At 38.0% G+C, this 72,089-nt stretch overlaps 1 protein-coding gene across 2 annotated transcripts; it reads left to right on the top strand.

Annotated features, from left to right (window-relative positions):
• Nucleotides 1-25,253: 25,253 nt before the first annotated feature.
• Nucleotides 25,254-56,399, top strand: LOC139753463 (ras-related protein Rab-9A-like). Of its 2 annotated transcripts, none has more exons than XM_071670011.1 (7): nt 25,254-25,420; nt 30,214-30,273; nt 43,596-43,745; nt 45,719-45,910; nt 46,945-47,103; nt 50,406-50,490; nt 53,282-56,399. In XM_071670011.1, exons 2-6 carry the CDS (start codon nt 30,220-30,222, stop codon nt 50,481-50,483), a joined length of 633 nt encoding a protein of 210 aa, XP_071526112.1. In that variant the 5' UTR covers nt 25,254-25,420; nt 30,214-30,219; the 3' UTR covers nt 50,484-50,490; nt 53,282-56,399. The 2 variants fall into 2 exon arrangements, with proteins under 2 accessions (XP_071526112.1, XP_071526111.1); XM_071670010.1 differs by lacking the exon at nt 53,282-56,399 and adding an exon at nt 50,869-52,124.
• The last annotated feature ends 15,690 nt before the right edge of the window (nt 56,400-72,089 follow it).

Here is a 72,089-nt window from a genome sequence, read left to right as displayed (position 1 = left end):
TCATAATTAGTCCAGGTGGTAATTATCAATACCGGTTAATGTCATGAATTACAGTCTTTTGACTCAAAATATTTAAATACCATATAAAATAACATCTATACAAAGATTTTCATTAAAATCTGAGAAAGTTGGATTTTTTTTATTTATTTGAAAAAATAGATTTTCTTGAAGTTCTCAGCATAGATACTTTTATGTATCCTTAATACGAATCTGTGGTCAAAATCTAAAAATTCGTATAATTACTCGAGTAATTAGCATTTGTTTTTTATCATTATTAGTCCAGGTGGTAATTATTACTACCAATATCATGAATTGCGGTCCTTTGACTCAAAATACTTAAATCCCATACAAAATAACATCTATAAAAAGGTTCTCATTAAAATCTGAGAAAGTTGAAAAACTTAGCAAAAAAAAATGCCTTTGATTTTTCTTAATTTTTTGAAAAAATAGATTTTCCTGAAATTTTCAACATAGATACTTTTATGTATGCTGAATACGAATCTGTGGTCATAATCTAAAATTTGTATAATTACTCGAGTAATTAGCATCTAATTTTTATCATAATTAGTCCAGGTGGTAATTAAGTGGTTAATATCATGAATTACAGTCTTTTGACTCAAAATACTTAAATCCCATATTGAACGATATCTATGCAAAGATTTTCATTAAAATCTGAGGAAGTTGAAAATCTGAGCAAAAAGAAATGCCTTGGATTTTTTAAAAACTTGATTTTTTTGAAAAAATAGATTTTCTTGAAATTTTCAGCATAGATACATTTATTATTGCTGAATAAGAATCTGTGGTCAAAATCTAAAAATTGGTATAATTACTCGAGTAATTAGCATTTGTTTTTTATCATAATTAGTCCAGGTGGTAATTATTAATACCGGTTAATATCATGAATTACAGTCTTTTGACTCAAAATACTTAAATACCATATAAAATAACATCTATAAAGAGATTTTCATTAAAATCTGAGAAAGTTGAAAATCTGTGTAAAAAAAAAAAAAAAATGCCAGGCTATAGTCTGGGAATTTTCTTGATTTTTTTGAAAAAAAAAAGATTTTCTTGAAATTTTCAGCATAGATACTTTTATGTATGCTGAATACGAATCTGTGGTCGAAATCTAAAAATTCGTATAATTACTAGAGTAATTATCATTTGTTTTTTTTATAGTTAGTCCAGGTGGTAATTATTAATACCGGTTAAAATCATGAATTACAGTCTTTTGACTCAAAGTACTTAAATCCCATATAAAATAACATCTATAAAAAGATTTTCATTAAAATCTGAGAAAGTTGAAAATCAGAGAACAAAAAATGCCAGGCTATAGTCTGGGAATTTTCTTGATTTTTTTCAAAAAATAGATTTTCTTGAAATTTTCGGCATAGATACTTTTATGTATGCTGAATACGAATCTGTGGTCAAAATCTAAAAATTCGTATAATTACTCGAGTAATCAGCATTTGTTTTTATTATAATTAGTCCAGGTGGTAATTATCAATACCGGTTAATATCATGAATTACAGTCTTTTGACTCAAAATACTTAAATCCCATATAAAATAACATCTATTCAAAGATTTTCATTAAAATCTGAGAAAGTTGAAAATCTGAGCAAAAAAAAATGCAAGGCTATAGCCTTGGATTTTTCTTGATTTTTTTGAAAAAATAGATTTTCTTGAAATTTTCAGCATAGATACTTTTATGTATGCTGAATACGAATCTGTGGTCAAAATCTAAAAATTCGTATAATTACTAGATTCATTAGCATTTGTTTATCATAATTAGTCCAGGTGGTAATTATTAATACCAATATCATGAATTACAGTCTTTTGACTCGAAATACTTAAATCCCATACAAAATAACATCTATTCAAAGATCTTCATTAAAATCTGAGAAAGTTAAAAAACTGAGAAAAAAAAGTGCTAGGCTATATATAGCCTTGGATTTTTCTTGATTTTTTTGAAAAAATAGATTTTCTTGAAATTTTCAGCATAGATACTTTTATGTATGCTGAATACGAATCTGTGGTCATAATCTTAAAGTTCGTATAATTACTCGAGTAATTAGCATTTTTTTATCATAATTAGTCCAGGTGGTAATTATTAATACCGGTTAATATCATGAATTACAGTCTTTTGACTCAAAATACTTAAATCCCATACAAAATAACATCTATTCAAAGATCTTCATTAAAATCTGAGAAAGTTAAAAAACTGAGAAAAAAAAGTGCTAGGCTATATATAGCCTTGGATTTTTCTTAATTTTTTTGAAGAAATAGATTTTCTTGAAATTTTCAGCATAGATACTTTTATGTATGCTGGATACGAATCTGTGGTCAAAATCTAAAAATTCGTATAATTACTCGAGTAATTAGCACTTGTATTTTATCATAATTAGTCCAGGTGGTAATTATTAATACCGGTTAATATCATGAATTACAGTCTTTTGACTCAAAATCCTTAAATCCCACAATAAATGATATCTATACAAAGATTTTCATTAAAATCTGAGGAAGTTGAAAATCTGAGCAAAAAAAAATCTGGGAGTTTTCTTCATTTTTTGAAAAAATAGATTTTCTTGACATTTTCAGCATAGAAACAATTATGTATGCTGAATACGAATCTGTGGTCAAAATCTAAAAATTCGTATAATTACTCGAGTAATTAGCCTTTGTTTTTTGTTATAATTAATCCAGGTGGTAATTATTAATACCGGTTAATATCATGAATTACAGTCTTTTGACTCAAAATACTTAAATCCCATATAAAATAATATCTATACATAGATTTTCATTAAAATCTAAGAAAGTTGAAAATCTCAGCAAAATAAAATGCAAGGGATTTTTCTTGATTTTTTTATAAGAATAGATTTTCTTGAAATTTTCAGCATAGATACTTTTATGTATTCTGAATACGTATCTGTGGTCAAAATCTAAAAATTCGTATAATTACTCGAGTAATTAGCATTTAATTTTTATCTTAATTAGTCCAGTTGGTAATTAACCGGTTAATATCATGAATTACAGTCTTTTGATTCAAAATACTTAAATCCAATATTAAATGATATCTATACAACGATTTTCATTAAAATCTGAGGAAATTGAAAATCTGAGCAAAAAAAAATGCCAGGCTATAGCCTGGGATTTTTCTTGATTTTTTGAAAAAATAGATTTTCTTGAAAATTTCAGCATAAATACTTTTATGTATGCTGAATACGAATCTGTGGTCAAAATCTAAAAATTCGTATAATTACTCCAGTAATTACCATTTGTTTTTATCATAATTAGTCCAGGTGGTAATTATTAATACCGGTTAAAATTCTGAATTACAGTCTTTTGACTCAAAATACTTAAATCTCATATAAAATATCATCTATACAAAGATTTCATTAAAATCTGAGAAAGTTGAAAATCTGAGCAAAAAAAAATGCCTTGGATTTTTCTTGATTTTTTTTACAAGAATAGATTTTCTTGAAATTAACAGCATAGATACTTTTATGTATGCTGAATACGAATCAGTGGTAAAAATCTAAAAATTCATATAATTACTCGAGTAATTAGCATTCAATTTTTATCATAATTAGTCCAGGTTGTAATTAACCGATGAATATCATGAATTACAGTCTCTTGAATCAATATACATAAATCCCATATTAAATAATATCTATTCAAAGATTTTCATTAATATCTGATAAGTTAAAAATCTGAGCAAAATAAAATGCCATGCTATAGCCTTGGATTTTTCTTGATTTTTTAAAAAATAGATTTTCTTGAAATTATCAGCATAGATACTTTTATGTATGCTGAATACGAATCAGTGGTAAAAATCTAATAATTCGTATAATTACTCGAGTAATTTGCATTTGTTTTTTATCATAATTAGTCCAGGTGGTAATTATTAATACCGGTTAATATCATGAATTACAGTCTTTTGACTCAAAATACTTAAATACCATATAAAATAACATCTATAAAAAGATTTTCATTAAAATCTGAGAAAGTTGAAAATCTGAGCAAAAAAAAAAAATGCCAGGCTATAGCCTAGGATTTTTCTTGATTTTTTTAAAATATAGATTTTCTTGAAATTTTCAGCATAGATACTTTTATGTATGCTGAATACGATTCAGTGGTAAAAATCTAAAAATTCGAATAATTACTCGAGTAATTTGCATTTGTTTTTTATCATAATTAGTCCAGGTGGTAATTATCAATACCGGTTAATGTCATGAATTACAGTCTTTTGACTCAAAATATTTAAATACCATATAAAATAACATCTATACAAAGATTTTCATTAAAATCTGAGAAAGTTGGATTTTTTTTATTTATTTGAAAAAATAGATTTTCTTGAAGTTCTCAGCATAGATACTTTTATGTATCCTTAATGCGAATCTGTGGTCAAAATCTAAAAATTCGTATAATTACTCGAGTAATTAGCATTTGTTTTTTATCATTATTAGTCCAGGTGGTAATTATTACTACCAATATCATGAATTGCGGTCCTTTGACTCAAAATACTTAAATCCCATACAAAATAACATCTATAAAAAGGTTCTCATTAAAATCTGAGAAAGTTGAAAAACTTAGCAAAAAAAAATGCCTTTGATTTTTCTTAATTTTTTGAAAAAATAGATTTTCCTGAAATTTTCAACATAGATACTTTTATGTATGCTGAATACGAATCTGTGGTCAAAATCTAAAATTTGTATAATTACTCGAGTAATTAGCATCTAATTTTTATCATAATTAGTCCAGGTGGTAATTAAGTGGTTAATATCATGAATTACAGTCTTTTGACTCAAAATACTTAAATCCCATATTGAACGATATCTATGCAAAGATTTTCATTAAAATCTGAGGAAGTTGAAAATCTGAGCAAAAAGAAATGCCTTGGATTTTTTAAAAACTTGATTTTTTTGAAAAAATAGATTTTCTTGAAATTTTCAGCATAGATACATTTATTATTGCTGAATACGAATCTGTGGTCAAAATCTAAAAATTGGTATAATTACTCGAGTAATTAGCATTTGTTTTTATCATAATTAGTCCAGGTGGTAATTATTAATACCGGTTAATATCATGAATTACAGTCTTTTGACTCAAAATACTTAAATACCATATAAAATAACATCTATAAAGAGATTTTCATTAAAATCTGAGAAAGTTGAAAATCTGTGTAAAAAAAAAAAAAAAATGCCAGGCTATAGTCTGGGAATTTTCTTGATTTTTTTGAAAAAAAAAAGATTTTCTTGAAATTTTCAGCATAGATACTTTTATGTATGCTGAATACGAATCTGTGGTCGAAATCTAAAAATTCGTATAATTACTAGAGTAATTATCATTTGTTTTTTTTATAATTAGTCCAGGTGGTAATTATTAATACCGGTTAAAATCATGAATTACAGTCTTTTGACTCAAAGTACTTAAATCCCATATAAAATAACATCTATAAAAAGATTTTCATTAAAATCTGAGAAAGTTGAAAATCAGAGAACAAAAAATGCCAGGCTATAGTCTGGGAATTTTCTTGATTTTTTTCAAAAAATAGATTTTCTTGAAATTTTCAGCATAGATACTTTTATGTATGCTGAATACGAATCTGTGGTCAAAATCTAAAAATTCGTATAATTACTCGAGTAATCAGCATTTGTTTTTATTATAATTAGTCCAGGTGGTAATTATCAATACCGGTTAATATCATGAATTACAGTCTTTTGACTCAAAATACTTAAATCCCATATAAAATAACATCTATTCAAAGATTTTCATTAAAATCTGAGAAAGTTGAAAATCTGAGCAAAAAAAAATGCAAGGCTATAGCCTTGGATTTTTCTTGATTTTTTTGAAAAAATAGATTTTCTTGAAATTTTCAGCATAGATACTTTTATGTATGCTGAATACGAATCTGTGGTCAAAATCTAAAAATTCGTATAATTACTAGATTCATTAGCATTTGTTTATCATAATTAGTCCAGGTGGTAATTATTAATACCAATATCATGAATTACAGTCTTTTGACTCGAAATACTTAAATCCCATACAAAATAACATCTATTCAAAGATCTTCATTAAAATCTGAGAAAGTTAAAAAACTGAGAAAAAAAAGTGCTAGGCTATATATATAGCCTTGGATTTTTCTTGATTTTTTTGAAAAAATAGATTTTCTTGAAATTTTCAGCATAGATACTTTTATGTATGCTGAATACGAATCTGTGGTCATAATCTTAAAGTTCGTATAATTACTCGAGTAATTAGCATTTTTTTTTATCATAATTAGTCCAGGTGGTAATTATTAATACCGGTTAATATCATGAATTACAGTCTTTTGACTCAAAATACTTAAATACCATATAGAATAACATCTATAAAAATATTTTCATTAAAATCTGAGAAAGTTGAAAATCTGAGCAAAAAAAAATGCTAGGCTATAGCCTTGGATTTTTCTTGATTTTTTTTGATAAAATAGATTTTCTTGAAATTTTCAGCATAGATACTTTTATGTATGCTGAATACGAATCTGTGTTCAAAATCTAAAAATTCGTATAATTACTCGAGTAATTAGCATTCAATTTTTATCATATTTAGTCCAGGTGGTAATTAAACGGTTAATATCATGAATTACAGTCTTTTGACTGAAAATACGTAAATACAATATAAAATAACATCTATAAAAAGATTTTCATTAAAATCTGAAAAAGTTGAAAATTTGAGCAAAAAAAGATGCAAGTCTTTGAATTTTCTTGATTTTTTTGAAAAAGTAGATTTTCTTGAAATTTTCAGCATAGATGCTTTTATGTATGCTGAATACGAATCTGTGGTCAAAATCTAAATTTTTTTATAATTACTCGAGTAATTAGCATTTGTTTTTATCATAATTAGTCCAGGTGGTAATTATTAATACCGTTTAATATCATGAATTACAGTCTTTTGACTCAAAATACTTAAATACCATATAAAGTAACATCTATAAAATGATTTTCATTAAAATCTGAGAAAGTTGAAAATCTGAGCAAAAAAAATGCTGGGCTATACTATAGCCTTGGATTTTTCTTGATTTTTTTGAAAAAATAGATTTTCTTGGATTTTTCTTGATTATTTTGAAAAAATAGATTTTCTTGAAATTTTCAGCATAGATACTTTTATGTATGCTGAATACGAATCTGTGGTCAAAATCTAAAAATTCGTATAATTACTCGAGCAATTAGCATTTAATTTTTATCATATTTAGTCCAGGTGGTAATTAAACGGTTAATATCATGAATTACAGTCTTTTGACTCAAAATACTTAAATCCCATATTAAAGAATATCTATACAAAGATTTTCATTAAAATCTGAGGAAGTTGAAAATCTGAGCAAAAAAAAATGCCAGGCTGTATAGCCTTGGATTTTTCTTGATTTTTTGAAAAAATAGATTTTCTTGAAATTATCAGCATAGATACTTTTATGTATGCTGAATACGAATCTGTGGTCAAAATCTAAAAATCCTTATAATTACTCGAGTAATTCGCATTTGTTTTTTACCATAATTAATCAGGTGGTAATTATTAATACCGGTTAATATCATGAATTACAGTCTTTTGACTCAAAATACTTAAATACCATATAAAACAACATCTATAAAAAAGATTTTCATTAAAATCTGAGGAAAAAAAATGCAAGGATTTTTTTTTTATTTTTTTGAAAAATAGATTTTATTGAAATTTTCAGCATAGATACTTTTATGTATGCTGAATAAGAATCTGTGGTCAAACTCTAAAAATTCGTATAATTACTCGAGTAATTAGCATTTGATTTTTATCATAATTAGTCCAGGTGGTAATTAACCGGTTAATATCATGAATTACAGTCTTTTGACTCAAAATACTTAAATCCCATATTATATAATATCTATACAAAGATTTTCATTAAAATCTGAGGAAGTTGAAAATCTGAGCAAAAAAAAAAATGCCAGGCTATAGATCATAATTAGTCCAGGTGGTGATTATTAATACCAGGTTAATATCATGCATTACAGTCTTTTGACTCAAAATACATAAATACGATATAAAATAACATCTATAAAAAGATTTTCATTAAAATCTGAGAAAGTTGAAAATAGCAAAAAAAATGCAAGGATTTTTCTTTATTTTTTTCAAAAAATAGATTTTCTTGAAATTTTCAGCATAGATACTTTTATGTATGCTGAATACGAATCTGTGGTCAAAATCTAAAAATTCGTATAATTACTCGAGTAATTAGCATTTAATTTTATCATAATTAGTCCAGGTGGTAATTAACCGGTTAATATCATGAATTACAGTCTTTTGACTCACGTGGTTCTCTCACATATGCCCATTTTCTTTTTCTAACCTCGTCTCAATATATTAGGCGCTCAATTTTCAGTTCTTTTGCAATAGCATTAGAACCCCTTCTATCCAGACTACTCTATGATGAACCTTCAACCTCCAGGCAGACATTAAGACACTTATACCTGCCTCACACATAAGCAACCTTTACGTACAGATCTCCCCTCTATCTCTCTCAACAAACACGATACTGACTGAAGGAATACACACTCAAATGATCCGATGTGCACTGAACAGCCACACTCCACCACTCTCCTCCTCCTCCTCAAACGAAGTCTTATACACCTTTCCGCCAGGAATAAACTCATCTGATACTACACTCCCCAGACAAGTACAAGTCACACCTCTCCGGTTTGTGATCTGAGCGCAACTTTACCCCTCCAGCGGTACCAACACCAATTCATCACACCATAAGCTAAAGCCACACTTAACCTGATGGTTCCTGAGACCAATAAGATCACCAGAGAAGGGATGGTATGGAAGAAATCCTCCAGCAGATAAACCTTGTCACTGACCATCAAACCTGCTCTTTTCTGTCCCATCCACTTAGAAAATAAAGGAAATAAAAAGAAAGTCATTTATTCAGGAATACAATATGTGTCTAAGACTGAACAAAGAAGAATTCCGCTTAATGGACTTCCCAAGGTCTCATCTTAAGCCACTCGTAAATTCATGAATGAGACAAGATGCTGAGGGTTACCACGCCGAAGACGACGGAGGAAGGTCCTCTCCCGACGAAGGTAAAGAGGATTTATGAATGGGGTGTGAAGATGGCATAGAGTTCAAGGGTAAGATACGATGATTATAATGAAGAGGACAACGTGATGAAGATGAGCATAATGGTCAGAAAAACAGGAAGGGATAATGAGAGAGAGAAAAAAAAACAGGGGCTGGAAATGAGACAAAATCAGAGATATGGGGGAATAGGAGAAAGTGTGATGTAGGTGAAGAAAATTGAGATAGGGGAAAAAAATATATGCTATGTGAAATGATAGCCCATTGAGAAAATAAGGTAGAAGGATAAAAGAAAGAAGAGACGAAATGATTAAGGGGAAGAAAATGGGAAGGAAGAATTGAGAATGAGAGGAAAAGGACAAGAATGCAAATAAAGAAGAAATCGAACAATGAGGAAAAAACAAGAGAGGGGGAGAGGGGGAAACAGAGTAGCTGTAAAAGAGAAAGAAGGAAAATGAAAGACGAAAGGAAGGAGGTAAAGAATGAGCAATTGGAAAATTTAAAGGCAAAGATCGAAAAGAAGCAGTGGAAGAGAATGGAACGCAGGAAGAGAAGGCAAAATAGTGGATGAAGGACGGCAAAGAGAAATAGAAGAGGAGAAAGACAAGGAAGTAAAGGAATGAAAAAAAAAAAAAAAGGAGGTAACATTAGAAGAGAAACTATAATAGTGGTTTTTTACTAATGGTAACATGACTAAAAAAAAAAAAAACTCTGACGAGATGTATGCAGCAGTCAACTTCACACAACAGTACGATGATCAGCGCTAAACAACACTACTATTGCTACCAATAGCAGCAGCAGCAGCAACAGCAACAACAGCATTAAATAGAAGTAGTAGTAATAGCAGATGAAGCACAGCAGAGGCTGTGATAAAAGAAATTGGCAGCTGCAGCAGTAGCAGCAGCAGTAGTAGCCCCTTTTTTTGTAGTATGTGTTGAAATCGACAATGTAAAGGACCTCAGCAAGTGTGTGTGTGTGTGTGTGTGTGTGTGTGTGTGTGTGTGTACAAGGACAGCGCTAAAAGCTCTAAAATTGCTAAAAGTAGTCGTGAAAGGTAAGCTGAGATTGTACAGACCTGGTCCCACTCTGTGTCCCAAGCTTGGGAGTCTGTGTATTTTGGTACTAGCCCGTTTGGCCAAGCTGCCAGATGCAGCATGTGTTACACTTGTAGTATTGTTCCTCTCTCTCTCTCTCTCTCTCTCTCTCTCTCTCTCTCTCTCTCTCTCTCTCTCTCTCTCTCTCTCTCTCTCTCTCTCTCTCTCTCTCTCTCTCTCTCTCTCTCATTCTCTTTCTCTCTCTCTCTCTCTCTCTCTCTCTCTCTCTCTCTCTCTCTCTCTCTCTCTCTCTCTCTCTCTCTCTCTCTCTCTCTGCCCCTGTTGCCCTCTTCGCGAAAATATAAAGACAAAATTCGATTGGCGATCGCAGTGAAATATTCGTTAAATTTCAGATCTGTTGCTTATCTACAGTCAATGAGGACCTTCGAGAGCATTTCAGTAATAATTTTATCTAAAGTTTTTGAATGCATCAGACGCTTTGATAAATCTCGGCGAAGCTCTCGCCATATTTTGGAGAAAATGTATTGGTTCATTATTTTTTCTTTTCTGTGTTTTGTTCACTTCAGGTTCCCTCTACCTTAAGACTTTTTATTAACTTTTCAGTTCTCAAATTAACTAGGTCTTTCCCTGGTAATCTTGAGATACAATCCATCAATTTCATTTTTTGTCACTTAATAAACCTTGCCCTATATTACTTGTGTGGATCAGGAACAGAACCACATTGAACTCCAATTTTAGGGATACTAAACTACATTTCTCATTTACTGCACCACATCTCGCTATTCAACTGTTTTCTCGTAACCACTGAAAGTCCAAATCAATACCATACGACACTTAAAATGTATCAGTTGTTTTTGTAATTATAAATTTCGGATTTTTTTATTTTCTTTTGTTGAGGAAGCCATGTTCTCTTTCTCTACATATATTTTATCCCGAAAAATATACAGCAACGTCTTTAAGTTTTCACGCTTTCCAAATACTGTTGTAACTTTTTCAGATGGCAATTTTTAGGAAAAATATTTCTATAGATATTTTCGGCTCAATTTCTGAAAAAAGGATAGGCATTTTGCTTTTAGTTATCAAGTTCCTTCTTATATCAAAATGGAGATGAATTGGCCATCTATATCTGCAGATTTCCGTGCATATCATATCCTAAGATAGTATATGTTGTCACCAGTTCATCCCAACTTACCAGAATTCACTTCTGTTACATTAGATATATTTCGTTCATTTGCCGCATCTCTAGTTCTAGGCATAGTGAACACAGAGACTGTCTATATTAACATTTAAATCTCTTTTGGTGTCATCGTACCTAATGCTTCCATTTTCTTTAGTTTGAAGGTTTAATATCCTTCACGGGTATTGTACTTCTTTCTCATTAATGAGGAAATTGTTGGGATACTTTAAAAGTTTTCTTACTCGTACTCGCTAATGAATTTTCTCGTACATTTTCTGTATAAACGTTCACAAGTTGGCGATGTGATATATAGCCAGTATAGATGTATGCTACTGGATTTTAATTAAAGCTATAGATAACGGAACTTTATCAAACCAGAATCCATTACCTTACATCAACCATAGAAATTGAAATAAATAGAATCGTAATATTACCATTGATTGTTGGTCATTTGGTTTGTAGGCCTATTGACCATCAGGTTGTTATAATTTTTCCCTGATTGGTTTTATAACTAGACGTTGACCAGCGTAAGATCTCTGCTAGTTGATGGGCCTAAAGACTAAATATCCAACCATGCTATCGAGGGCCACATATACAGTGAAATTTTGTGTGGTTTTATAGTATCTTTGGAACAACTGAAGAAGGTGTTCAAAAATTTTCGAATAGTCTTTTTGACTTTGACGTTCACGGCTATAAAAGCAGACAGCGTTATTTTGGAACCAATCGAAATAACGTGTTCAAAGATAATGCTGCATTGATAAGCTCTCTCGCTAGATATATGGTGTTTGTAAGTGGTCTACGGAAGTCGGTTTGTTATTTGGTCTTTGGGACTATCAACTACCAAGGTCATTAAGACCATCAACGTCAAGTTCCAGCCACAGCGAGAGAAATTTTGAACACCTTTTTTTCAAGTGTTGGATATATGGCTTTGGCTGGTCGGTTGGGCTTTAGGCCTACCAACTGTCTCGGTGATTAAGACCGTCAGTGTCAGGCTATTTGAAACACACAGAATATCTTGAATTATCTTTAGGTTAGGACAATTCCAAGGATATATATATATATATATATATATATATATATATATATATATATATATATATATATATATATATATATATATATATACTGGTTTATCAAATATTTCATATTAGTGAACTGCGGATTTACAATAGTCTCCCTGAAATCTTAGGTTTGTGCAAAGTTTACCTCCTGTCTTGCTTTCTATTTTGATATATATATATATATATATATATATATATATATATATATATATATATATATATATATATATATATATATATGTGTGTGTGTGTGTGTGTGTGTGTGTGTGTGTGCATCAAAAAATAAGTGTATTTTCAAGACCTCCGGAGCGTACTTTGTTATTTTCTTTTTGATTTTTTTCTCTTTTGTATCTGGAGAGTCGCACGTTCTCAATAGATCGATTGGACGTTCTGTTGACATTTTCTATTGACAGTCATCCGATGTATGTTATGAATATACATTAAGATTTGTTGTTACGGTGATCATAACGACAACCACGATTCCCTCAGAACACTGGGTGCAATTGTACTGAAGGTTCAGCGAGACCGGTCTGCTTTAAGGCAAAAACCCATCTTAGTCTACATCAGAGTGAGTCACAGCTTCACCTGAAACAAAACCGGGTTGGACAAGACTCAATATAGAATATAAACCACTGGAACACGGGTCATATTGAAGAGGAAACGAAAAGTAGGTGCACTCAATTTATGATCTTATTTACCAAACAGGGATGCAGTCCACGAAGACTCGAATTTAGGTAATAGAAACATTTCAAATATATTTTCTAGCACTTTACTGAAACCAGATAGCATCTAAAACAGACGCATCACTACCACTATCAACCTCATCGAGGATAACCTACCGCTGGGACCGATACACCACTAGAAAAGAGTACACCAGTGGGACATGCCCTCACTTTGGATACCCCATCGTTCGTCACTAACCCTATATATCATCCCTTACTACTTCATCAAACCTCCTTTAGCCCACACGGCCAGGTGACACCAAAAGGACCAGCACAGTGAATAAACAAAGAAAGAAATCACCATTGTATAACAGTTTTTTTTACCTACCAGAGCTGGCACTCCGGCCCAGGAAGGATCCAAAGTTAAATGGGCCACAAGTTATTGTCGGCGAGAGGCAAGAGGAAGGCCCCTGGTGGGCCATCCTGAAAGATGTAACTAGGCTAGGCTCCTATTGTGATTCCTCATGTTACTTTCTCGTCTTAAACATTATTTTCACGTCCTCATGAATGCTATACCTTTACTTATGCTTTCTCATATGTTCCTGTTGTACATTCGCTCATCTTTACATGATTTTCCACACGTCTTTTTCATTCTCCTCGGGTGTTTATAGCCTTTTTATGTCAAAATTATCAGTCAGAATTTTGCTTCTTATATCGTTCATCAGCTTACCCTCTTACCGTGATTACTGCCATTCTTTTCCTTTCTCTCTCGTATCTCACTCCTCTGCCTCTTCCCGTAAATTTCTAGCCATTACACTTTCATAATGTTACCCCATCATTCCCCCCCTCCTTCCCTCCACCTATTACCGCTTCTCTCTCTCTCTCTCTCTCTCTCTCTCTCTCTCTCTCTCTCTCTCTCTCTCTCTCTCTCTCTCTCTCTCTCTCTCTCTCTCTCTCTCTCTTCCCATCTTTTTTCCAGTCCTCTCACCAACTTCCGCTATACCTAAAACAAATGGGACCGCGTCTACCAAACGTTCCCATCGACTACCGTGGAACGCTGAGGCGGTGAGCGATTCCAGTTCTCGCTGTGGTTATTTTTACCATTTTTCTTTCAAAACCATCATTTATAGATAACTTTTACATGGCTTTAGTGGCTCTCGGATGTACGTTATTTCTTCATCAGACGTTCGTTGTATATGAATTTGTTAGAGTACGAAAGAAGTGTTCGTTCATTTGCTTACATACTTTAATGCACACTCAGGTGATGTCATCTATGTATATATTGCTTAAGTTCTTTCCCATATGCTCCTGTTCTTCATCTAAGTATTTACCCATGTATGCATATTATCTCTCAGGGCGCCTGAATGTATATGTGCATAATGATAAAGGAAAACACATCTGTATATTTGTTTTTCAATGCATATTCGACGTTTTTCTATTGCTGTTATTGATTTTCATGTATACGTAATGTGTTTTAACGTATGCACTATGTATATGGAGGTGTGCATTGTGAATTTCATTGCTCTTCTGTATGCAGTGTGCGTTTGTGCACAAAAAGGATGTATATCAAAACTTCATTCAGAATAACCAAACAATGTCAGTTAGGGTAATTCCTCAGGCACCCAGCTGGAGCGACGATTTTACCCAGTGAATATCGAAGACAAAAATATCACTGGATTCGTTACTGAAGTAAAATCCTGGTCTACATATGTACAACCAGTAATTGTAAGTTAGGGTAAGTTAGCTTAAGTTAGATTTGGCACTTCGGGGGGTACTGAGTTTCTTTTGGAGAACAAAAGATGATTATAGACAACCACAAATCAAACCTAACCTAACCTAACTTTACCTAACCTAGCATTCACTAATCTGGACTTAGAGGCGACTTAAAGTCACCGCGCTCCCAAGAGTGAAGGGTTACCATCTGGGATTTTCTCCTTTTCTCCTTCGCGTTCCACCGATGAACACCAGGAAAACCGATTACTCTCTCACCGGGAGGTTTCGTCTAAGTACCTCTCAAGAACGAAGTAGCTATGAACACAACAATAAACAGATGATGTACGTATGTTGTTAGATCGAATGGTTATTGACTCCTCCGAGGATATTAAGTCAGACCCTAACATATAAGTCTGAACATATCTATCTACAAAGAATATTTTGCGGTTTTTCTGTTATATAATTTTACTATAGCACATCTTCAAATATCATCATAGATTTATGAAAATATAATCAGATTTATGAAAGTATAATATGCCAGTCGTTTGAAAATGTATTCACTTATAACATGATGTTGAATGTTACACAACTTACAGGCACATGTAAGAGAATACAGTTAAGATAGGATGCAGGAAGATACAGATAAGGTAGAAGGTCTCATCCTAGCCAGTTAAGATGATCTCTGCGGGATCCGGATCTCTCTCTCTCTCTCTCTCTCTCTCTCTCTCTCTCTCTCTCTCTCTCTCTCTCTCTCTCTCTCTCTCTCTCTCTCTCTCTCTCTCTCCAAACAAGAAGCGAGGCGTACCGAAGCCTATCTGACGTGTGGAAGACCATAATCTCCGGACATACCATGTCTAGTAAGACTCCTGGCAGCTTTGTTCATTGGTAGTGAGGATCCCAGCGTACTATCACCATGCGCTCCTCTCTCTCTCTCTCTCTCTCTCTCTCTCTCTCTCTCTCTCTCTCTCTCTCTCTCTCTCTCTCTCTCTCTCTCTCTCTCTCAAGAATAAGCAGCTTCTGGTAACGCTGCCTCCGCATCGCTCAACAGCCCCTCTCCGCAAGCAGCAAATACACCAAGTGAAAGTTCTTGTCATAATGACAACTTGGCGTGAAGGACCAGACTCCACTAAGTGGCTTAAAAGCCCCGTTCTTCCGCATCCATAATTCACAGCTCAATGACGCGTCGGCCCACAGCCTTTCTTGCACATCGTCATAATTCACACCGGGCGTGAGTGATATGCGTTGCACTGCTGACAGTCTGGAAGAGTGTATGAAAAGAGAAAGTTGAAAGTAAATTAATTAGATACAGCAATGTGATGGGTTTAATGTAAGGATGTATGGGATAGGCTTGGATGAAGTGGCGTGTTGTAAGCCCAAGAGTGGTGGAACCATGGAGGCATGTGTATTTCCAAAGGCCTTCAAGTAACGAAAACCATTTTCATTTGTTGATAGGAGGGAAGTTATATTATACATGTTCGCCATTTCCCGCGTTAGCAAGGTAACGTTCCAGAACAGATGACCGAGCCTTGGAGGGAAAACTCCTCATATGGCCCCCTTCTCTGTTCATTCTTTTGGAAAAGTAAAACTGGATGGGAAGTATTTCCAGTCCCCCGCTCCTGCACCTTTTAGTCGCCTTCTACGACACGCAGCGAATACATGGGAAGTATTCTTTCTCCCCTGTCCTCAGAAATAATATATATATATATATATATATATATATATATATATATATATATATATATATATATATATATATATATATATGGGGATCTGTTAGCATTGCAATAAAGAAGAGAATGCTAGGAAAACAGGAAGAAGGTCGTGGGACTCAACCCAGGTGTTCCATTGTGTGTGATGGCTCGCTGATAGTTTGTGATGATGCATGCGAAATTCTGTCTTTATGAAGACCTCTGACACTGGTTGAATCCTCTGTACCGGATTAAAGGTGTTTCAGAAGTATTCCGAGTCCTTTATGCTATTCTAAATACTGTTGAGTGAAATTGCTCTTGTGGTCGTGTAGGTATATTTTATTTTAAAATTTAGGAAATTTTTATTTCATGCAGGAGATTTTTTACGATTTTATAGTTAGTTAAAGCTGCTTTAGGGATTTACAGCTGGGCAAAGCTTCTCTGCATTATCCGTGACATTTTGTTTTCACTCTGTACACTTTCGAGTCTCCTTGCTTCTATTAAAGGTCTCTGGCCCTGCATACATGGAAGAGAATGGCTTGTTTAAAGTGCAACTCTCACTTGGAGTGCGTGATGTTTTTATTTATACAATAGGTATTTACGTCCTGGGTTTAATTCTGGTGTCCATTGTGTTGATGGTCGAGGACACTTCGACCTCTTTCTCTTCTGTAGTGACATGCTCGTCTGATATATACTCAAGAAACTGCTTCACACAGCTCAGTAAAGCGTCATTATACATTTTTTCTACGCACTAGAACTGTCATCTGTCTCTCCTGTTCACCTTCTTTTTATAATGCCCTTTTCTCCTATCAAACTTACCCACTGGGGAGAGAGAGAGAGAGAGAGATGGCATAGAAGATGGCTCACCTACCTTTTCTTACTCAATCCTATAATTTAGTATTATGTAAATGTGACGTCTCGTACGAAATATCAGTTGAGAAAAATTCATTTGGATGAATTTTTTTTGGCATCATATCAGCTCGGATCTGTAGAAGCATTATACAACAGCTTGTATTTTCACCCTTATCTAGAATGAATAGTGAACATTAAGAACTAATGCAAGAGTTTTGACAGTACCATGTAAATGAAGATGATTTAAGGTTGATTCGTATGCACTGCAAGACAAATAAACAAACAAAAAAAAATAGCATACATTTATGGCCTGTTTCATACCTGAGGTTTTGCCCGGATAACGCTAGCACGCGGAAGGATTTAAAAAAAAAAAAAAAAAAAAACTTAAATTAGTTCCCTGTGCTTTCGCTCAATGCGGTGTATTTCCTGAGCTATTATTGGCTGAGTATTTCCTGAGCTATTATTGGCTGAGTATTTCCTGAGCTATTATTGGCTGAGTATTTCCTGAGCTATTATTGGCTGAGTATTTCCTGACTTTGTTATGGTGAGAAGTTGCTCAGCTCTACATTGAGCCAACTCGTGAGCAACTTTCCTTATTTGTTTGCGTGAAATATTGGATTTCTCCATCCTGTTCATAATTAGAAATCTCGAGACGAAAGTTTCTCCGACTTGCTCACGTTTTCGAGTTTCACCCGCCTGTTATTTAAACATATGTCGTATAAGGCGACGGAAAAGGGAGGAAGCGGGGTGGCTGAAATCCTCCCCTCTCGTTTTTTTTTTTTTTCAATTTTCCAAAAAACAGGAACAGAGAAGGGGGCCAGTTGAGGATATTCCCTCAAAGGCCCAGTCCTCTGTTCTTAACGCTACCTCGCTAACGCGGGAAATGGCGAAGTTTGAAAAAAAAATATGTATAAGTTTGTGGTTGTGGAAAGGTTTTAATTTTTCTTTCTCCCAAAGTTATTAAAAAACTTTTAAAGTTTTTGGGTAAGGAAATTCAGTATGCAAAAGTCGGCATCATAATTTGGAACTCGGAGAAATAAGGGAGATACAGGGGTGTGTGCCAGCGATCTTTATTAAACATTTTGGTAACTCATACGCGTAGACTAAATGACGTTCAGATTTAAATACTTTGATATTTGGGCTATGTCATTGTTGTCGTTGTTGTTATTGTTATTGTTATTATTATTATTATTAATATGAAGGTCCTCACTTAAGGGGTTTCCGCATCTTCCAGGCTTCGCTTTGTTAATAACATGCAGTGTACCTGCTTGCGAGCGGAGTCCTGTGATATATATATATATATATATATATATATATATATATATATATATATATGGAAGCACAAAATTCATCCAGAAATTCATCTGATTTATGGGCCGCGTGCGAATTGATCATCACACATTTTGGGATGATGCAATGTATTACATATTGCACAGCACAAAAATTCGCTTCAAGAGCCCACTACACTACAGTTATATAGGGGCCGCCCTGTGCCAGTCATGACACCCTGAGCTAATACACTCGACCTGTGACAGTCATGGCACACAGGAGAACTGACTGCCCGTGACAAGATTAGTCTTGGCGAATGATTACACACACACACACACACACACACACACACACACACACACACACACACACATTCTTGTATGTAAATCTAGCGTGTCATAGCGGCGTCGATCTTTAGTGTCTTGTCAACAGGCCATTTAGCAAGTTATGTACATATATTAGAGTATTAATATCTGCCAGGGTGAGGCTTTGCTCCTCGCCAGCCACGCGCACAGGCTAGTAGTCGCTACGCTGTGGTGAAGTCCACACGGGAATATTACCTTGGCTGAGGCTCGATCGTTCTCGAAAAGGAATTTGTTTAACCTCTCATCCAAGATACATTTCATTCAAGTCACTTCATCTTTTTTTTTACGCACGCAGTGAAAGTATGAAGATGATGTGATCCGTTAATGAATGCAAGTATATTGTGACGTGAATTACTTCAGTAGTAGTATCGTTTACTATCGATCAATCTACATTTCTATGTTAACCTTATACCTCATAATACATCTTGTGTGCTAACAAGAGATACAGACAGCATCTACCTAAGTCATGCGATCAATCAAAGTTCATCATTTAACTTTTTATTTCGTTGTTTAACACCCCTTTTTTCCCCGCCGAAAAAGGATAATATTGAAGTGCCGTATAGATTACTGTCATCTCATTCATAATGATGATAAATGATGATATCCTTCCTCTTCACATTTATTTTCAGTTTTATGCAAGATGCTTTTACATTATCAGCATTAGGTTGTAGATTTGTTGTTGCAGTCACTCGCAAACGTAAATTGTGCTGTTTTTATAATCCTCATTAATAGCGTTAATCTTACCAAATGTGACATTCGTGGAGTAGGCGATAGGTAAAGTTACTTAGTGGAAACTTATAAAATCCCTTTGGAGAGAGAGAGAGAGAGAGAGAGAGAGAGAGAGAGAGAGAGAGAGAGAGAGAGAGAGAGAGAGAGAGATTAATATAAAGATATAAAGCAGTAGAAAGACTGCCTTACACTTTTGATCTAAAAAGCTCACAAAATCTACATTTAACCAGTTAAAAATTTACAATACTAATAAAACAATGAACTGAGACGCGATAGCAGCCACCTCTGAAGGGCAGGACATGGCCGCTTGCTACAGATGGAAAGCCTGACACCCGGAGGGCGCGCCGTGACAAGACCCAGCCATTGTTTCGTAAATCTTCGATGCATTTACGTACTATGTCCAGTCATGCTGCTGACTGTAGGAACTGTGGACTTGCTATTTTTACCCTCATTCATGCACACAGTTTCTCTGCCTTGCTCGTTTTCGATATCTTTACTTAACTGTTAAGGAAACGAAATCAGCAGTCGATCTCGTGATTCTTACAGCCATTTCTGTATTTGAATGTTCTACAATATGTTTAAAACCATATAAACAAAGGCAGCAGTACAGCTTATTTATCCCCCCCCCCCCTCCCAACAAAAGATGTGTGTGTGTGTGTGTGTGTGTGTGTGTGTGTGTGTGTGTGTGTGTGTGTGTGCTGGTAGAAGAATATGCTTATCTTGAGAAACAGGCACTCTACAGCATGACTTTCAAGCGATAACAACCATGATACGTAAAAGAAATAAGGACCACAATGATGGGTATCCATAGGACTAAACTAGAGGGGTGAAGCATTCCTGAAACCATCAACATATCAAGTCACTCAGTAAGATGCGATGCAACTGGTTGAATGCAATTGCTTCAATCTCTCCTGGCAATTTACGTGATGAGGAAAGTTGACTCGAAAATAATCTAGATCGTTATCAGTGTAAGTATATAACAAAATCCTTAATATGATAGCATCATCTCAACAGTTCAATCGTACAGTGACAATAAATGATGATTATTACGTCGGGAGAATTTTGGAGACATAAGACAATTGTGTATATCGACCCTACAAGTAATTTTTCGATATTCCTGACCAGTTAGATTAATTATCAATATCATCACCACTAACTACCGGTAAGGGTTACATAAAAAGTGTTTGCTGTGTTAACTAGCTTTCGAAGCTAAACTCACCATTCCCCTTCAATGTATTATACTAAAATGTCACATGAAAACTCTTATCATAGCAGAATGACATGATAAGAGATCTTGGCGAAAACTGATAAAAACAGAAGCATCGTTCATATTCATGAAATGCTCTTGATTGCCCGATATTAAGGTTAGGCTATATATATATATATATATATATATATATATATATATATATATATATATATATATATATATATATATATGTAAATATATATATATATATATATATATATATATATATATATATATATATATATATATTTTTTTTTTTTTTTTTTTTTTATACTTTGTCGCTGTCTCCCGCGTTAGCGAGGTAGCGCAAGGAAACAGACGAAAGAAATGGCCCAACCCCCCCCCCACACACATGTACATACACACGTCCACACACGCAAATATACATACCTACACAGCCTTCCATGGTTTACCCCAGACGCTTCACATGCCTTGATTCAATCCACTGACAGCACGTCAACCCCTGTATACCACATCGCTCCACTTCACTCTATTCCTTGCCCTCCTTTCACCCTCCTGCATGTTCAGGCCCCGATCACACAAAATCCTTTTCACTCCATCTTTCCACCTCCAATTTGGTCTCCCTCTTCTCCTCGTTCCCTCCACCTCCGACACATATATCCTCTTGGTCAATCTTTCCTCACTCATTCTCTCCATGTGCCCAAACCATTTCAAAACACCCTCTTCTGCTCTCTCAACCACGCTCTTTTTATTTCCACACATCTCTCTTACCCTTACGTTACTTACTCGATCAAACCACCTCACACCACACATTGTCCTCAAACATCTCATTTCCAGCACATCCATCCTCCTGCGCACAACTCTATCCATAGCCCACGCCTCGCAACCATACAACATTGTTGGAACCACTATTCCCTCAAACATACCCATTTTTGCTTTCCGGGATAATGTTCTCGACTTCCACACATTCTTCAAGGCTCCCAAAATTTTCGCCCCCTCCCCCACCCTATGATCCACTTCCGCTTCCATGGTTCCATCCGCTGACAGATCCACTCCCAGATATCTAAAACACTTCACTTCCTCCAGTTTTTCACCATTCAAACTCACCTCCCAATTGACTTGACCCTCAACCCTACTGTACCTAATAACCTTGCTCTTATTCACATTTACTCTTAACTTTCTTCTTCCACACACTTTACCAAACTCCGTCACCAGCTTCTGCAGTTTCTCACATGAATCCGCCACCAGCGCTGTATCATCAGCGAACAACAACTGACTCACTTCCCAAGCTCTCTCATCCCCAACAGACTTCATACTTGCCCCTCTTTCCAAAACTCTTGCATTCACCTCCCTAACAACCCCATCCATAAACAAATTAAACAACCATGGAGACATCACACACCTCTGCCGCAAACCTACATTCACTGAGAACCAATCACTTTCCTCTCTTCCTACACGTACACATGCCTTACATCCTCGATAAAAACTTTTCACTGCTTCTAACAACTTGCCTCCCACACCATATATTCTTAATACCATATATATATATATATATATATATATATATATATATATATATATATATATATATATATATATATATATATATATATATATATATGAGCTCTTGTAAACAGCATTAATTTGTTGTTCATAAGAAAGCGTAATCAGGGGTTTTCACAGAACCTGTGATGTATATTTTCTATAGTTATCAGCAAACTTAAAGGCTTCTTGTTCTGTAGCTCCTGCATCATGGTCTTTTCCTACCTTACCGACGCACTAGACGGGATGAAAGTTTCCTCTTTAAGTCCACAGTAAACAATTCATCGTGGCAGCCAGGGGGCGTTATGCCGCTGTAATTGTATCGAAGATAAAGCTTCTTCAACACATGACTCTGATAACATTCGTACACTATTCAGTTTCTGCCGTTACCATGTTCTGGATGATGGTGAGCGGCTCGATAACTGAAACTAGTGGTACATTTTTTTTGTCATACTTATCTGCGCCTCCTTTTTATTGTTCTGTAAATATCTTATACCGAGGCATTATTTCCTCATCTTTAGAGTCTTTGTCATTTGTTAAATGAGTCTAGTTCACATCTGAATTATCACTAGTTCCGTTAAGTATTAATCTGCATTGAGGTATACTTTTCTGAAATTTTCTATATTGATCGTTATAGCAGTATTATTATCCCTCTTTGTATCAATGTTAGATACTGATCGTTAGAGCAGTATTACTAGCCCTCTGTGCTACAGCAGAAACAATTTTTCAGCTCGTTTTTGACAAGCTGTACAGACAAATGGCACAACGCAGAATTATTGAAAATTTAGAAAAAATTTTTTTTTATAAACCATGATTATAGGTATCCTTTAGATGTTTTGATATCTCTTATGTCTAGATTTGTGTATGCATTTTTTTATCATGATCATTCAGCATTCCATGGAATGATATTATACCTTTTCATCAGTAGATTGGTATGGTCATAAATCGTCTGTCTAATCAGATGTTGGTGGCTGGAGGAGGCGTCAGTGTCACAACAGGTGGAGAACAAGGAGTTCAAAGCAATTGATACCTTGTCTCTTCTTACATACTTTTCGTTAACGAGTTGAGGGCTAGGTAGGCCCTGTCCCTCTTGGGTTTTGTTACTGTCGCTTTCAGAAGGTAAAGATTGCTTTAATTGCTTAGAGGAATTAGTTCCCCACATCTTATACAAAGTTTTCAGTAATGGATATTTTTTCATTTTATTTTTTTTTTTTTTGTTTTTTCACACCAGCAGAAAACAAAATGAACTTGCAAATTTTTATAATTTTTCAATGAATGCTACCGACTTCTCTATCGTTCATGTGAATAAAAAGTAGAAAAAAATCTTTGGCCTAACACTTGCACAAAATATTCCAGCGTTCCTCTCCATTATCTCGAATGCTGTCGATATAGCTTCCTGTGTTACATGTACAGAAGTCGTTGCGAGAATAAACATTTATTGTTATCTATTAATACAGAGAAATGAATTAGAATAGCATGAGAAATATACAGATTGACTGCAGGAATGGAATGATAGATGGGCAAATTAAGATATCGATAGATAGATGGATGTATTTATAGAAACATGAATATACCGAAGGGTGAATTTCCCAAATATTTGGAGATATATGAACAAAAGAAGTAAAGAATGCAGACATACTGGTTGAATGAACACTATTTGATTGCAGTTTCATATATTTTTGACAAGTGATGGGGACTGAAGTACATAATTTTATATTTTTTCCAGTGATTGTATAATCTCTCCTCTTGCGCGTACGGTGTTTTTCGTTTTCATTATTTTCGTATTTATTGGGTTGATTCTTTTGCTATTTTTTATGGTCTTTAATTCTTGTTGACATTAGTGAATGACTGTGATGGGACCTTGCACAAAAAAGGTGCTAATGGAGGGCATTGTCCCCCTTTAAAACCTGAGAAATTATAAGCCAAAAGACGACTAATTTCATATGTGGGTAACCGAGTATTGGATGTCGGATGTGATTTCCTTTATGTTTCCATTCTAGAAGTTAATTTCGAGACAGTTTTCTGCTTTGTTTAATCTTTTGTTCGTCCATGATTAGGGTAAGTTTTACAAGTGATTATTATTTGTTTGTTATGTGTTGCTGCGTCTCTTAATCTTGTTGATGTGTATGTGTAGTATGTCTTTAACCCTTTGTGTGAATACACAGTCATACACACCATTCATCGACCAACCAAAGGATGTACGCCGACTGATGCACCTAACCCACCAAGGCCTGATCTCAGGCAGGCTCGTGCTAAATCATGTGTGTGTGTGTGTGTGTGTGTGTGTGTAATTATCTATTCGTACTGTGTGTGTATGTGTGTATGTGTGTGTGTAATTATCTATTCGTAATGTGTGTGTGTGTGTGTGTGTGTGTGTGTGTGTGTGTGTGTTAGTTTTTGTCTCTAATATCAAATACTCTCATCCCAGACATCATGCATTTTCATTTTTCCTTTTTTTTAAAGATTTTTTACTAAACTGTATTTTCATGATGTGTCCGTTATCCTGCGCACTCTGTGACTTAGATCCTCTCGTGTAAGAGCGAAGAAATAAGAAATTGATTGAAAAATCTGTTCACTGAGCCTACACCTGCGTACCATCTGTGCGTTGGGACCAAAGATGTTAATGGCTTCTGGTCAACGATTCCTCTCCCACTCATCAAGAGTAATTAGCTTTATTAATATATATATATATATATATATATATATATATATATATATATATATATATATATATATATATATATATATATGAATGTGACGATTAGATGTGCAGGTATCCCCTTTACTGTTGTGCCACCGTTTTCTGTGGAGCAGCTGGTGATCACCTGACCGCCCGGAGTCCTGACTAGGGAGTGTAAACAAACCCCAGCACAGGTCTAGCTGACACTGCTGGAGAAAGTATCATTCATTTTTTTTTTTTATTCATCTGTCAAAGGACAGAATCGACAGATTTTAGTGACTGGATCCTCCACACCCACTCAGACCAGGCTACGGTCTTTGAAATATATAAAAGGTATGTGATTATCTCGTCTTTACTGTAGCTGAACCTTGGATCGTAGGAGTAAAGGTATCGTAGAATCTAATTAAACAGTTGAAATTGAATATACGCACACAGCAGTGAAGCAGACGTTATGAGATGTATTTCTTAATACGAAATGTGTTAATGTTTGCCATCATTTCCATGCAATTTATGACAAGAGACTTTGATGGGGATACACCTGTCTACGTGTAATCTACAGCATACCAGATTATATATTCAGACTTGCCCCATTCGTAAAAAAGTAGGCTTTGGCTAAGATTGGATTGATTTTATGATTGTTTTCTCCCATTTTACGAAGTTTACTTGGGTTATATGGTTTTCATAGTGGCTATTTTTCCAGGCAAATTCGACAAATATGTTGTTTATTCTTCCTTGTGCCGCTTTATTGCTGTTTGTTTTCCATGCTCATATTTATTACTGGATTTATTTAAAGTATTTTGCTTAATGTACAAGTTTAGGAACACAACGTAAATGCTTATCAATAGATGCCTTACACTAAATTCAAATGATTTAGATTGATGCAATATTATTTGGAGCATTGTTTTTTATCCTACACTAATAAATAAGTGGTTAAGAGGAAGGGTATGAAGATGGGGTTGATAGATGTAGAAGTATGTAAAATGATTGTCAAAATCAACAAACTTATGATAAACGAATTCCAGCAACTGAGATTTGTTATAATAATCGTCAATGTTGTTGAAATATAATCAGATGTATGATACCTATGATTTCAGTGTCACATCAGTTCCCAGAAAATATGAACATTGCAGATAACACTGCTGCTGGTGGCTCTTCTTCCCAGCTTCTCTACAAGGTCATTCCTTGCGGTCCCTAGTGGCTAAATGCATTAATTTTGTAATATTTCTACAGGATATCTTGACTGCTAGATGAAATTGATATAATTTTTTTAGGTGGTTTATAAAGATATATCACCTACTTTTGCACTGATTAACTTTATACTTTCCTGATCTTCATAGTCATTCCCCTATCATTGATAGGGGAAGGACTATTCCAGCTTCTTCTGGGACTAAGCTAACCTGTTTTATACTGAAATGTCATGCCATAAGAGAAAACGTCCTACAGATTTGTGGACACTCCATAAACTGTTGGATCAGCATATGCATAAATAGGGGTAGAAATAGAATAGAGAACATTATTTATTGAGAGAACAAAGTAGGTAATAGTTCAGAACCTTGAGGAACATTTTGTTGATAGGATATGACTGGAATGGCTAGAGAGGAATTTATCTGTTAGAAAAGAGAGAAACAGAGAAAAGAAGGAAGGGATTTGGTATCCAAAAACTTAGATGTTGAGGGCTACGGCAACAGATATATTTGAGAGAAGAGAAGCAGAGGGGAGGCACATGGGAGAAAAGATCACCAGTAGCTTTTATACTGCAAAGTTCATACTGGTGAATAGAGAGAGAGAAATTGGATTCTAAGGTTTGAGAAAGTGAGAGTTTCAAAGAAATTGAGATAACAAGTTAGGCAAGCAAGGATCAGAGTTAGTTCAGTGGCTCATTCCTGAGTCATGTGCCTTATCCAGTACTAATATTATTTATTTATTTTATTTATTTTGCTTTGTCGCTGTCTCCCGCGTTAGCGAGGTAGCGCAAGGAAACAGACGAAAGAATGGCCCAACCCGCCCACATACACATGTATATACATACATGTCCACACACGCACAATATACATACCTATACATCTCAATGTACGCATATATATACACACACAGACATATACATATATACACATGTACATAATTCATACTGTCTGCCTTTATTTGTTCCCATCGCCACCTCGCCACACATGGAATAACAACCCCCTCCCCCCTCATGTGTGCGAGGTAGCGCTAGGAAAAACACCAAAGGCCCCATTTGTTCACACTCAGTCTCTAGCTGTCATGTAATAATGCACCGAAACCACAGCTCCCTTTCCACATCCAGGCCCCACACACTTTGCAACTTTGCATGGTTTACCCCAGACGCTTCACATGCCCTGGTTCAATCCATTGACAGCACGTCGACCCCGGTATACCACATCGTTCCAATTCACTCTATTCCTTGCACGCCTTTCACCCTCCTACATGTTCAGGCCCCTCTCACTCAAAATCTTTTTCACTCCATCTTTCCACCTCCAATTTGGTCTCCCACTTCTCCTCGTTCCTTCCACCTCTGACACATATATCCTCTTGGTCAATCTTTCCCCACTCATTCTCTCCATGTGACCAAACCATTTCAAAACACCCTCTTCTGCTCTCTCAACCACACTCTTTTTATTTCCACACATCTCTCTCACCCTTACATTACTTACTCGATCAAACCACCTCACACCACATATTGTCCTCAAACATCTCATTTCCAGCACATCCACCCTCCTGCACACAACTCTATCCATAGCCCATGCCTCGCAACCATACAACATTGTTGGAACCACTATTTCTTCAAACATACCCATTTTTGCTTTTCGAGATAATGTTCTCGACTTCCAAACATTCTTCAAGGCTCCCAGAATTTTCGCCCCCTCCCCCACCCTATGATTCACTTCTGCTTCCATGGTTCCATCCGCTGCCAGATCCACTCCCAGGTATCTAAAACACTTCACTTCCTCCAGCTTTTCTCCATTCAAACTTACCTCCCAATTGACTTGACCCTCAACCCTACTGTACCTAATAACCTTGCTCTTATTCACATTTACTCTTAACTTTCTTCTTTCACACACTTTACCAAACTCAGTCACCAGCTTCTGCAGTACTAATATTATATTAACATATTCTCTTTAATTGAATGTTCTTTATCGTATTATTATTGTATGATGCAATGTCCCTTTCATTCTAGGCTTTGGCTTGTTAAATTTTTCAGAATTTGTTGAAAAGCAAACAGAAAATATCACCTTTTTAAACCAGTTTTTGTAAAATTCTTGCCTGTGAATCTTGTTCATACTCAATATATCTAGTCATGTCATACCAAGATTAGAAGGAGTATAAGAGAAAGTGGCTGGAGCAAGAAGAGGGTTCATTCTTTGTGAAACAAAAAGAACAAAAAGAAGTATGAGAACTGAAATGAAGGGTAGATTAGATATGGCTTGAGAGAGTATTGATGAACTTCACAGAGAAGGGAAAATAGAATGTTTTTGAAGTATGTGAATAGTATGAGGAACACAAGAGGATGAATGGGAGTAACACTGAAGGGAACACTTGGGGAAATGGTAGCAGACACAGAAGAGGGAAAAAATAGAGGGATTGAATATTATGAAGGACTTTAATGTGTCAGATGATAGGGTGGTGAATATGATGTTTTTGGGATGAAGGGGCACGTAGAGTGAGAGTTTATGTGAACGGTTTGGTGAAAATAGTTGAGGTAGTGGAAGCCTCCTGTAAGATGAAATGTAGCAGAACAGCAAGGGATGGGATCACAGTTAAGTATTTTAAGATAATATTGCTGATTGGTTAGTTGGGCTGTTCAGCATTTGTATGGCCTATGGTGTAGTTCCTGAGGACTGGCAGAATGCATGAATAGTGCCATGTATATTATGACAGGGGGTACAAAAGTGAATGTTTGAATTACAGAGGTATGACTAGGGTGGAGCAATGTGGTTTCAGGAGAGTTAGAGGGAAATGAAAACAAGGATCTTGGGATGAGAGGCAGATCTGCAGTAGGCTGGGGGGTAAGGGGGCATGAGAGATAAATCAGTTGCTGTTTGATATGGCTCTGGTGACCAGATTCCAGAGAGAAACTTAAGAATCTAATGACTGAGTCTGGGAGACAGTGAAAGGAGAAGGTTGAAAGTAAATGGAAACAAAGGTAAGATATTGAGGTGCAGTAGGGGAAATAGAAGATGATTTTAGCATAAGCTGGAATGGGAAGAACCTGGAGGAGGTGGAATGCTTTAGGTAAATAGGAGAAGGTATGGCAGCAGAAAAAACCATGGGAACCGGAATGAGTTATAGGGGAGGGGACTAAAATTCCAGTTGCATAAAAAACAGTTTGGATGAAGAAGTCAGTCTGTTAAGACAATGATGGGTATCTTTGAAGGTGTACTGTATGTACGTGAGTCCTTGGCCTTAAATGCAAAGGAAAGAAAGAGAATGGACCTGTTGGAAGTTAAATGTTTGAGGATGAAATGCTGGTGTAAGATAAGTTGATTGTGTAAGGAATAACAGCATAAGAGAAAGTGTAGTAATAAGCAGTCTGGTGGAGGGAGTTGTCTAGGGTGAACTGAAATAGTTTAGACATGGAGAGGATGACTAGAGAAAGATTGACATGTCATAAGTGGAGGGAGGAAGGAAGGGGTAGGGGAGATCAAAAGTTTGAAGAATGAAATGAGGGAGTCTTTGGGATTTTGGAGCCTTAACATTCAGGAGGGTGAGAGGTGTGCATGTGATGGAACTGGATTGATTTGGTACTTTTGGATTGATGTGCTGTTAGTGGACTGAACCAGAACATATGAAGCAGTCAAGACTATGGAATGGCCTGTGGGGCTTGGCTGTTGATGGTAAACTCTGGTTTCAGTACATTGTACATGCCTGCTAGACAATGGATGCATACAAATAAGGCTTTTATTTGTGACACTGCTTCACTAAGGTTGGAAGAACAATTAAGAACAAAAAAAGATTCATCTTTTATTGGGAGTTAATTTTACTGAACTGGAATCCCCAGCACCAATGTTTTGAGCTAGGAAAGGGGTAGGAATGCTCATTTTCATATGGTAGCCATAGTATCCTTTTTCTAAAGAATAATTTTGTAATTATTTTCACTGTTGTTACAGGACAGGATGAGCAATAATCACAGAAGACAGAACAGTCGTGGGCGGTCAACAGTTCTTAAGGTGAAAGTTTCATATGTGCTTTTCCTGTAGATATGTTTTAAATTGAATATTGTTTGTTACATACATATATGTATCTACATGATCTGTGGATAACAGAGGACCTTAGGGCTTGTGATAAGTTAAATGTGTTCTAGGTATTTATTGATTGTCTGTCTAGAACTATAGAAATATATGAATGGGTTACTGTGTGTGTCATCGCCTTGCTGTCAGGCAGGTTCCAGGTCAGTAAAACACTTCTAAATTAACACAGGATGAGGTAAAGATACACCTCCATGTCATAGTTCATTTTGCTAGGACAGATGCTGCTTTTATGTGCCAGCAGATATGGCTTGAAATAGGTAGGGTACAGATAATTCTCATTCAGTGAGTATCTGTTTAATGAGAATTTGGTTCAGTGAGCTTAGAGTTTTAGGATATGGAATTGTACTGAACAAGCATCCATTCAGTTTAACAAGCAGCTGTACCAAATGATGTCCTGCTAAAGATATGGCACAAGACTACATGGTATGAGTAAACCAGCACTCTTGAACTTGTTCTATATACACCAATGAAGGAATTGGCAGGCCCACCCAGCCTGCCTAGCAAGTGAGCATAGAGAACGGGATGGTGAGTACTCATGTAGACTCATTTTCGGTACACCAAAATCAAGGAAAGAATAACGTTGATGGCACCTGAGTGCCAAGTGATTGTTGATGTATTATGTTTTGATGTTGGAATGGTTTGGACTGGCCCAATACCCTTAGTGAATACCTGTGAAAAGAGAGTTTGTTTGTTGGATTAGGTTTCTGATCTAAATTCTTTGGGCTGGAGCACATATCAGTTTCCAGCATGGGTTATTGGTTGAACACTTTTGGCTTGGGTTGCATCTCATCTTTTAACATGAGATCCCATGGGAAAGTGGGTAATTTTTTTTAGGAGTGCATATCACTAATTGAATGACACCTAACTCTACTTCCATGTGCAGGCGGGCTTTGTGACTGAGTTTGTTCTGTAAATTGAATCCACTGAATAAAATTCTTTGATGATAATACCTTTACAGTAACTTTATTAAGGGTTTTAGACTTATTACATAATATGTTTTCTAAAATGAGGAATTTGATAAGGGTTTCAGGTAGATTTACGAAGCAAGCCTTGTCTAGCTAAGTTCAGAAAAGAATCCAGAGGTAGAACCAATATCTTTCTCACACAATAAACATAATTGAATAGTGTTTCATCGTTTTTTATGCTCTTAGTTATACTTAAATATGGTATATACTCCACATTTATTTTTTATTGTTTTACAATCCAAGACCCCTTTCATGGGTTCCTGCAACTTCAAGGTTGCACTCCATGCAGGAGCAGGGGAATGAGAAGACCCTAGATAAGACTTGTATTACTTTGTAATGATTAACAAAAAGGAATACAGTCTAGTTGAGGAATGTCTCACTCAAAAGCAGTCCAACTCTTCCCTGCTCTTAATTGAAGCTGAAAGAACCCCATGATGGGGACCCTTGGGTTATTTAATTTATTCCATTTACAATTACTTTACGACAGCATCTGGAAGACAGTCCTGGTGTTACTAAGGACCTTTCTAAAGGCTCTTGCAGCCCAAGACTGCACTACTTTCAGTAGCAAGATGTAGACTCCTTTAGAGTGAGAAGTCTCTTAAGAGACTGTATTCCATAAGAAACAGCAACACCAAAGGTACCTATCCACTTGTGGTGTAATCATAAGCAGGCAGAGTCTGATAATACCAGGTTAGGGAAAATGATTTGGTAAACAGAGAAGAGGTAGTAAAAGCTTTGCGGAAGATGAAAGCCGGCAAGGCAGCAGGTTTGGATGGTATTGCAGTGGAATTTATTAAAAAAAGGGGTGACTGTATTGTTGGCTGGTTGGTAAGGTTATTTAATGTATGTATGATTCATGGTGAGGTGCCTGAGGATTGTCAGAATGCTTGCATAGTGCCATTGTACAAAGGCAAAGGGGATAAGAGTGAGTGCTCAAATTACAGAGGTTAAGTTTGTTGAGTATTCCTGGTAAATTATATGGGAGGGTATTGATTGAGAGGGTGAAGGCATGTTCAGAGCATCAGATTGGGGAAGAGCAGTGTGGTTTCAGAAGTGGTAGAGGATGTGTGGATCAGGTGTTTGCTTTGAAGAATGTATGTGAGAAATGCTTAGAAAAGCAAATGGATTTGTATGTAGCATTTATGGATCTGGAGAAGGCATATGATAGAGTTGATAGAGATGTTATGTGGAAGGTATTAAAAATATATGGTGTGGGAGGCAAGTTGTTAGAAGCAGTGAAAAGTTTTTATTGAGGATGTAAGGCATGTGTACGTGTAGGAAGAGAGGAAAGTGATTGGTTCTCAGTGAATGTAGGTTTGTGGCAGGGATGTGTGATGTCTCCATGGTTGTTTAATTTGTTTATGGATGGGGTTGTTAGGGAGGTGAATGCAAGAGTTTTGGAAAGAGGGGCAAGTATGCAGTCTGTTGTGGATGAGAGAGCTTGGGAAGTGAGTCAGTTGTTGTTCGCTGATGATACAGCACTGGTGGCTGATTCATGTGAGAAACTGCAGAAGCTCGTGACTGAGTTTGGTAAAGTGTGTGAAAGAAGAAAGTTAAGAGTAAATGTGAATAAGAGCAAGGTTATTAGGTACAGTAGGGTAGAGGGTCAAGTCAATTGGGAGGTAAGTTTGAATGGAGAAAAACTGGAGGAAGTAAAGTGTTTTAGATATCTGGGAGTGGATCCAGCAGCGGATGGAGCCATGGAAGCGGAAGTGAATCATAGGGTGGGGGAGGGGGCGAAAATTCTGGGAGTCTTGAAGAATGTTTGGAAGTCGAGAACATTATCTGGGAAAGCAAAAATGGGTATGTTTGAAGGAATAGTGGTTCCAACAAAGTTGTACGGTTGCGAGGCGTGGGCTATAGATAGGGTTGTGCGCAGGAGGGTGGATGTGTTGGAAATGAGATGTTTGATTACAATATGTGGTGTGAGGTGGTTTGATCGAGTAAGTAATTTAAGGGTAAGAGAGATGTGTGGAAATAAAAAGAGTGTGGTTGAGAGAGCAGAAGAGGGTGTTTTGAAATGGTCACATGGAGAGAATGAGTGAGGAAAGATTGACCAAGAGGATATGTGTGTCAGAGGTGGAGGGAACGAGGAGAAGAGGGAGACCAAATTGGAGGTGGAAAGATGGAGTGAAAAAGATTTTGTGTGATCGGGGCCTGAACATGCAGGAGGGTGAAAGGAGGGCAAGGAATAGAGTGAATTGGAGCGATGTGGTATACTGGGGTTGACGTGCTGTCAGTGGATTGAATCAAGGCATGTGAAGCGTCTGGGGTAAATCATGGAAAGCTGTGTAGGTATGTATATTTGCGTGTGTGGACGTATGTATATACATGTGTATGGGGGGGGGTTGGGCCATTTCTTTCGTCTGTTTCCTTGCGCTACCTCGCAAACGCGGGAGACAGCGACAAAGTATAAAAAAAATATATATATATATATATATATATATATATATTTTTTTTTTTTTTTTTTTTTTTTTATACTTTGTCGCTGTCTCCCGCGTTTGCGAGGTAGCGCAAGGAAACAGACGAAAGAAATGGCCCAACCCCCCCCCCCCATACACATGTACATACACACGTCCACACACGCAAATATACATACCTACACAGCTTTCCATGGTTTACCCCAGACGCTTCACATGCCTTGCTTCAATCCACTGACAGCACGTCAACCCCTGTATACCACATGACTCCAATTCACTCTATTTCTTGCCCTCCTTTCACCCTCCTGCATGTTCAGGCCCCGATCACACAAAATCTTTTTCACTCCATCTTTCCACCTCCAATTTGGTCTCCCTCTTCTCCTCGTTCCCTCCACCTCCGACACATATATCCTCTTGGTCAATCTCTCCTCACTCATTCTCTCCATGTGCCCAAACCATTTCAAAACACCCTCTTCTGCTCTCTCAACCACGCTCTTTTTATTTCCACACATCTCTCTTACCCTTACGTTACTTACTCGATCAAACCACCTCACACCACACATTGTCCTCAAACATCTCATTTCCAGCACATCCATCCTCCTGCGCACATCTCTATCCATAGCCCACGCCTCGCAACCATACAACATTGTTGGAACCACTATTCCCTCAAACATACCCATTTTTGCTTTCCGAGATAATGTTCTCGACTTCCACACATTTTTCAAGGCTCCCAAAATTTTCGCCCCCTCCCCCATCCTATGATCCACTTCCGCTTCCATGGTTCCATCCGCTGACAGATCCACTCCCAGATATCTAAAACACTTCACTTCCTCCAGTTTTTCTCCATTCAAACTCACCTCCCAATTGACTTGACCCTCACCCCTACTGTACCTAATAACCTTGCTCTTATTCACATTTACTCTCAACTTTCTTCTTCCACACACTTTACCAAACTCAGTCACCAGCTTCTGCAGTTTCTCACATGAATCAGCCACCAGCGCTGTATCATCAGCGAACAACAACTGACTCACTTCCCAAGCTCTCTCATCCCCAACAGACTTCATACTTGCCCCTCTTTCCAGGACTCTTGCATTTACCTCCCTTACAACCCCATCCATAAACAAATTAAACAACCATGGAGACATCACACACCCCTGCCGCAAACCTACATTCACTGAGAACCAATCACTTTCCTCTCTTCCTACACGTACACATGCCTTACATCCTCGATAAAAACTTTTCACTGCTTCCAACAACTTGCCTCCCACACCATATATTCTTAATACCTTCCACAGAGCATCTCTATCAACTCTATCATATGCCTTCTCCAGATCCATAAATGCTACATACAAATCCATTTGCTTTTCTAAGTATTTCTCACATACATTCTTCAAAGCAAACACCTGATCCACACATCCTCTACCACTTCTGAAACCGCACTGCTCTTCCCCAATCTGATGCTCTGTACATGCCTTCACCCTCTCAATCAATACCCTCCCATATAGTTTACCAGGAATACTCAACAAACTTATACCTCTGTAATTTGAGCACTCACTCTTATCCCCTTTGCCTTTGTACAATGGCACTATGCACGCATTCCGCCAATCCTCAGGCACCTCACCATGAGTCATACATACATTAAATAACCTTACCAACCAGTCAACAATACAGTCACCCCCTTTCTTAATAAATTCCACTGCAATGCCATCCAAACCTGCTGCCTTGCCGGCTTTCATCTTCCGCAAAGCTTTTACTACCTCTTCTCTGTTTACCAAATCATTTTCCCTAACCCTCTCACTTTGCACACCACCTCGACCAAAACACCCTATATCTGCCACTCTGTCATCAGACACATTCAACAAACCTTCAAAATACTCATTCCATCTCCTTCTCACATCACCGCTACTTGTTATCACCTCCCCATTTACGCCCTTCACTGAAGTTCCCATTTGCTCCCTTGTCTTACGCACCCTATTTACCTCCTTCCAGAACATCTTTTTATTCTCCCTAAAATTTAATGATACTCTCTCACCCCAACTCTCATTTGCCCTTTTTTTCACCTCTTGCACCTTTCTCTTGACCTCCTGTCTCTTTCTTTTATACTTCTCCCACTCAATTGCATTTTTTCCCTGCAAAAATCGTCCAAATGCCTCTCTCTTCTCTTTCACTAATACTCTTACTTCTTCATCCCACCACTCACTACCCTTTCTAAACAGCCCACCTCCCACTCTTCTCATGCCACAAGCATCTCTTGCGCAATCCATCACTGATTCCCTAAATACATCCCATTCCTCCCCCACTCCCCTTACTTCCATTGTTCTCACCTTTTTCCACTCTGCACACAGTCTCTCCTGGTACTTCCCCACACAGGTCTCCTTCCCAAGCTCACTTACTCTCACCACCTTCTTCACCCCAACATTCACTCCTCTTTTCTGAAAACCCATACTAATCTTCACCTTAGCCTCCACAAGATAATGATCAGACATCCCTCATATATATATATATATATCCCTGGGGATAGGGGATTAAGAATACTTCCCACGTATTCCCTGCGTGTCGTAGAAGGCGACTAAAAGGGGAGGGAGCGGGGGGCTGGAAATCCTCCCCTCTCGGATTTTTTTTAATTTTCCAAAAGAAGGAACAGAGAATTGGGCCAGGTGAGGGTATTCCCTCAAAGGCCCAGTCCTCTGTTCTTAACGCTACCTCGCTAATGTGGGAAATGGCGAATAGTTTGAAAAAAAAAATATATATATATATATATATATATATATATATCTTTCCTCGCGTGTCGTAGAAGGCGACTAGAGGGGACGGGAGCGGGGGGCCAGAAATCCTCCCCTCCTTGTATTTTTTTAACTTTCTAAAATGGGAAACAGAAGGAGTCACCCGGGGAGTGCTCATCCTCCTCGAAGGCTCAGACTGGGGTGTCTAAATGTGTGTGGATGTAACCAAGATGTGAAAAAAGGAGAGATGGGTAGTATGTTTGAGGAAAGGAACCTGGATGTTTTGGCTCTGAGTGAAACGAAGCTCAAGGGTAAAGGGGAAGAGTGGTTTGGGAATGTCGTGGGAATAAAGTCAGGGGTTAGTGAGAGGACAAGAGCAAGGGAAGGAGTAGCAGTACTCCTGAAACAGGAGTTGTGGGAGTATGTGATAGAATGTAAGAAAGTAAATTCTCGATTAATATGGGTAAAACTGAAAGTTGATGGAGAGAGATTGGGTGATTATTGGTGCATATGCACCTGGGCATGAGAAGAAAGATCATGAGAGGCAAGTGTTTTGGGAGCAGCTGAATGAGTGTGTTAGTGGTTTTGATGCACGAGACGTGGTTATAGTGATGGGTGATTTGAATGCAAAGGTGAGTAATGTGGCAGTTGAGGGAATAATTGGTATACATGGGGTGTTCAGTGTTGTAAATGGAAATGGTGAAGAGCTTGTAGATTTATGTGCTGAAAAAGGACTGGTGATTGGGAATACCTGGTTTAAAAAGCGAGATATACATAAGTATACGTATGTAGGTAGGAGAGATGGCCAGAGAGCGTTATTGGATTACGTGTTTATTGACAGGCGCGTGAAAGAGAGACTTTTGGATGTTAATGTACTGAGAGGTGCAACTGGAGGGATGTCTGATCATTATCTTGTGGAGGCTAAGGTGAAGATTTGTATGGGTTTTCAGAAAAGAAGAGTGAATGTTGGGGTGAAGAGGGTGGTGAGAGTAAGTGAGCTTGGGAAGGAGACTTGTGTGAGGAAGTTCCAGGAGAGACTGAGTACAGAATGGAAAAAGGTGAGAACAATGGAAGTAAGGGGAGTGGGGGAGGAATGGGATGTATTTAGGGAATCAGTGATGGATTGCGCAAAAAATGCTTGTGGCATGAGAAGAGTGGGAGATGGGTTGATTAGAAAGGGTAGTGAGTGGTGGGATGAAGAAGTAAGATTATTAGTGAAAGAGAAGAGAGAAGCATTTGGACGATTTTTGCAGGGAACAAATGCAATTGAGTGGGAGATGTATAAAAGAAAGAGACAGGAGGTCAAGAGAAAGGTGCAAGAGGTGATAAAGAGGGCAAATGAGAGTTGGGGTGAGAGAGTATCATTAAATTTTAGGGAGAATAAAAAGATGTTCTGGAAGGAGGTAAATAAAGTGCGTAAGACAAGGGAGCAAATGTGAAGTTCAGTGAAGGGCGCAAATGGGGTGGTGATAACAAGTAGTGGTGATGTGAGAAGGAGATGGAGTGAGTATTTTGAAGGTTTGTTGAATGTGTTTGATGATAGAGTGGCAGATATAGGGTGTTTTGGTCGAGGTGGTGTGCAAAGTGAGAGGATTAGGGAAAATGATTTGGTAAACAGAGAAGAGGTAGTAAAAGCTTTGCGGAAGATGAAAGCCGGCAAGGCAGCAGGTTTGGATGGTATTGCAGTAGAATTTATTAAAAAAGGGGGTGACTGTATTACTGACTGGTTGGTAAGGTTATTTAATGTATGTATGACTCATGGTGAGGTGCCTGAGGATTGGCGGAATGCATGCATAGTGCCACTGTACAAAGGCAAAGGGGATAAGAGTGAGTGCTCAAATTACAGAGGTATAAGTTTGTTGAGTATTCCTGGTAAATTATATGGGAGGGTATTGATTGAGAGGGTGAAGGCATGTACAGAGCATCAGATTGGGGAAGAGCAGTGTGGTTTCAGAAGTGGTAGAGGATGTGTGGATCAGGTGTTTGCGTTGAAGAATGTATGTGAGAAATACTTAGAAAAGCAAATGGATTTGTATGTAGCATTTATGGATCTGGAGAAGGCATATGATAGAGTTGATAGAGATGCTATGTGGAATGTATTAAGAATATATGGTGTGGGAGGCAAGTTGTTAGAAGCAGTGAAAAGTTTTTATCGAGGATGTAAGGCATGTGTACGTGTAGGAAGAGAGGAAAGTGATTGGTTCTCAGTGAATGTAGGTTTGCGGCAGGGGTGTGTGATGTCTCCATGGTTGTTTAATTTGTTTATGGATGGGATTGTTAGGTAGGTGAATGCAAGAGTTTTGGAAAGAGGGGCAAGTATGAAGTCTGTTAGGGATGAGAGAGCTTGGGAAGTGAGTCAGTTGTTCGCTGATGATACAGCGCTGGTGGCTGATTCATGTGAGAAACTGCAGAAGCTGGTGACTGAGTTTGGTAAAGTGTGTGAAAGAAGAAAGTTAAGAGTAAATGTGAATAAGAGCAAGGTTATTAGGTACAGTAGGGTTGAGGGTCAAGTCAATTGGGAGGTAAGTTTGAATGGAGAAAAACTGGAGGAAGTAAAGTGTTTTAGATATCTGGGAGTGGATCTGGCAGCGGATGGAACCATGGAAGCGGAAGTGAATCATAGGGTGGGGGAAGGGGCGAAAATTCTGGAAGCCTTGAAGAATGTGTGGAAGTCGAGAACATTATCTCGGAAAGCAAAAATGGGCATGTTTGAAGGAATAGTGGTTTCAACAATGTTGTATAGTTGCGAGGCGTGGGCTATGGATAGAGTTGTGCGCAGGAGGATGGATGTGCTGGAAATGAGATGTTTGAGGACAATGTGTGGTGTGAGGTGGTTTGATCGAGTAAGTAACATAAGGGTAAGAGAGATGTGTGGAAATAAAAAGAGCGTGGTTGAGAGAGCAGAAGAGGGTGTTTTGAAATGGTTTGGGCACATGGAGAGAATGAGTGAGGAAAGATTGACCAAGAGGATATATGTGTCGGAGGTGGAGGGAACGAGGAGAAGTGGGAGACCAAATTGGAGGTGGAAAGATGGAGTGAAAAAGATTTTGTGTGATCGGGGCCTGAACATGCAGGAGGGTGAAAGGAGGGCAAGGAATAGAGTGAATTGGATCGATGTGGTATACGGGGGTGGACGTGCTGTCAGTGGATTGAATCAGGGCATGTGAAGCGTCTGGGGTAAACCATGGAAAGCTGTGTAGGTATGTATATTTGCGTGTTGGACGTATGTATATACATGTGTATTGGGGTGGGTTGGGCCATTTCTTTCGTCTGTTTCCTTGCGCTACCTCGCAAACGCGGGAGACAGCGACAAAAAAAATATATATATATATATATTGGATGGTATTGCAGTGGAATTTATTAAAAAAGGGGGTGACTGTATTGTTGACTGGTTGGTAAGGTTATTTAATGTATGTATGACTCATGGTGAGGTGCCTGAGGATTGGCGGAATGCGTGCATAGTGCCATTGTACAAAGGCAAAGGGGATAAGAGTGAGTGCTCAAATTACAGAGGTATAAGTTTGTTGAGTATTCCTGGTAAATTATATGGGAGGGTATTGATTGAGAGGGTGAAGGCATGTACAGAGCATCAGATTGGGGAAGAGCAGTGTGGTTTCAGAAGTGGTAGAGGATGTGTGGATCAGGTGTTTGCTTTGAAGAATGTATGTGAGAAATACTTAGAAAAGCAAATGGATTTGTATGTAGCATTTATGGATCTGGAGAAGGCATATGATAGAGTTGATAGAGATGCTCTGTGGAAGGTATTAAGAATATATGGTGTGGGAGGAAAGTTGTTAGAAGCAGTGATAAGTTTTTATCGAGGATGTAAGGCATGTGTACGTGTAGGAAGAGAGGAAAGTGATTGGTTCTCAGTGAATGTAGGTTTGTGGCAGGGGTGTGTGATGTCTCCATGGTTGTTTAACTTGTTTATGGATGGGGTTGTTAGGGAGGTAAATGCAAGAGTTTTGGAAAGAGGGGCAAGTATAAAGTCTGTTGGGGATGAGAGAGCTTGGGAAGTGAGTCAGTTGTTGTTCGCTGATGATACGGCGCTGGTGGCTGATTCATGTGAGAAACTGCAGAAGCTGGTGACTGAGTTTGGTAAAGTGTGTGAAAGAAGAAAGTTAAGAGTAAATGTGAATAAGAGCAAGGTTATTAGGTACAGTAGGGTTGAGGGTCAAGTCAATTGGGAGGTAAGTTTGAATGGAGAAAAACTGGAGGAAGTAAAGTGTTTTAGATATCTGGGAGTGGATCTGGCAGCGGATGGAACCATGGAAGCGGAAGTGGATCATAGGGTGGGGGAGGGGGCGAAAATTCTGGGGGCCTTGAAGAATGTGTGGAAGTCGAGAACATTATCTCGTGAAGCAAAAATGGGTATGTTTGAAGGAATAGTGGTTCCAACAATGTTGTACGGTTGCGAGGCGTGGGCTATGGATAGAGTTGTGCGCAGGAGGATGGATGTGCTGGAAATGAGATGTTTGAGGACAATGTGTGGTGTGAGGTGGTTTGATCGAGTGAGTAACGTAAGGGTAAGAGAGACGTGTGGAAATAAAAAGAGTGTTGTTGAGAGAGCAGAAGAGGGTGTTTTGAAGTGGTTTGGGCACATGGAGAGAATGAGTGAGGAAAGATTGACCAAGAGGATATATGTGTCGGAGGTGGAGGGAACGAGGAGAAGAGGGAGACCAAATTGGAGGTGGAAAGATGGAGTGAAAAAGATTTTGTGTGATCGGGGCCTGAACATGCAGGAGGGTGAAAGGAGGGCAAGGAATAGAGTGAATTGGAGCGATGTGGTATACTGGGGTTGACGTGCTGTCAGTGGATTGAATCAAGGCATGTGAAGCGTCTGGGGTAAACCATGGAAAGCTGTGTAGGTATGTATATTTGCGTGTGTGGACGTATGTATATACATGTGTATGGGGGGGGGGTTGGGCCATTTCTTTCGTCTGCTTCCTTGCGCTACCTCGCAAACGCGGGAGACAGCGACAAAGTATAATAAATTAATAAATAATATATATATATATATATATATATATATATATATATATATATATATATATATATATATATATATATATATTCATATATTTTTATTTATTTTACTTTGTTGCTGTCTCCCACGTTAGTGAGGTAGTGCAAAAAACAGACGAAAGAATAGCCCAACCCACCCACATACACATGTATATACATACACATCCACACATGCAAATATACATGCCTATACATCTCAACGTATACATATATATACTCACACAGACATATACATATGTACACGTACATAATTCATACTGTCTGCCTTTATTCATTCCCATCGCCACCCCGCCACACATGAAATAACAACTCCTTCCCCCCGCATGTGTGCAAGGTAGTGCTAGGAAAAGACAACAAAGGCCACATTCGTTCACACTCAGTCTCTATCTGTCGTGTATAATGCACCAAAACCACTGCTCCCTTTCCACATCCAGGCCCCACAGAACTTTCCATGGTTTACCCCAGACGCTTCACATTGCCCTGGTTCAGTCCATTGACAGCATGTCGACCCCGGTAAACCACATCGTTCCAATTCACTTTATTCCTTGCACGCCTTTCACCCTCCTGCATGTTCAGGCCCCGATCACTCAAAAATCTTTTTCACTCCATCTTTCTACCATCAATTTGGTCTCCCACTTCTCCTCGTTCCCTCCACCTCTGACACATATATCCTCTTGGTCAATCTTTCCTCACTCATTCTCTCCATGTGACCAAACCATTTCAAAACACCCTCTTCTGCTCTCTCAACCACACTCTTTATTACCACACATCTCTCTTACCCTATTATTACTTTCTCGATCAAACCACCTCACACCACATATTGTCCTCAAACATCTCATTTCCAGCACATCCACCCTCCTCCACACAACTATATCCATAGCCCACGCCTCGCAACCATATAACATTGTTGGAACCACTAAACCATTAAACATTGTCGGAACCACTTTTCCTTCGAACATACCCATTTTTGCTTTCCAAGATAATGTTCTCGACTTCCACACATTCTTCAATGCTCCCAGAACTTTCACCCCCTCCCCCACCTTATGATTTACTTCTGCTTCCATGGTTCCATCCACTGCCAAATCCACTCTCAGATATATAAAACAATTCACTTCCTCCAGTTTTTCTCCATTCAAACTTACCTCCCAATTGGCTTGTCCCTCAACCCTACTGTACCTAATAACCTTGCTCTTATTCACATTTACTCTCAGCTTTCATCTTTCACACACTTTACCAAACTTAGTCACGAGCTTCTGCAGTTTCTCACACAAATCAGCTACCAGTGCTGTATCATCAGCGAACAATAACTGACTCACTTCCCAAGCTCTCTTATCCACAACAGACTGCATACTTGCCCCTCTTTCCAAAACTCTTGCATTTACCTCCCAAACAACCCCATCCATGAACAAATTAAACGTCCATGGCGACATCACACACCCCTGCCGCAAAACCATCATTCACTGAGAACCAGTCACTTTCCTCTCTTCCTACACGTACACATGCCTTACATCCTCAATAAAAACTTTTCACTGCTTCTAACAACTTGCCTCCCACACCATATATTCTTAATACATTCCACATAGCATCTCTATCAACTCTATCATATGCCTTCTCCAGATCCATAAATGCTACATACAAATCCATTTGCTTTTCTAAGTATTTCTCACATACATTCTTCAAAGCAAACACCTGATCCACACATCCTCTACCACTTCTGAAACCACACTGCTCTTCCCCAATCTGATGCTCTGTACATGCCTTCACCCTCTCAATCAATACCCTCCCATATAATTTACCAGGAATACTCAACAAACTTATACCTCTGTAATTTGAGCACTCACTTTTATCCTCTTTGCCTTTGTACAATGAATGGCACTATGCAAGCTGTTTCCCCGCATCAGCAAGGTAAAGCCAGAAAGAAGCAATATCTCTCTTATGGAACTCTATACATGATATTAATTGGATTTCTTTCTTTGGAAATATGTTTAACTTGCATTTCATATAAGTCATATTGTTGTAACAGTTGAAAGCTGAGGCTCACAGGAAAATGTACTCTAGTTGTACACTATTGATTTATTCAAGGTTTAATATTTCTTTTGTACTTACAGGTTGTGATCCTTGGAGATGGCGGAGTAGGGAAGTCTTGTCTTATGAATCGTTTTGTCACTGACCGATTTGATGAACATTCCTTCCACACTATTGGTGTTGAATTCCTTAATAAGGAGATTGAACTGGGAGGGGAAACTTACACATTACAGGTAAGAGAAGTGTTATCTCAGTTTGGGAAGAAATTTCTTTTTGATAGGTTCCATATTCATTTCTGTTTCTTTGTCTTTCATGGAAACACTTATCTCAGAAGTATTAGGATATATTTCATCTATTAAACCCTCAACTCCTTTCTTACTTTATGATTCACAGTTTTACGGGTTGTATGAAAAATCTGTGTAACATAGGAATTTCAAAGATAGTTACATGACAATAGAAAAACATCATTTCAGAGCTATGTTCATCCACTCCTTTCATTCTGATTGTTTGTAGAAAACTCTGTAGATATATTAGCACAATATGCAGAAAGGTGTGGGAGTAAGGCTGAGTGTCAAGTGAGTTGCTACTGTGCTTGTTTTGTTTATTTTACCTACACCAAAAATTTAATGCTGCTTATTATCATGTTTTATCTTATATGATAAATCATTTCTTTTTGTAATTGGTGTGATTCATTGATAATGTTTTCATGACAGCATAGTCATGAAAGATTGCGTATTTCTCAGCCACACCAGTTAGAAGCACGGTTGTTGAGGTTGGGAAGGTGCTGGCAACAGTGCCTCCACTTGTGCTAGAAATGCCTTCTCTTGCTTTTTCTTTGTCAGTTTTCAGTGCTGGAAGAGTCACTGTCTATGAAATCATTCTTCATGTGATCTGAAGACAGATTGTCATTGTCAGATAATTCAAAATCATCTGCCAGGTCCTCTGTATCTAGCTAAGAGCCACTCAGTTTCCTTCCAAAAGAACTCACAAAAATGTAGTGGCATGCTAGAGGATGACTGAGTATGGGGAGAAATTATTGTGCAGTGTCACCTTGTTTGCCATCTAGCCCTGATATGCATGCTTGAAATGAAGGCATTTTGACATATTCCAAGACCCTTCAAACCCACAATGCAGCTACCACAAAAAAGACACTGAACGCTTACTATTCACTTTCCCTCTACTCTCAGAACAGAAATGCACCCACATCATCATAACACTTTATGACCTGTGGTCCTAACCATTGTACATGGCCAGCTTTCTGATTGCTGCTGGAGCCTCATAAGGATAGAAGGTACTCCTGGGCCAGAGAGGTAAGGTACGGTGTATAGTGTCTGAGATGGCTATGATTAGGGCATTTAGCTGCTCATACCATCTGTGCAACCATAAGAAAGAAAAAATGCATGGGATTTGTGTTGTGAGATGCTGGAATTTTGGTTTTATTGGTTGGGTGTAAGGAAGATAAGAGAGGAAGATACCTTAACTAAGCAAGGAATAGGTAAACTGTGAAAGTACATGCTTTTAGGAGGGGTAAAAGTGCTCTCCAAAATAGCAATTTTTACTTGAATGGATAACTGGAGGTGTGGAATCGTCACTAGTGACTTTTAGAGGTAAGAAATGGTTGTAACTGATCCTGTTGCTCCTGCTTTAGATTTTTCATTGGGTAACCAACTTACCTGAGAGAACAAACTAAACACCTCCTATGATAGGGAAGTACTCTAAAACATCTCTGATATGACATGCAAAGGAATGAGGTACTCCTTCCCCTATTTACCAATTTTAAGTTAGATGTTGCCTTATTTTATGGTCATATTCATTTATATAGTTGCATTCATTAACTTCAATACTTGCTGGAAATGAGGAATATCATTAGTTAAAATGAAGCAGTGCAACCTGAATATAAAATTGTGTTATTATCTGTTGGATCATATTCCTTCCAATACCTGTGTTTATTCTCTTATAATGAATATTCTGAGCATTAAATTACTTTTGCAATATGAATTAGGGTGAGATACCCTCTAGTTTTTGTATTTGCTGCATGTATGTGCTTGTTTTAAATAGAATATGTTCCAGTGTTATTTTATTTCTTAGGTTTCACTAGACAGGAAATGAGAAGGTTCTCAATGAAGAGGTAGGCAATAGCTCTCATATGTCCCAGCCCCAGCATTATAGTATTCCATATATTTTAACTTTAGTCTCTTGTTTGCAGATATGGGACACTGCTGGGCAGGAGAGATTCAAGAGCCTGCGAACACCCTTTTATAGGGGTTCTGATATGTGTCTTTTGACGTTTGCTGTTGATGATCCTTCAAGTTTTAAGAATTTAGAGACTTGGCGCAAGGAGTTTGTTTACTATGCTGATGTGAAAGCTGATTTCCCCTTCCTTGTGGTTGGAAATAAGGTAGATTGACCATCTCATGCTTTAGACTGTTGGTATCTGATGTTATGATTACTTGGAGGTCTTTCCCTTTCATACTCATTTGTCATTTCCCACATTAGCGAAGTAGCACCAGGAACAGATGAAGAAAGGCCTCATTTGCTCACATCCATTCTCTATCTGTCATGTGAAATGCACGGAAACCACAGTACCCTATCCACAACCAAAGTATACTTTTTCATGGTTTCCTGTAGCTGCTTCAAATACCATGGTTCAGTCCACTGACAGAATATCACCTCCTCTATGTCATATTGCTTCAATTATCTCTATCCCTAAACCTAATAACGTTGCTTTTATTCACATTTACTCTCAACCTCCCCTTTTTACAAACTCCCAAATTTAGCCACCAACTTCTGTAGGTTCACTTGAATCTGCCACCAGTGCTATGTCAACAGCAAACAACATATGACTCACTTCACAGGCTCCTTCACCCTTACAGACTGCATCGTTGCCCCTCTCTCCAAGACTCTTACATTTACCTCCCATACCACTCCACCCATAAATGAACTAAACATGTATTGCACATTACTCATCCCTTGCCAGAGACCAACCTTTCATGTGGAACCACTTGCCAAAATTATTTAAAATAAAACTATGGGAATCCTGCAAGAAAGCCAGAAAAATTATTCACAACACTACCAGGTGAAATAGGAAACAAGCATGAAACAATTGCAGAAACATTCAAAAAGAAAACTTGATGTATGTTTAAAGTTAGTTCATAGTCCCAGATGAACCTAAAATAGATAGTTATTTATTGAGTGTGGTGACAGGAAAAAACAGCATTATTCATCCTGGAGAACTTGTAACAAGGGCTGTGCACTGATCCTGCCTTTTGGCAAAATTATGGTACTTAGAGTTGTAGTTAGGTGCTATCTCTTATCTTTTCACTCATTTCATCCTCTCTGTCTCTTATCTCTTCTTTCTCTGCCATTTGTATGTACCTATATTCACTTTTGACTTTTCAAAAATAGATATTAAAGAGGAAACCCTTTTAACAGATTGATCTAGAAAGGAGAGTGACAACAGAAGAAGCAGAGGCATGGTGTAAAGAAAATGGGGATCTTCCTTACATTGAGACTTCTGCAAAGGTAGCGACAAATGTTGAGTCTGCTTTCATGCTGTGTTTAAGACGATGGGCTAATATTGAGGGAAGGCAGGTAAGAGTTTATGCCTCCTTTATAATTTTTTATGTGTCAACATGATGTATGATTCATTGAGTTTTGTACAAAAGTAGGATTTTGTAAACAGTGGAAAATATAAAGAATGTTGTTTATAAGTCAAAGTATTTCAAAGTATTACTTTATAAAGAAATAATTTTTTATCTGTTATTAATGATGGTGTTTATTTTTGATTTCTCAAGAGAAAAAACTTTCCAAGTTTCATAACAGTTTATGATATCTAAAGAACCTAGAACTTTTTCACTGATTGTAAAACCATGACTTTTGCTGTCCAAATGATTCTATAGGTTGTTTTAAGCATAGGGTTTGTGATGATCACATGAAAATCTGTGAAAGAGCATATGACTTAGCTTTTTTATTTTATTTTTTTTTTTATTATACTTTGTCACTGTCTCCCGCGTTTGCGAGGTAGCGCAAGGAAACAGACGAAAGAAATGGCCCAACCCCCCCCCCCCCCATACACATGTATATACATACGTCCACACACGCAAATATACATACCTACACAGCTTTCCATGGTTTACCCCAGACGCTTCACATGCCTTGATTCAATCCACTGACAGCACGTCAACCCCGGTATACCACATCGCTCCAATTCACTCTATTCCTTGCCCTCCTTTCACCCTCCTGCATGTTCAGGCCCCGATCACACAAAATCTTTTTCACTCCATCTTTCCACCTCCAATTTGGTCTCCCTCTTCTCCTTGTTCCCTCCACCTCCGACACATATATCTTCTTGGTCAATCTTTCCTCACTCATCCTCTCCATGTGCCCAAACCACTTCAAAACACCCTCTTCTGCTCTCTCAACCATGCTCTTTTTATTTCCACACATCTCTCTTACCCTTACGTTACTCACTCGATCAAACCACCTCACACCACACATTGTCCTCAAACATCTCATTTCCAGCACATCCATCCTCCTGCGCACAACTCTATCCATAGCCCACGCCTCGCAACCATACAACATTGTTGGAACCACTATTCCTTCAAACATACCCATTTTTGCTTTCCGAGATAATGTTCTCGACTTCCACACATTCTTCAAGGCCCCCAGGATTTTTGCCCCCTCCCCCACCCTATGATCCACTTCCGCTTCCATGGTTCCATCCGCTGCCAGATCCACTCCCAGATATCTAAAACACTTCACTTCCTCCAGTTTTTCTCCATTCAAACTCACCTCCCAATTGACTTGACCCTCAACCCTACTGTACCTAATAACCTTGCTCTTATTCACATTTACTCTTAACTTTCTTCTTCCACACACTTTTCCAAACTCAGTCACCAGCTTCTGCAGTTTCTCACATGAATCAGCCACCAGCGCTGTATCATCAGCGAACTTAGCTTTTTGTCCCTCTTATATGCTTATCAGAATTGGTGATAAGTGCAATTGATGGAAGCATTTATTTTGAACATTTATGAAGTACTTTATATGTGACACAGGAAATGGTGAATTAATATGAGAGAAAATAAATTCTTATTTTCTCCGAAGTAGTTATGATCAGGTCTACCAACGAGACCAATAATACTTAGGAGTTATGACATTAGGCAAGAAAATAGTAAGCTTATTGCAACTCTGACATCTCAACCAAACATTGTTGTGGAATACAAATTAAAAGGTGATCCCCAAAATATCAAGTGTCTCCAGACAGTTATTGTAAACAGCCAGACCAATTACTCAACTTTTCACCAGCTATGTAAATAAAGGTTGACTGTGTTTTGCAAACTCAGTAATACAGGGGCAGCATCTCAGCTGTAGGCTGTTCATCCAAGCTGGGTCTAGAATAGTCTTGTCAGGAATTGCATCATAACAGAGATCTCTAGCACAGTTATTGAAAGGAAACAAGTGTAGGTGCTTTGCAGTTTACATGAAGTCCAGCTTAAAGATGAACAAATTAATGTTTGTTCTAACCTTCCTGTGCGTTTGTTCACTCAGATTGTTAACAGTTTACTAAGAAATTGTTGAAAGACGAGAAGCAACTTTCCAGTAAAGCAGCTGGATTTCGTGAAGATCCGTCTTTAAATCAGTCTTCAGCAATTTTGATTAGGTCAGAGTGCCTGCCTTTAACATTGAACCTATCCTTGAGTAAGTGAAGATAAAGGAACAGACTTCCAATATTAAAGGGTTACTGTCATATGCTTAGTATTTTTGAAACACATTCACATTCAGTGGTCTTGCTGTGGCCATTGTTGTCAGTATATGTTTTTTTCCCAGGATGATCATGTTGTGGTAGTATCGAAGATCTTAGCTCTTATACCTCAGGCCTTTCATGATTACAATATGAAAGTGCTTAATATTGTAATGAGAGAAATATTTGTTTGTTATTTTTTGCCATAGACTAAATGCAGCCTTCCTGCATGTGCATTATACAAGGTTACTGTTGGATACCAAGTATTCTGTGATATTCAAATTTGAGAACTTCACAGTGGTCCTTAATGTTCCATTTCCAGGTCTCTTAATGAGCTGGCCTTTGCTTCATTTGAATGAAAATGTATAATGTAACATTTTTCTACGACTAACATTAATGCATTATTGAAGGCTTAAAGCTATTTTTGTTACCAAGGCCAACTGTAAGTGAAAAAAGGGTAAACTTCATATTAAGATATTGCCCATGTATTTAGGTTCTGTTGAAGAAGTAGGTGGAGGTAACACTGATGCAGGTGATAAGTCCTTCATTTTTCGTTACTGGAGAAACTAACAAACTCTTAACAAGAATCCCAGTTTTTTTAAGAGGCAGACTTCATAAATTGTGCAGTGTGTGGTTTCTAAGATTGACCAAGTGTTAAGTTGGTACCAAGTGTGTATTACATTCACTTGTGGAACCTTAGAACTGATCAGAGGAGTTAGGAAGCTCATAAGAAGTGTTAGAAACATACAAGGAGAATTTGGTCTTAAGAAGTTTTAAATTTAACTAGTTTAAATGTATCCCACTGTGAGGTCCTTTCCAAATCCAGATATATAGTTAAGATGAAAATATTTGTAGAAAGAACAAGGGAAATTGCAGAAAATTTATAAGAAATGAGAGTACAGAATAAGTGAGTCATCAGTATATAGGTGAATTGGGTTGTTGATTCGCCACGTGCATAGATAAGTGTAAGAATTAATGATGAGCAAAATTACTGTTGCAAACTTTGAATGTGTCTCTGCTGCTGTGAAGTGGCACTTCATAAGCCTGAAGGATTATTGTAATTCTGAGTGATAGTGTGAGAATTAAATTTATTTGTTGAGCTTCATTTAGGTAAATGATACATTTGTGAACTCTATCTCTCATTCATTTTCAGGAGAGAATGCCTCTCCCAGATACAGTGCAGCTGGACAGTGAGGGGTCACATCATCGACTTTGTGCATGTTCCTCATAGATGTAAGGTATGTTTTTTATGTGGGGAATTAAATGCATTGCTCTTGGTGTGCATTGTGATACTGTAGTGTGTTTGATGGTATGACTGTGCAGAGTCACCTCCTGATACTTTAGTCTGTTTTTGATGGTATGACTGTGCAGAACAGATCATTGAACCCTAGAGGAAAACAGATCCTTATTTGGTTCTTTCCTCAGTTCATTGTTTTGGAAAGTAATATAGGAGGGGAGGATTTCCAGCCTCTGGCTCCTCCCTATCTTAGTCACCTTTTACAATATGTTGGGGGGTATGTGGGTGGTATTCTCTGTCTCCATCACCAGGGATAATTAATGTATATGTACATTGATTAATTGTTAAATGCATTTATTGATTTTATTGATTTTTGCAGGTGAGATTACGATATGGCTTGGATGGATGCTCAAGAAATCAGGTGTTATTCTGTAGGTAGAGTCGTAAGGAGTATGATATCTGAATGTAAATTTATGGGCGTATGTATGGAGACTTTTACTGAATCATTTACAAGTAATCAATAGTTATGAAAATGTCGAATTATGTGATTGCAAGTGATATATGAAAAGTCCTTATAGTTGGCTGTAAGAAACCCAATTTCTAATGTATGAATGTTATTCATGTCATATGATGTTTTAAATGCATGAAAAACATGGTTATGTCAAGCTTTAAATATGTCTTCTTTTATGTAATCATATGCTCTAATAGAGGTCTTACCAGACTCTGTCTGCTTAAGGTTACATTTTGAGTGAAGAGCCACCTTTGCTTAGGCTCCATCATAGTCAGTTGATGAAACAGAATACAGTCACATCAGTCACCTCAGGGGAGTCCATCGTATCTGTTACTGAGTGGGGCACAATCTTGGAACTACTGAATCCCTTAGTAAAGGGTCCAGAGGGAATACCAGAACCCTTTCCAAAGGGGGTTCTAAGGTAATAAATGATAATAATAACACCATGATGATGATGTTGCTGTACTCTGCCTGCATGAGGTTACACCATAAATGAAAAGTCTCCTTTGGTGAGGTTTTATTGTTGCCAGTTGATGAGTACTGTTTTGATATAGAACTTCTTACTCCAGTGAGGTCCATCATTTCCATACTAGTGATGGTAGTGCAGCATTGAACCTGCAGGAACCCCATAAGAGAGGTCCTGGGGTTGTATGATAATAATGATGATAATATCATAATAGGTTAAGTACCTTTAAGATTCTACTTATTTATTTATTTATAATCACCGCAGAACCTCTTTGATGAAAGAGTTGTGGTGTTACCCAGGACCTCTTTGTAAAGGCTCCAACATTTCAAGGCTGCATTGCTTCCAGTAGCAGGGACATATGGACTCCTTTGGAGTGAAAAGTTTTTTGATGAGACTTTATTTCCAGTGATACAGCCTCACTAAAGGTTTTTTCCACTTGCAATTTAAAACACATGCAGGCAGTGCCCAGTGACACTTGATATTCCACTGACTGGATGTATCTTTTGTATTTTAATTTGCATATCCTTTATTTTTCCAACTGAATCAAGTTCCCAAAAAATAATTTTGGTGTTAGATTAGGATGAAAGTGTAGGTATATTTTGTGTAGTAATAAGAGCATAATTTTTATAACTTTTTTCATGAAGAAAACATTATTTATATATATATATATATATATATATATATATATATATATATATATATATATATATATATATATATATATATTTTTTTTTTTTTTTTTTTCATACTATTCGCCATTTCCCGCATTAGCGAGGTAGCGTTAAGAACAGAGGACTGTTATATATATATATATATGAAATGGTTTGGGCACATGGAGAGAATGAGTGAGGAAAGATTGACCAAGAGGATATATGTGTCGGAGGTGGAGGGAACGAGGAGAAGTGGGAGACCAAATTGGAGGTGGAAAGATGGAGTGAAAAAGATTTTGTGTGATCGGGGCCTGAACATGCAGGAGGGTGAAAGGAGGGCAAGGAATAGAGTGAATTGGATCGATGTGGTATACCGGGGTTGACGTGCTGTCAGTGGATTGAATCAGGGCATGTGAAGCGTCTGGGGTAAACCATGGAAAGCTGTGTAGGTATGTATATTTGCGTGTGTGGACGTGTATGTATATACATGTGTATGGGGGTGAGTTGGGCCATTTCTTTCGTCTGTTTCCTTGCGCTACCTCGCAAACGCGGGAAACAGCGACAAAGCAAAAAAAAAAATATATATATATATATACATATATATGTATACATATATATATATAAATTAATATAGTGCACATGAATGCTTACTTTCATAGAACACGTAATACCCTCCAGCAGCCAGGATTTGAACCCAGGACCTCTTGCATGGTAGTTGGGATCATAATGGCTAGGCTGTGATCATCCCTTAAAGGGAAATAACTATTTGATCACAAGCAGTCGAATACCCTTCAGCTCACATCATGAGCAACAGGATCTACCGTACAAACATGTCCATATACCAACAAGTTTGTACCTTAAGGTTTCTGTAAAGTGCTAGCTGCTGGTAATGAGCCTGACAGGATTTGACCAGTGTAGACCCCGTTGCTCATGGATGTGAGACAAAGGGCATTTGATTACTTGTAATCAAATAGTTATTTTCCTATCAAGGACTATCATAGCCTAGCTGTTAGCGATCTCGACTGCTACACAAAACATAATGGGTTCGGATCCGGGCTGTTGGAGGGTATCATATATATATATATATATATATATATATATATATATATATATATATATATATATAATGTTTATTTATTTATATTACCTGACTCTGCCTGCACAGGGTTACACTGCGAGTGGAAAGTCACCTTTGGCGAAGCTCTATCTCTGGGAGTACATAGAGTTCCATCAAAAACATCTCTCTCCAAAGGGGTATACATTTCACTCCTACAGGAAGTAGCACAGCCTTGGGCTGCAGAAACCTTTAAAAAGATCCTGGGTAAAGAGGACTCTTATAGAAATTGGTCCGAGGTAATTGTAAATGTATTTATGTATGTCCATTCCTGGCACTACCCCACCCCACAGGAAACAGCATCACTACCCACTGCTTCAGCAAGGTATTACCAGGAAAACAGACAAAAAAGCCACTTTCGTTCACACTCATTCTCTAGCTGTCATGTGTAATGCACCAAAACCACAGCTTCCTATGTACATCCATACACTTGATCGCCATTTCCCAGCATAAATATATGAAAGGAGAGAAAAGAATTATAAGACATACATTCTCTTCTTCTCTCCCACACCTGATCGCTGACCCTGTGCATCAACAATATTGCACTAGGAAACAGACGAAGAAAGGCCACATCATCTCACATCCATACACGAGCTGTCATGTGTAATGCACCAAAACCATAGCTCCCTGTCCATACCCGGATCCCACAGGCCTTTCTGTGGCTTACTCCAGATATTTCACGTGCCCTGGTTCAGTCCAGTGACAGCCTATTAACCCCAGTAAACTATGTCATTCCAATTCACTCTATTCTGTGCACACCTTTTACCCTCCTGCATATTCAAGCCCCAGTTGCTCAAAATATTTTAAACTCCATCCTTCCATCTCCAATGTGGTCTTCCCATTCTCCTTGTTCCCTCCACTTCTGACTTGAACATCCTTTTTGTTGACCTTTCTTCATTCAATCTCTCCATATGTCCAAACCATTTCAACATGCCCTCTTCTGCTCTCTCAGCCACACTCTTTTTATTACTGTACATCTCTCTCGCCCTTTCATTACTTACCCAGTGAAACCACCTCACGCCACATATTGTCCTCAAACATTTCATTTTCAACACATCCACCCTCCTCCATACAACCCTATCTATAGCCCATTCCTTGCAGCCATATAATATTCTTGGGACTACTGTTCCTTCAAACATAACAATTTTTCCCTCCCAGATGTCATTCTCTTTCCATACATTCTTCATTGCTCCCTGAACCTTTGCCCCCTCCTCCAACTTAATTTTTTATACATATTCTCCTCTTCTCGCATTAGTGAGGTAGTGTCAAGAGCAGATGACAGCCTTAGAGGGAAGAATCCTCTCTTGGCCCACTTTGCTGTTCCTTCTTTTGGAAAGTAAGACAGAAGGGGAGGATTTCCAGCCTTTCATCCCGCACCTTTTAGTCTCCTACAACATGCTGGAAATACATGGGCAGTATTCTTTCTAACCCATCCCCTGTAAGAATGTCCTGGTGTAACGCAGGACTTTTCTAAAGGCTGCACTACCTCCAGTGGCAGGGAAATGTAGACTTCTGTGTGAGTTAGAAGTTCTTTAAAGAAACTGTACTAGTAATACAGTCTTGCCAAAGGTGACTTTTCACTTCTGGTTTAACATTGAACAGCTGGAATCTGATAAAACCTGTATATATATATTATTTTTTTTACTTTGCTTTATCGCTGTCTCCCGCGTTAGCGAGTAGCGCAAGGAAACAGACGAAAGTATGGCCCAACCCGCCCATATACACATGTATATACATACATGTCCACACGCGCACAATATACGTACATATACATCTCAATGTACACATATATATACACACACAGACATATACATATATACACATGTACATAATTCATACTGTCTGCCTTTATTTGTTCCCATCGCCACCTCGCCACACATGGAATAACAACCCCCTCCCCCCTCATGTGTGCGAGGTAGCGCTAGGAAAAACACCAAAGGCCCCATGCGTTCACACTCAGTCTCTAGCTGTCATGTAATCATGCACCGAAACCACAGCTCCCTTTCCACATCCAGGCCCCACACACTTTGCATGGTTTACCCCAGACGCTTCACATGCCCTGGTTCAATCCATTGACAGCACGTCGACCCCGGTATACCACATCGTTCCAATTCACTCTATTCCTTGCACGCCTTTCACCCTCCTGCATGTTCAGGCCCCGATCACTCAAAAATCTTTTTCACTCCATCTTTCCACCTCCAATTTGGTCTCCCACTCCTCCTTGTTCCCTCCACCTCTGACACATATATCCTCTTGGTCAATCTTTCCCCACTCATTCTCTCCATGTGACCAAACCATTTCAAAACACCCTCTTCTGCTCTCTCAACCACACTCTTTTTATTTCCACACATCTCTCTCACCCTTACATTACTTACTCGATCAAACCACCTCACACCACATATTGTCCTCAAACATCTCATTTCCAGCACATCCACCCTCCTGCGCACAACTCTATCCATAGCCCACGCCTCACAACCATACAACATTGTTGGAACCACTATTCCTTCAAACATACCCATTTTTGCTTTCCGAGATAATGTTCTTGACTTCCAAACATTCTTCAACGCTAACAGAATTTTTGCCCCCTCCCCCACCCTATGATTCACTTTCGCTTCCATGGTTCCATCCGCTGCCAGATCCACTCCCAGATATCTAAAACACTTCACTTCCTCCAGCTTTTCTCCATTCAAACTTACCTCCCAATCGACTTGACCCTCAACCCTACTGTACCTAATAACCTTGCTCTTATTCACATTTACTCTTAACTTTCTTCTTTCACACACTTTACCAAACTCAGTCACCAGCTTCTGCAGTTTCTTACATGAATCAGCCACCAGCGCTGTATCATCAGCAAACAACAACTGACTCACTTTCCAAGCTCTTTCATCCACAACAGACTGCATACTTGCCCCTCTTTCCAAAACTCTTGCATTCACCTCCCTAACAACCCCATCCATAAACAAATTAAACAACCATGGAGACATCACACACCTCTGCCGCAAACCTACATTCACTGAGAACCAATCACTTTCCTCTCTTCCTACACGTACACATGCCTTACATCCTCGATAAAAACTTTTCACTGCTTCTAACAACTTGCCTCCCACACCATATATTCTTAAAACCTTCCACAGAGCATCTCTCTCAACTCTATCACATGCCGAGATATATATATATATATATATATATATATATATATATATATATATATATATATATATATATATATATTTTTGTCGCTGTCTCCCGCGTTTGCGAGGTAGCGCAAGGAAACAGACGAAAGAAATGGCCCAACCCACCCCCATACACATGTATATACATACGTCCACACACGCAAATATACATACCTACACAGCTTTCCATGGTTTACCCCAGACGCTTCACATGCCCTGATTCAATCCCCTGACAGCACGTCAACCCCGGTATACCACATCGATCCAATTCACTCTATTCCTTGCCCTCCTTTCACCCTCCTGCATGTTCAGGCCCCGATCACACAAAATCTTTTTCACTCCATCTTTCCACCTCCAATATGGTCTCCCACTTCTCCTCGTTCCCTCCACCTCCGACACATATATCCTCTTGGTCAATCTTTCCTCACTCATTCTCTCCATGTACCCAAACCATTTCAAAACACCCTCTTCTGCTCTCTCAACCACGCTCTTTTTATTTCCACATATCTCTCTTACCCTTACGTTACTTACTCGATCAAACCATCTCACACCACACATTGTCCTCAAACATCTCATTTCCAGCACATCCATCCTCCTGCGCACAACTCTATCCATAGCCCACGCCTCGCAACCATACAACATTGTTGGAACCACTATTCCTTCAAACATACCCATTTTTGCTTTCCGAGATAATGTTCTCGACTTCCACACATTCTTCAAGGCTCCCAGGATTTTCGCTCCCTCCCCCACCCTATGATCCACTTCCGCTTCCATGGTTCCATCCGCTGCCAGATCCACATATATATATATATATATATATATATATATATATATATATATATATATTTTTTTTTTTTTTTTTTTTTTTTTTTTTTTTTATACTTTGTCGCTATATATATATATATATATATATATATATATATATATATAATGTGTGTGTGTGTGTGTGTGTGGTTTCAGAAGTGGTAGAGGATGTGTGGACCAGGTGTTTGCTTTGAAGAATGTATGTGAGAAATACTTAGAAAAGCAAATGGATTTATATGTAGCATTTATGGATCTGGAGAAGGCATATGATAGAGTTGATAGAGATGCTCTGTGGAAGGTATTAAGAATATATGGTGTGGGAGGCAAGTTGTTAGAAGCAGTGAAAAGTTTTTATCGAGGATGTAAGGCATGTGTACGTGTAGGAAGAGAGGAAAGTGATTGGTTCTCAGTGAATGTAGGTTTGCGGCAGGGGTGTGTGATGTCTCCATGGTTGTTTAATTTGTTTATGGATGGAGTTGTTAGGGAGATGAATGCAAGAGTTTTGGAAAGAGGGGCAAGTATGAAGTCTGTTGTGGATGAGAGAGCTTGGGAAGTGAGTCAGTTATTGTTCGCTGATGATACAGCGCTGGTGGCTGATTCATGTGAGAAACTGCAGAAGCTGGTGACTGAGTTTGGTAAAGTGTGTGAAAGAAGAAAGTTAAGAGTAAATGTGAATAAGAGCAAGGTTATTAGGTACAGTAGGGTTGAGGGTCAAGTCAATTGGGAGGTAAGTTTGAATGGAGAAAAACTGGAGGAAGTAAAGTGTTTTAGATATCTGGGAGTGGATCTGGCAGCGGATGGAACCATGGAAGCGGAAGTGAATCATAGGGTGGGGGAGGGGGCGAAAATCCTGGGAGCCTTGAAGAATGTGTGGAAGTCGAGAACATTATCTCGGAAAGCAAAAATGGGTATGTTTGAAGGAATAATGGTTCTGACAATGTTGTATGGTTGCGAAGCGTGGGCTATGGATAGAGTTGTGCGCAGGAGGGTGGATGTGCTGGAAATGAGATGTTTGAGAACAATGTGTGGTGTGAGGTGGTTTGATCGAGTAAGTAATGTAAGGGTAAGAGAGATGTGTGGAAATAAAAAGAGCGTGGTTGAGAGAGAAGAGGGTGTTTTGAAATGGTTTGGGCACATGGAGAGAATGAGTGAGGAAAGATTGACCAAGAGGATATATGTGTCGGAGGTGGAGGGAACGAGGAGAAGAGGGAGACCAAATTGGAGGTGGAAAGATGGAGTGAAAAGGATTTTGTGTGATCGGGGCCTGAACATGCAGGAGGGTGAAAGGAGGGCAAGGAATAGAGTGAATTGGAGCGATGTGGTATACAGGGGTTGACGTGCTGTCAGTGGATTGAATCAAGGCATGTGAGGCGTCTGGGGTAAACCATGGAAAGCTGTGTAGGTATGTATATTTGCGTGTGTGGACGTGTGTATGTACATGTGTATGGGGGGGGGTTGGGCCATTTCTTTCGTCTGTTTCCTTGCGCTACCTCGCAAACGCGGGAGACAGCGACAAAGTATAAAAAAAAAAAAAAAAAAAAAAAAATATATATATATATATATATATATATATATATATATATATATATATATATATATATATACATAATGTTATTCATATCATGCAAATGAAATTTTTTCATGATTTCCAAATATATTTATGATTAGTCTGGGGCAATGTCTGACTTGTACTTGATGAGTGCAAGCATACAGTCTTTGACAGTTTGATTTATTTGGTATTAAAAATGCAGGAATTGCATTGGTAATTTTTTTTTAGAATTTTTAAGTTATTTGGCAGTTAAGTATATTAGTTGCAATGATTTTTTTTTGGAATGTTGAGCCAGACCAACAAACAGATGGATTATCTGGTCTCAAATTACTTTGGCCTGACTATGTATGAAAAGAAGTAGAAATTGGGTCATTCTTTCTCTAGCTTGTAGACAGTGCTGATCATTATCTTCATATATGTATGTTCACTACAGAGAATAGTGTGGCACTCCATCTTAAAATGGTTACCTGCTGTATAAAAGCTAGTAGAGGATCTGAGTATTCTTCTTTGTAGTATTTCAGAGATAGTAATTACCATGTCACCAAAAGTTATTATTGGTTTATTATTGGATAATATGTATTGGTTTATCATAATTAAGCATATTTATATGCAAGCCTTACTTATAATTATCTTCAATTTGAATTACTTATAATTATCTTCAATTTGAATCACTTGCAATGCTTGTTAGCTGCAAATATTAATGGTGTCTCCATCCGAAAGCAGTTTCCAGGTGTATGAAAGGCAGTAGATGTTAATCCTTTCACTGCAGCAGTCATAAAATCCATCATACAGTGGTGTTTGTGCTGGAGATTTTCAAATAATCCCATTAAAAAATTTCAACAAGTTATTATTTGGCTTAACTTGAACAATTTTAAATAAAATGATATATGACATAACCTGAATGATTTCTTATGTGCAATGTGCCCTTTAAGTTATGGTGCTTTGCTGCCAGGCACATGAGGTATGATAGGTGTACCATCAGGCGCACATAGAGATGTGTTGTATATTTGGATGTCTTTTCACAAATAAATGTTATTGCAGTGGGTTTTCACCACTAATATCAAATCATCTTGTAAGATTTTACAGATGCAGAAATTATTCCAGTACTTAATGAAAGATAAAGATCTCGTATGGGTCTCCTTGACATTTTTGCAGACTGACAAGTGTATGGAATCATCACTAAAAGCATAATTGCTATATGTTTCCCCTCAAGGCAGAGGTGGCCAGTTCAAGAATTATGATCACATGCTCACCAGCTTCAGTGAACAAAAATAGAATATAATGATGTATACACACTCGCTGCAGTGAATGGGTTAAAGGCCATGTAATTAAGTCATTATTGATACATTATTGGGCACTGTGTATTGGTTTGTCATATTTCGGTGTGCAAATGATATGTCAGTGCTATTATAGTATTCAGAGTTCTTTTTTAAGCAGAGTTGTGCTTTTAATGAAATGTCTGTCCATTGAAATAAGTACCCTGTATTTAGTAGAGATGTTAACAGTTGTGTTAACTTTGTTTACCATCCATTAGCTAAATCCATATATGTGTATTTATATGATAACACAGTATCCAACTTATATGCAGAGATACATGTTAATTGTACATAATAGCAAGAAATAGGCATGATCATTTTGCCAAAAGAGCTAGGACCAGTAAGATACCAAAGTGCTTAGGAAACACAGGTACTGTATGGGAAAATTGGTTATTAAGGTAGCATTTATTTGTCCTTTGTATTTTCCTTGAATTTCTTGAAGTTGATCTGAGCTTACTGAATTACTCACCTGATTGCTAGCTTGCTCCTTTAATGTGCATTAAAGATCAACTGTGTTTTACAAATAGTCATTGGTTTTGACAAGTGTTCTCTAGTTTGTGACAAATTTTCATATATATATGATTTTTTTTTTTTTTTTTTTTTTTTTTATACTTTGTCGCTGTCTCCCGCGTTTGCGAGGTAGCGCAAGGAAACAGACGAAAGAATGGCCCAACCCACCCACAGACACATGTATATACATACACGTCCACACACGCACATATACATACCTATACACCTCAACGTATACATATATATACACACACAGACATTTACATTTACATATATACACATGTACATAATTCATACTGTCATCCCTTATTTATTCCTGTCGCCACCCCGCCACACATGAAATAACAACCCCCTCCCCCCACATGTGCGTGAGGTAGCGCTAGGAAAAGACAACAAAGGCCACATTCGTTCACACTCAGTCTCTAGCTCTCATGTATAATGCACCGAAACAACGGCTCCCTTTCCACATCCAGGCCCCACAAAACTTTCCATGGTTTACTCCAGATGCTTCACATGCCCAGGTTCAATCCATTGACAGCACGTCGACCCTGGTATACCACATCGTTCCAATTCACTCTATTCCTTGCACGCCTTTCACCCTCCTGCATGTTCAGGCCCCGATCACTCAAAATCTTTTTCACTCCATCTTTCCACCTCTAATTTGGTCTCCCACTTCTCCTTGTTCCCTCCACCTCTGACACATAACCTCTTTATCAATCTTTCCTCACTCATTCTCTCCATGTGACCAAACCATTTCAAAACACCCTCTTCTGCTTTCTCAACCACACTCTTTTTATTACCACACATCTCTCTTACCCTTTCATTACTTACTGGATCAAACCACCTCACACCACCTATTGTCCTCAAACATCTCATTTCCAGCACATCCACCCTCCTCCACACAATTCTATCTATAGCCCACACCTCGCAACCATATATCATTGTTGGAACCACTATTCCTTCAACCATACCCATTTTTGCTTTCCAAGATAACGTTTTAGACTTCCACACATTCTTCAATGCTCCCAGAACTTTTGCCCCCTCCCCTCCCCTATGATTCACTTCCACTTCCATGGTTCCATCCGCTGCCAAATCCACTCCCAGATATCTAAAACACTTCACTTCCTCCAATTTTTCTCCATTAAAACTTACCTCCCAATTGACTTGTCCCTCAACCCTACTGTACCTAATAATCTTGCTCATTCACATTTTCTCTCAGCTTTCATCTTTCACACTCTTTACCAGACTCAATCACCAGCTTCTGCAGTTTTTCACCCGAATCAGCCACCAGCGCTGTATCATCAGAGAACAACAACTGACTCACTTCCCAAGCTCTCTCATCCACAACAGACTGCATACTTGCCCCTCTTTCCAAAACTCTTGCATTCACCTCACTAACAATCCCATCCATAAACAAATTAAACAACCATGGAGACATCACACACTCCTGCCACAAACCAACATTGACTGAGAACCAGTCACTTTTCTCTCTTCCTACACGTGCACATGCCTTACATCCTCGATAAAAACTTTTCACTGCTTCTAACAACTTGCCTCCCACACCATATATTCTTAATACCTTCCACAGAGCATCTCTATCAACTCTATCATATGCCTTCTCCAGATCCATAAATGCTACATACAAATCCATTTGCTTTTCTAAGTATTTCTCGCAAACATTCTTCAAAGCAAACACGTGATCCACACATCCTCCTCCACTTCTGGAACCACGCTGCTCTTCCCCAATCTGATGCTCTGTACATGCCTTCACCTTCTCAATCAATACCCACGCATTAGCGAGGTAGTGCAAGGAAACAGATGAAAGAATGGCCCAACCCACCCAATTACACAGGTATATACATAAACACCCACACATGCACATATACATACCTATACATTTCAACATATACATACACAGACATATTCATATATACACATGCACATATTCATACTTGCTGCCTTCATCCATGTGTGGCCACCCCACCACACATGAAATGGCACTCCCCTACCCCTGCGCATGTGCGGGGTAGCACTAGAAAAGGACAACAAAGTCCACATTCGTTCACGTCCACACGCGCACATATTCGTACATATACATTTCAACTTATACATATACATACACATATACACACATGTACATATCCATACTTGTGGGAGACAGTGAAAAAGTATTATAATAATAATAATAATAATAATAATAATAGGAACAGAGAAGGGGGCCAGGTGAGGATATTCCCTCAAAGGCCCAGTCCTCTGTTCTCAGCGCTACCTCGCTTATGCGTGAAATGGCGAATAGTATGAAAAAAAAATATATATATGTGATGTCTCCATGGTTGTTTAATTTGTTTATGGATGGGGTTGTTAGGGAGGTGAATGCAAGAGTTTTGGAAAGAGGGGCAAGTATGAAGTCTGTTGGGGATGAGAGAGCTTGGGAAGTGAGTCAGTTGTTGTTCGCTGATGATACAGCGCTGGTGGCTGATTCATGTGAGAAACTGCAGAAGCTGGTGACTGAGTTTGGTAAAGTGTGTGAAAGAAGAAAGTTAAGAGTAAATGTGAATAAGAGCAAGGTAATTAGGTACAGTAGGGTTGAGGGTCAAGTCAATTGGGAGGTAAGTTTGAATGGAGAAAAACTGGAGGAAGTAAAGTGTTTTAGATATCTGGGAGTGGATCTGGCAGCGGATGGAACCATGGAAGCGGAAGTGGATCATAGGGTGGGGGAGGGGGCGAAAATCCTGGGAGCCTTGAAGAATGTGTGGAAGTCGAGAACATTATCTCGGAAAGCAAAAATGGGTATGTTTGAAGGAATAGTGGTTCCAACAATGTTGTATGGTTGCGAGGCATGGGCTATGGATAGAGTTGTGTGCAGGAGGGTGGATGTGCTGGAAATGAGATGTTTGAGGACAATGTGTGGTGTGAGGTGGTTTGATCGAGTAAGTAACGTAAGGGTAAGAGAGATGTGTGGAAATAAAAAGAGCGTGGTGGTTGAGAGAGCAGAAGAGGGTGTTTTGAAATGGTTTGGGCACATGGAGAGAATGAGTGAGGAAAGATTGACCAAGAGGATATATGTGTCGGAGGTGGAGGGAACGAGGAGAAGTGGGAGACCAAATTGGAGGTGGAAAGATGGAGTGAAAAAGATTTTGTGTGATCGGGGCCTGAACATGCAGGAGGGTGAAAGGAGGGCAAGGAATAGAGTGAATTGGATCGATGTGGTATACCGGGGTTGACGTGCTGTCAGTGGATTGAATCAGGGCATGTGAAGCGTCTGGGGTAAACCATGGAAAGCTGTGTAGGTATGTATATTTGCGTGTGTGGACGTATGTATATACATGTGTATGGGGGTGGGTTGGGCCATTTCTTTCGTCTGTTTCCTTGCGCTACCTCGCAAACGCAGGAGACAGCGACAAAGCAAAAATATATATATATATATATATATATATATATATATATATATATATATATATATATATATATATATATATAATTTCTTTCATACTATTCGCCGTTTCCTGCATTAGCGAGGTAGCGTTAAGAACAGAGGACTGGGCCTTTGAGGGAATATCCTCACCTGGCCCCCATGTCTGTTCCTTCTTTTGGAAAATTAAAAACAAATGAGAGGGGAGGATTTCCAGCCCCCGCTGCCTCCCCTTTTATTCGCCTTCTACGACACGCAGGAATACGTGGGAAGTATTCTTTCTCCCCTCTCCCCAGGGATAATATATATATCATTATTATTATTATTTATCCCTGGGGATAGGGGAGAAAGAATACTTCCCATGTATTCCCTGCGTGTTGTAGAAGGCGACTAAAAGGGGAGGGAGCGTGGGGCTGGAAATCCTCCCCTCTTGTTTTTTTTTAATTTTGCTAAAGAAGGAACAGAGAAAGGGGCCAGGTGAGGATATTCCCTCAAAGCTCCAGTCCTCTGTTCTTAATGCTACCTCGCTAACACGGGAAATGGGCGAATAGTTTGAAAGAAAGTTTATTATTATTATTATTATACTTTGTCGCTGTCTCCCGTGTGAGTGAGATAGCGCAGGGAAACAGATGAAAGAATGGCCCAACCCACCCACATGCACATGTATATACATACAATTTGACGTGCTGTCAATGAATTGAACTAGGGCATGTGAAGCGTCTGGGATAAACCATGGAAAGTTTTGTGGGGCCTGGATGTGGAAAGGGAGCTGTAGTTTCAGTGCATAACACATGACAGCTCGAAAATGAGTGTGAACGAATGTGGTCTTTGTCTTTTCCTAGCGCTACCTTGCGCACGTGCGGTGGGAGGGGGGGTGTCATTTCATGTGTGTCGGGGTGGCGACAGGAATGAATAAAGGCAGCAAGTATGAATTATGTACATGTGTATATATTTATAGGTCTGTATATGTATATATATGTATACGTTGAAATGTATAGGTATGTATATGTGCGTGTGTGAAGATGTATGCATATACATGTGTATGTGGGCGGGTTGGGCCATTCTTTCATCTGTTTCCTTGCGCTACCTCGCTGATGCAGGAGACAGCGACAAAATATAATGAAAAAATAAAATGATATATATTCTTACTTGATCACCATTTCCTGTGTAAGTGAGGTAGTGCCAGGAGCAGATGAAGAAAGGCTGAATTTGGTCACATACATTGTCTAGCTGTCATGTGTAATGCACTGAAACCACAGTTCCTTATCCAGAACCAGGCCCCACAGATCTTTCCATGGTTTTTCTCAGGTGCTTCACATTCCCAGGTTCAGGATATTGATGGCATGTCAACTGTATACCACGTTGTTCTGATTCACATTAATCTTATGCACAACTTTTAGCCTCCTGCATTTTCAGGCCCCAATCAATCAAAATCTTTTTCACTTCATCCTTCCCTCTCCAGTATGGTGTACCCCTTCTTGTTGCTTCCACTTCTGACACAAATATCCTCTTTGTCAACCTTTCCTTACTTATTCTTTCCATATCTCCAAATCATTTCGGTACAACCTGTCTAACTGTTTCCATCACACTATCTCTTACCTTTTTTGCTATTATTATGTATTCAGTCAAACCACATCACGCCTCCTGTCCTCAGTTCACTTCCAACACATTCACCCTCCTTTGCACATCCTCATCTGTGGCCTCTGCCTCACATCCACTTAACATTATTGGAACTACTGTACCTTCAAACATTCTCATGTATTCATCTAAAGCATACATAACTTCTGAGAAAGTATGTAAATGATAATACTCGCTAACATAGGCTAGCATTGTCAGCATAATTATAGATTGTATTAATAGAGTGTTAGAGCACTGCAAGTCAGTATGAAGAGAATGGCATTGCTATGAAAGTTAATCTAAAATCTTTTTAACTGTGGAAAAATGAAGGAACATCTTTCTAAGCTTTGTTTATCTTTCAATATCTCTTCAGGTGGATTAATAAGAATAGAGCAAAGTTATTAAAGAGAAAGGCTCCTAACATAACACAACACCACCTGAGAATTCACCATTACCTAAGGAACTTGGGCTCTAACCCTGAACTCAAATGTGAAATCAAGTCAGAGGTGGTATTTTGGTAATGGTTCATCAGGTGAACAACTTTGTTTGTTCATAAGGTGGTTTAGTGGCTCAGGCAAAGTTTTATTCATTTCACTGCATTGTGTTTTTTTGTCACTTTCCTTGAATAGGTCTTGAAGAATATACAGAGGCTTAGCATCTTCTTTTGTTTTCCATGCGAGTTATGAAAGCAAAGAGCTTTGTGACGAATTTAGGTTTATTTGCATAAATTCATACTGTTCATTTATCATTCCAAAGAGGTTTTAGAAAATAGTTGATATCTTGGGAAGATAGTTATTCATATTTCATGCGACTTATGAAAAGAGTCTACTTTACTGTCATATTACCTGGAAGTTATGAAGAGTTTGTATCCTAAACAGTAACATTGTACATTGACCGTTACTTTTATTTTATTCTTTAAAATGTAACTTACGTTTGTGATAATATTAACTATATGTATTTTATGGTTCACATTAGCATACACTTATCTTTAAATTGTAACTTATAAGTGATCTATTAATATCATGTATTGCCTTGTTCTCATTAGCACTCGCAGATTTTATCATTTGGATTATGGTGTTTCACATTTGTTTTCGTACACTACTGCACCAAACTGAGCCATCACTGGCTCAGTTTATCAATAGTATTTGAGAATCTTGGCTTTCCTGTGGAAGGGTTTCAGCTGCATTTCACTTACCAGTAAAAATCAGGTTTAAACTTTTTTAATCATGAATTAAATAATTTTTTAAATCATTAACAGAGTAATCAATGTCAAATCTATATCAGGATCAGCAGTAGTGGTAACAACAGCAGAACCTATCTAAATTAGGAAGCCATGGTGACAGCTGATTTGATGATTCACACTGTAGACTTTAGTTTTTCTGATTTACTCAGACACAATACTTAAGGATTGTGTGTTGTGTAAAACTAAGTCAAGTGGAAAAAAAAGAATATTTAATTCATAAAACAAACTGGATAGAAATCATTTGGAAAAATATATTTTAGAATTTATCCCTGTAACAGCAGCATCTTGACTAATTATGTATTAAACTCTGTCACACTGGTTAAACCCACTGTGATCAGTATAAGCAGCACAGAGGATTCCTATAATGGGAAGTGTTTTATGTGGTGAACAATAAAACAAATGATTAAATAATCAGAAATTCAGTTCTGAATTTATTTCTATATTACAAATTTTAATAGAAAAAAGCATAAGAATAAATCAAGCTTAAGATTAATGACTGTACTCTTTAATGGAATATTATATATATATATATATATATATATATATATATATATAGATAGATAGATAGCATTGTAAATACAGGTATTAAGCTTTGGAAGTTAAAAAGTATAGAAAATTGTTGACCGTATAGCTAAACTTTTCTGAATAAATTGAAATTGCATCATGATCTGAAAGAATCAAAGTTCTTTCAGAAGCTAAGGAATTATACTTTAGGGTTGAAAACTTTAAACTTCTAGTGCCAGTTACATGAAATGTTATGATACAGACCTATACTTAACATTGGTCATACTTTTAAGGATGTGAAAAAAAACTACTCTGTATTTATGTTTTGCACTGAAAGACATATCAACTTGCCTTTTTGAGCCATTAGTTTCATTTGTATATAGAAAAGAATGTGAATATTTTTGAGGGTGTATTTACGTTTGTTACTATGTATAGATGAGGCCCCTCCTCATGTTTCTTAGTTTATTTTATAGTCTTCCATTTTCCCTGATCCTTCATGCACTTTTCTTATCTTCGTGTCCTCTTGTTTTCACTTCAAAAACTTGTTGTTACAGTATTCTCATGACATCCGAGGAAGTTATATGTGAATATTGTGTCTCTCCCTCTTCTCTCCAAAGTGATCAGACTGAGGGTTTTCCTCTTTTTTTTTATGGTTCATTTGTTTGTGGTATCACTTCTTCCAATGCATTGTATCTTTTCTTGTAGTATTATTTGATTCCTCAGGTGAAGCACTTCCAAACTTTTGTTTAATATTCCAGCTTGGTGGGGACATGTGATTCCAAACTGTTGTATAATATTCCAGATTGGGCCAAGTGGATATGTGCATCTTTTACATCAATCTTCTTATGTGATATCTTCATACATTTGGCATGATGTCAATCCTAGGTCCCTTTCTTTGCACAACATTTGTAATATGTTTAGAATGACAAACCCAATCTGCCCTGTTTATTCTCTTTCCTGTCTTCATTGCCTTGCATTTCTAGGGTTAAAGTTCATCATCATTATGGCTGACCACTGCTTCACTTTACCAGTCTTTCCATTATTTTGAGTCCATGTTACCATGTTTATGTCAGCCTTTGGCTGCAGGAATCTTTATCGATTTTCATATGTATGATAACCCCCAGGACCAATTTCTGTAAAAGATTGTTGGTGTTACCGATGACCTTATTAACTGATCTTGCAGCCCAAGGCTACATCCAGTTACAGGAAGATATTGACTCCTTTGGAGTGGGAAATTCTTTGATGAGACTATGCTCCCAGTGATACAACCTTGCCAGAGCTGACTTTTCACTAGGCTATAACCTCTAGCAAGCAGAAAAATTGTATCGTTGGGAACACAGTCTTGTCAAAGAATCAGTCACTCCGGAGGAGTATACAATTCCCTATTACTGGAAGTAATTCAGCCTTGGGCTACAGGAGCCTTTACATAGGTCCTGAGTAACAATAGGACTCTCTCATAGAAATTGGTTCAGAGGTAGTTTTATATAGATTTATATGTGTCAGAGGTGGAGGGAAAAAGGAGGAGCAGGAGACCAAAATGGAGGTGGAATGATGAAGTGAAAAAGATTTTGAGCGATTGGGGCCTGAACATGCAGGAGGGTGAGAGGTGTGCAAGGAATAGAGTAAATTGGAATGATGTGGTATACCGGGGTCAACGTGCTGGCAATGGACTGAACCAGGGTTTGAAACATCGGGTAAACCATGGAAAGGCCTGTGGGGCCTGGATATGGATAGGGAATTGTGGTTTCACTGCATTATACATGACAGCTAGAGAATGAGTGTGGCCCATTTTCTGTTTTCCTGGCACGACCTTGCTAACGCAGGGGGTGGCGATGCTGTTTCCTGTGGGGTGGGGTGATGCCTGGAATGGATGAAGGCAAGTGAGTATGAATATGTACATAAGTGTATATGTTGTGTGTGTATATATGAGTGAATGGGTCTTTCTTCATCTGTTTCCTGGTTCTACCTCGCTGATGTGGGAAGTGGTGATCAAGTATATATATATATATATATATATATTTATATATATATATACACACGTGTGTGTGTGCGTTTGAAGGCAGAAAATTTTCTTTAATGCACCGTTTGTTGAAGACCAGTGCTTATTGAACATTAACTTGCATTAAACAAAGAGCTAGTTTATATGTTTAATTTATTTATAAATATAAATATATGTATGATAAGCCTTTGAATATAGGTAAAATCTGAATATGAGTTAGAATATTTTGTGTCTGCCATTTTCATCACTGTGTATATTTATTTTATACATCTGGTTAAATTACTTCATGGTAGGAGACTCAATCAAAATACACATTCTTTAAGAAGTTTGTAACCATAACCAACAATGCCAGTACCCTGCCTGAGAATTGCCAGATGCCCACAAATTATTCAGTATTACCAGTTCTGGTAATCTAGTCACCTGTGTTGGTTATTTGTTTTATATTCATATTGTACACATTCTTATATAGCATAGAGTTGACAGGGGTTGAAATAACCCATAGTATGTTAATTTTCTTGACCTTTATGAGAATATGGGTCATAAAGTCTTTTCTGTACTATTAGTTGATCTGTTAAGCCATATACTATGAATTTTTCTATGTACCTTCATTTGTAATAGAGCAATAATTCCTTTTTTTAAATCGGAATTTACAAAATTTTTTTCACAATTATACAATAAAGAATAATGCATTTTTCTGTGTGGTTTACTCATTATACATTTCCCTTTTTTTTTACTAAACAAATCATGAAAATTTTGCTGTGATGCTTTAAATCTACTTTTCTGGAAAGGTTGTATAGCCTTGTCAAAGAATCAGTCACTCCAGAGGAGTATACAATTCCCTATCACTAGAAGTGGTGCAGCCTTGGGCTACAGGACCCTTTACAAAGGTCCTGAGTAACACCAGGACTCTATCATATAAATTGGTCCCTAGTCCTGTAAAGCCCTTAAAAATTTCATATATATGACTCATGGTGAAGTGCCTTAGGATTGGCGGAATGCTTGCATAGTGCCATTGTACAAAGGCAAAGGTGAGTGCTCAAAAAAGCAGAGGTATAAGTCTGTTGAGTATTCCTGGGAAATTATATTGGAGGGTATTGATTGAGAGGGTGACGGCATATACACAGCATCAGACTGGGGAAGAGCAGTGTGGTTTCAGAAGTGGTAGAGGATGTGTGGACCAGGTGTTTGTTTTGAAGAATGTATGAGAAATACTTAGAAAAGCAAATGGATTTGTATGTAGCATTTATGGATCTGGAGAAGGCATATGATAGAGTTGATAGAGATGCTCTGTGGAAGGTATTAAGAATATATGGTGTGGGAGGCAAGTTGTTAGAAGCAGTGAAAAGTTTTTATCGAGGATGTAAGGCTTGTGTACGTGTAGGGAGAGAGGAAAGTGACTGGTTCTCAGTGAATGTTGGTTTGCGGCAGGGGTGCGTGATGCCTCCATGGTTGTTTAATTTGTTTATGGATGGGGTTGTTAGAGAGGTGCATGCAATAGTTTTGGAAAGACGGGCAAGTATGCAGTCTGTTGTGGATGAGAGAGCTTGGGAAGTGAGTCAGTTGTTGTTTGCTGATGATACAGCGCTGGTGGCTGATTCATGTGAGAAACTGCAGAAGCTGGTGACTGAGTTTGGTAAAGTGTGTGAAAGAAGAAAGTTGAGAGTAAATGTGAATAAGAGCAAGGTTATTAGGTACAGTAGGGTTGAGGGTCAAGTCAATTGGGAGGTAAGTTTTAATGGAGAAAAACTGAAGGAAGTAAAGTGTTTTAGATATCTGGGAGTGGATCTGGCAGCGGATGGAACCATGGAAGCGGAAGTGAATCATAGGGTGGGGGAGGGGGCAAAAATTCTGGGAGCCTTGAAGAATGTTTGGAAGTCGAGAACATCATCTCGGAAAGCAAAAATGGGTATGTTTGAAGGAATAGTGGTTCCAACAATGTTGTATGGTTGCGAGGCGTGAGCTATGGATAGAGTTGTGCGCAGGAGGGTAGATGTGCTGGATATGAGATGTTTGAGGACAATATGTGGTGTGAGTTGGTTTGATCGAGTAAGTAATGAAAGGCTAAGAGAGATGTGTAGTAATAAAAAGAGTGTGGTTAAGAGAGCAGAAGAGGGTATTTTGAAATGGTTTGGTCAGATAGAGAGCATGAGAGAGGAAAGATTGACAAAGAGGATATATGTGTCAGAGTTGGAGGGAACGAGGAGAAGTGGGAGACCAAATTGGAGGTGGAAAGATGGAGTGAAAAAGATTTTGAATGATCGGGGCCTGAACATGCAGGAGGGTGAAAGGCGTGCAAGGAATAGAGTGAATTGGAATGATGTGGTATACCAGAGTCGACATGCTGTAAATGGATTGAACCAGGGCATGTGAAGCATCTGGGGTAAACCATGGAAAGTTCTGTGGGGCCTGGATGTGGAAAGGGAGCTGTGGTTTCGGTGCATCATTACATGACAGCTAGAGACTGAGTGTGAACGAATGTGGCCTTTGTTGTCTTTTCCTAGCGCTACCTCACGCACATGCGGGGGGAGGGGGTTGTTATTCCATGTGTGATGGGGTTGTGATGGGAATGAATAAGGGCTGACAGTATGAATTATGTGCATGTGTGTATATATATGTATACGTTGAGATGTATAGGTATGTATATGTGCGTGTGTGGACATATACATATACATATATACACATGTACATAATTCATACTGTCTGCCTTTATTCATTCCCATCGCCACCTTGCC

Source organism: Panulirus ornatus, chromosome 14 (genome assembly GCF_036320965.1).
Source record: "Panulirus ornatus isolate Po-2019 chromosome 14, ASM3632096v1, whole genome shotgun sequence".
Classification (NCBI taxonomy): domain Eukaryota; kingdom Metazoa; phylum Arthropoda; class Malacostraca; order Decapoda; family Palinuridae; genus Panulirus; species Panulirus ornatus.
This window is presented reverse-complemented; position numbering and strand designations above follow the sequence as displayed.

Excerpts from the sequence above, each read along its gene's own strand:
- LOC139753463 (XM_071670011.1), top strand. The coding sequence starts at position 30,220 with ATGAGCAATAATCACAGAAGACAGAACAGTCGTGGGCGGTCAACAGTT. Across the intron at positions 43,746-45,718 it reads GGGAAACTTACACATTACAG|ATATGGGACACTGCTGGGCA; the intron begins GTAAGAGAAGTG and ends TCTTGTTTGCAG. Across the intron at positions 45,911-46,944 it reads TCCTTGTGGTTGGAAATAAG|ATTGATCTAGAAAGGAGAGT; the intron begins GTAGATTGACCA and ends CCCTTTTAACAG.